Below are 72,089 nucleotides of genomic sequence, written 5' to 3'. Positions count from 1 at the left end.
AATCCCTATGGGGAGGTGGCCAACTTCTTCAATCAAGATATTATAATAACAGGTCTTCCGGCTGGGTGTGTTGGCCATGACATCCACTTTACCGGTTATCGAGGGACCAATATTATAGTTCTTGGGAAATGTTCCAAACCATCATATCTGCCTGAGATTCAGATCTGGTTGGTGTCAGGATATTCCAGACTCATCGAGTCCAGGAAGAAAAACGGAAGTTTGCAACACAAATCGACGAGATGACGTTGCGGGATTCTCGGGAGATGAACTACGATAGCAAGCTCCAAAACATGAGCTGGTTCTGCTACAAACATGTGAACACGCTGTCCCAGACAAGCATGACCACATAGTAGTCTTATAATAAAACACTACCGAGTTCAGGAGGTGGAACCATCAACGAGGATATCGAAGTCTTTACGCAAGTCCATGGATTAGATCCCAAGCATAGACTTCTTTTCCTTGAACAAGTCAATCAGTGGCTTGGTGTGCTAGGATATACATATGGAATGAAGATGATCAGTCTAACAGACCACAGAATTCTTCGCACGTGCATGACCGACTTGGGATGATTCCAAAGGAGCAAAAACAAACTTTCTCGAATTCACGACGGCAACTTACATCAAAATGCACGTGAATCAAAGGAAGTCACTCCTGTCATCAAACAAGTACTTCATGAGCTAGCATGAAGAAAATGCTTTCAAAAGTTTCCAACACTAACTTAATGTTCAACAACATCATGGAGGAGATAAGGATGTTGTCAATGGACTCAACAACAACTCATCGGAATTTCCATATCACTGGACTTCCACCATCGTGTGAACACGGTGATAGCATTGGTCAGACCCAAAAGATATAATGGTGTATGCTCGAGGGATCAACCACGAGGAAGACAACATTACGAACATCGTTGGTTCTGACTTGATTTGACGGTAGCCCACACTCAAATCAAAGGATTGATAAGACAACAGGTCCAGCAACTGATCACAGGGACCAATCGATGAAGATATCATCTTTCTTCAACACACACTACACAAGAATATCCCTTTGGAACGAACTAAGTCAGGCAAGCTTTTATCTTCCAACTCTCCAAGTTGTCGTTTAGCTTAACCAGCTAGCTCAGGGATATCTAACACCGATTCTTGGAGAGAAGGTGGTTCACAAGAAACCAACTTGATCACGAGCTCAACATAGCGGTCAGGTGACACCCTGGTAATACTTCCGAGAAGATATTTGAAAAAATCACAAACCACCGATATGTTACTAAGCTCAAGAGCAATCTTGCTTTTCAGGGCAAGATGATATGATCAAATGAGCGAGGACTTGACAAAATCCTAACTCATCAATCAAAGAGTGCACCAGGAAATAAGGACTAGATAGCACGATCAATCTTAGAAGGATGACTCAAAAACCAACACGCTAAGAATGAAATTATTATCCTTTAGCTACCAAGCAACGAGGTTGCTGGGAGTATTGATTTCACACACCATGATTCACTTGTCGTCACTCCGGCTGCAACAACACGGAACCGAGGAATGAAAAAGGATGGCGAGAAGTATCACTATGTCAAGAATTCACAAAAGGTGGTGCAACTCTCATGAAATTCCTGTCATAAAGAAGGTAATACTTCAGGGTAGAGCAGACCAGAAGCTGGATTGTAACTTGATCTGCGGAACACAACTACTTTGACCCAATCCTAAATATGGATGAGGTACTGGAGTTTGTTTCTCCAAGTCATTCAGGACAGAATGGCTTGACGGACCACAAGAGTAATAAGCATTGATAACACGAATGCACAATTACTCCTGACTATCAATTGATAGACGAGGGCCAGAAAACAACTAAAGAGGGACAACTCAAAGGAACATATGATTTTCTGAGTTGTGATTGCATAGATTAGCATGTCGAACGAGTTCAACATATTTCTTCCGGACAATCCATGCGGAAAGGTAGAACTGGCAGAGTCACAATTATGAATGGAGAACCCATCGAGAGCACTCCTGTTGTGATCTTTTGATCCAACAAACTTTTGCCGTAAGTGGTTCATGGTATTTGGAAGAAAGGAATACCACGAACATCGAGGACTAATGCTAAGGTTACTAATAACCTAAGGGAGCTAGCAATTACTATCAACATGAAGTAAGTAGGGTAAATCTCGGGTTCAAAAACCCAGGAATAGAATACCTACTACTAAATGGCATCACGGGATGCTTTCGATAATGACGGCCAGAGTCATCACACTGGAACATAAATCATGGCTAGACTACTAGATGATCCCCTGAGACACCTAGGGTCATAATAGTAACTCCAACATAATGTCAAGGCAATAGAATACCTCAACTCAACAATTAGTGTGATTGAGCTGGCATAAAGGAACATCGAAACCAGAGGGTAAGGATTTTGCAAATGCATCAGACTATTTAGAAACCTGGAATGACTCGGACAGCATAACGGCTGTAAATGCTTAGAAAAGATTCGAGACATTCACAAAAATGGTGGCATAACCACTCAGAAACACAATATCAAGGTTTCGAGATCAACAGTTAACGTACGGAAGTAGTAGAAACTGAACTCAAGCTTAAATCCAACAATCTATAAGCCTACGGATTAGTAACACGTGATCCTGATAGAAAGAAGAGATAGCCTAGTTCTTAATCCCCGTAGGAAAGATAAGATGACTCAGATCAGAAGGGCATAAAGTATAAGGAGTAAAAAGAGCCTTACGTTCCAATTCCCTTATATAACTAAAGAATTTCTAGAGTCAACTTCGACCAGTTTGGCTTGGTAATCCTACAGGCAGTCAAGCTCTGATACCAGCGCTGTCAGGACCCCGACTCAATGCCACATCGATCTAGCATGTAACACCCCATATCACTTTGCGGCCTCACGCACGGTATTCCCACGGGTGTCGCCTTACCTTTGCCCGGGACCGTTTGCGTCTTTTGGCACACGTATATGATAGTGTCGCTAGCATCCATATGGTAAGGAGCCCGGGCTGACATGGCTAGTCGTAAACCCAAAGTGGCACAAACTTACAGGGACAGGCATCCATGACCCAACATCGAACGTGTCGGTCATCAGCGAGTGAATCCAGGCTGTAGCACTGGGCTAGCAGGACTCCGGTGAACCGGGCTGTAGCGGGCTAACAGGAATTCATCGCGTGACATTTCCCCGAAGGGACAGACACAGGAACGAAGAAGGACACATGCCGGCCAGCCTAAGTGTTCCGGAGCAGTAGCAAGCTACCATGGCTCAGTGGAAACACTAGGAGACATTTCCCGGTAAGAGAGGCTACTAAGGATGAACAACTAGATAGTCAGATCCCTCACATACCAAGCATTTCAACAACATACACACAATATGCTCGATATGTGCAGATACAACATGGCATCACAACATGACTCTACAACTCAAGTAATTATTCAATAGGCTCCGAGGAGCGAGATATTACAAACATGGGTCTCATGACCCAACACTCAGAGCATACACATCAAAGCACAAGCGGAAGCTATCATGTCTGAGTACAGACATCTATAAATGAAAAAGGCTGAGAAGCCTGACTATCTACAGATCCTGCCGAGGGCACAAGATCGTAGCTGAGGTAACAAGCTAAACGTCGAAGTCCATGCGGAACTACTAGTGAGACTGAAGTCTCTCTGCAAAAACATAAAATAGGCAAACGTGAGTACAAATGTACCCAGCAAGACTTACATCAGAACTAACTACATATGCATCATTATCAACAAAGGGGTGGTGGGGTTTAACTGCAGCAAGCCAGCTTTGACTCGGTGGCTATCCTGAACTACGACTGCAAGTAACTCTTTTGAGGTGGCGCACACGAGTCCACATATTCACCATATCAATACACCACTATGGATCCGCTCCCGTCTCCCTACGAGAACGCCATCCATAGCACTCACGCTTATCTTGCGTGTTTTAGAGTATCCACTTTCACTTGTCTATGAACTGTACAAGGGGTCCAAGTTTCCATATCCGAGGAATCCGGCTATTCGAATAGATGATGATAACCCTGCAGGGGTGTACTTCTTCACACACGCTCCCGCCACTTACCGCCCTGTACACGTCATGTACCTCGGCAACCTTCAAGTGGAAGCCGGGCGAGGGAGTCGGCCACAACCTGACTAACCGAACAAGTCTCTAGTCCAGGTTTATCGCCTATTCAGGTTCCATCCGCAAGGAGATCCGGCCGGGGTGTCGCTTACGGCCCCAAACTATGTGTGCAGGGTTCCCAAGCCCACCAACCGGGTGCCACTTGGTACACCGTGCCACTGTGCCTAGTCTGTCCCAAGCCCACCTGTACCGGGTGCCACTTGGTAGACTACTAACACTACCTACAAACACCAGAAACTAGTTGCAACTCCTGGACAGAGATCATGTTGATTAATAAGTCGAGAGGGGTCGAGTTACCGGAACCCAATGTGTGGTAGTAACTGGTCATGGATCACAAACACAGAATTCAGTTCCTGAGGACGGCTGCAATGAGACAACCCACCATGTACTCCTACATGGCCTCTCACCGCTACCTTTACCAAATCGTGTTCACACACTTAGTTCACCCATAGTAGGACATGTTCACACGCCTCTGATTCATCCCCGATGAATCAGACCTGACTCAACTCTAAGCAGTAGCAGGCATGACAAACAAGCATGAATGAGTAGGCACAACAGGGCTCAAACAACTCCTACTCATGCTAGTGGGTTTCATCTATTTACTGTGGCAATGACAGGTCATGCAAAGGATAAAGGGGTTCAGCTACCGCAGCAAGTAACAAATGAATCGGTGTTGTCCTAATGCAGTAAAAGAGAGCAGGAGCGAGAGAGTGGGATTTTATCGGAATGAACAAGGGGGTTTTGCTTGCCTGGCACTTCTGAAGATAACATTGAGTCTTCATCAGTGTCAACGATCACATCATCGGTATCACGTCTATCGAGAGGGGACAAATACCGACAAACAAGAAGAAACACAATCAATGCAATGCAACAATATGATGCATGATAATGACATGGCAATATGCTGGTGTTTTGATCTAATGCACTTAGCTATGATTTAAATGAAGTTGGTTTGAATACAAGATTCAAATTCAAACTCCATATGTGGTTATTTAAATGTCATTCACTTCATTTGCCCTAAACAGTAGTGATAAGTTGTTCTAACATGCATGAAAATGGTACAGATGGATTCCTTGAATTTTTCTGATAATTTTTCATATATAAATTATTTAATTTGGAGTTACGGTTGAATTTCTATGATTTATTGAAGTTTTAGCTATTTTCTGGAATTTCCTGATTATTTTTAAATCCAGAAAATACTTATTACGTCAGCCCCATGTCACAGTGACGTCAGCAGGGTCAACTGGGCGCCCCAGGTCAAACCTGACGTGTGGGGGCCACACGGCAGTGACACGGGAGCTAATCCCGGTCAAACCCAGCGCTAACTGAGGTTTGACCAGGGGTGGGGCCCACAGTCAGTGGCCTAGGGGGTTGGTTAGGGCGTCATTAGCGCTAATTAAGCGTGCCACGTCGGCAGTCGCCGGAGTTTCGCCGGCGACGACCCAAAACGCGGCGGAGACGCACCGGGGTGGCTCGGGTTTCGTCTATACTGCACCGTTCGGTGCGCCCTTTGGCTCTACGGGGAGCTGGCGCGATGGCGCGTCGGATGGTCGTGGTCTCCGGGCCTGGGGTGGCCGGAGTCGACGGCGGCGAGCTCGGTTGCGGCCGCCGGAGCTCGGGTGAGACATGGGCGACCACTAGGGGGCACGAGAGGGCGAGCTGCGGCAGGCAACGGGATCGTGGAGACGTTCTGAGCACGATGGTGCACTCAGGTGGGAGCTCCAGTGGCTCTGGCCACGACGGCGACGAGGCACGGCGGCGGCGAGCTTCGGCCGTGGTGGAGGGAGGAGCTAGGGGACGAAATCAGGTGCGGGGAGTGAGGGGAAGAGAAGAGGAGCTCACGGGGAGTCGGACGAGACGCTAAGTGGGCTCGGGGACGTCCTGTCAGCGGCGAATCGAACGGCGGCGATTGCCGGCCGTGGCGATGAAGATGGCGGTGATGGCGTGGCTACAGGGCACCCGGCGTCGCATGCGTCGTGATGGAGCTTCATGGGGTCGGGACGGAGCTCAGGGGTGTGGAGAGGGAGCGAGGGGGTGGCTGTGGCCGCGAGGGAGCTCGTCGGTGACGGCGGCTCCGTTCGGTCCAGGCGGGAGAGAGGGAGCAGAGGAGGGAGGGTCGAGGGGGGAGAGTGAGCGAAACGGTCAGCGGGATCGGGACGGCCTGCGGGAGTCGTCCACGCGGCCAGGGGCTCGTCGGCAAGCAGGAGGTGGCCGTGCGGCCGTGCGCGTGCGAGCACGCAGCTGCTTCGGGGCGAGGGGAGGAAGACGACGGAGGGCTGCAGTGGTGGGCTGGGCCGGCTTCTGCTGGGCCACCAGGTAGGTTTGGGCCGGGTGGGCTGACAGGTAAGCTGAGGTAAGTCTCTCTCTCTGCTTTTATTTACTGTTTTCTATTTTGTTCTGTTTTGTTTTGGTTTAGTAAAAATACTAAACCATTTTATAAAATCCTGAAAATAATTATGTGGCTAGAACTAAAATATACCAAACCACATAAAATGTTCCAGTAATTTTTTTTGACATATATTATTTATATATCAAATATATATCCAATGCAAATAGCTATTTATTTAATTCAAAGGCCCAAAATAATTAACTCTGAGATACCAAAAATATTGTTTTGAGTTTTACCTCTTTGCAATATTTTCAGAGACTAAGAGGAGCATTTTCTTGGACTTCTTTGAGGAGATTTTAATGTTGATCATTTTTAGAAGGTTTCTGAGGCTTTGAAAATTCCTCAATTCAAATTTCATTTGAATTTAAACATGATGCACACATGAGCTAGCCTAGAGCACTACCAGCAGCTAGGGATGTGACATCTTTGTAGGTTGACTTTTGTCCCAATCATATTTTTTGGGGTTCTCACTTGTGATGGAAACTGACATGTGATGACATGGCAAACTGGATTTGATGCACCATGTCACCTACATTTTTTCTGCTGCCATGCTGCATTTCACATTTTTGGGCAACCACGTGGCAACTGAAGTTGATTCAACATGCCAACTGTAGTTGATGTCACATGGCAAATACAGTGCATCACACATTGCAACTGGATTTGCCGCACCATGTCACCTGCATTTTTTGTTTCCATGCTGCATTTTTTCCATACGGCAAGCACATGGCAAGTGGAGTTGTCACAACATGGCAACTGTAGTTGCTGTGACATGGCAACTACAGTGCAACTAGATGGCAACTACAGTGCAACTAGATGGTAACTGTAGTTGCTACGACATGGCCAATGAAGTTGTACAACACATGGCAACTGCCCACTTTTTGTACCTACGTCTCACATCATGCACCCTACCTTCTCACAATCCATCTGTTTTTGATTTCTAGGTATCCTAATTCAATTTTTTTATCCTTGCAGCCACCCCTGAGGAGATTTCACCGTCACTTGATGAAGCTTACCGCATGATCGAGGAGGCAGCATTGCATAGGAGGTCCTCACGAGGGCAAGGGCAATCAAGTTCCAACGTGCCTGCAGATATGGTATCTAAGGATACCATTACGAGTGCCACCCCTGGTTCTTTGAGGCAGCAGAGGGTAGTTCACCCACCTCCCGCGGAATACTACGAGCCCGAATTCAGGGCCACTAAGAAACAGACCCAGCTTTACGATATTGTCAAGCGGTTTGGAAATGCGAGGGCCAGCAGCAAGCACATGAAGGAGCTGAAAGCGTAAATGACCACACCCCATAATCTCTCATTTTGCTTTGCTCCTTTTTTACCATTCATCTTCTTCGTACTTTCTATACACGATCCGCTTACGTTTTAGCTCTTTCATTTTTTTACCTAGTAGGCATGATTCTTTCATGTTATATCGTTTTCATATAGCTCATGTTTGGACAGAAGCAAGGTCATTCAATGCGAAGTGATGTACGTTGACCTGGGTGATCTCCCCGAGTCCGTGAGGCCAAACGGTAAAATGTCGATGAATGTAGTTGCATGCGGGATCGACTACATCAACAATCACACCGATGTGTGCGCCGACAAGATAATCATGCACTACAGTGTGACCTGCAAAATATGGGATGGTGAATTCCACCACAAAATCCTGAGGAAGAATTTTTCTCAACACGGTGAATTCAAGCTCACACTGAAGAAATATGTGAGTACTCGTTCCCTGTCTGCACTGTTTGTACACATGGTATGATTTTTTGCCATCATCTGTACTCTGTTTATGTGACAGTTGTTTTCATGTGGCAACAGCTGCTGTGCATACTGACTTTTTGATTTTTGCATCCCGTGCAAACCATGTGGCAACTTCATAGTAAAATACACGGCAAATTTTGTTCATACATGGACAACTTTCTTTCAACTACCCCCACCTATAACCAAACATTCTACGTGATTATAAATTTTTTGTCCCTCTGCTGTTCTTCATGTGAACTCTGCTTCTCATTTCATTCACTTTTAAATGCAGGTCATGTTCCCCATGTTCCAGGAGCTTGCACCACATGACCGACATGACAAGTGTGGTCACCATTATGCGATCTGTCTTGACCTGAAGAACCAACGTTTTGAGGTGCTTGATTCAATCCGTTCGGAAGCTGATGCAGACCTTACTACGCATGCTGAATTCTTCATCAACAACCTCAAAGAGACATGGAACCGTCACTACGAACACTCAAAGGTACAGATCAGGCATTTCCCGACTGAGTACGTGGCGACTGTGAAGCAAGGGAACACGTAATTACTTACCCCCTTCCTTCATGTGCCATTTACATCAATCCAACCCCTCATTTGTTGTCACATCTGAATTGAAGTCTATCTTTGCTATGTCTGTCCTTTTTGCGTGTTCACCTGACTCTTTTTCTTGTGCAGGACGGACTATGGCTTTCACGCGTTGGAATACTTTGCAAAGTGGGAAGGTAGACTTGTCCCCGCTGTCACAGCTGCAACGGTCGTTGAGCTCCGGAAAATCTACACATGGAACTGGTTGACGAATGAAGATTTCAACAAGCGGTCCGGAGCACGCGAGTTCGTGGAGGAAGCTGTCAAGCAAGTCATCAAGAAGTACAAGTGATCACGTGGCGTTACACACCGGACGCATACCTTACATTCTGTTGCCGAGGAATGTAAGGTACTATCTCTTTTGTTCTTGTCGAAAACTATGTTTGTGTGCTATGTTCAGACTGCAACCCCGCGTATCCTACTATGTAGTGGTGGTGTGTGAGCGACATTTGAATAGTCTCTGTAATATATGTGTGGACGTGTACCTTTTTAGGTGTTACAGTAGATATGTTTTCATGTTTATCATTATTACTATGGTTTCATCATTTTCTAGCACCGGTTTGCTGTTTCGAATGCGTCTTTGATGTTTTGAAAAAGGTGGCAAATGTAGTTCATCAGACATGGGTAGTGAAAGTCATCGTCGTTTTTTATTTTGGCTGTTTTGCTTCTTCTTTTTCATCGCTAACTACATCGGCTAGCATGGGTAGGTTGATCATGTAGCCACAACCTTTGCTGCGGTTTATGCACGTTACGCTTTTTCTAACTTGTTTCCCACACATTGCACACAACACACCATGTGTCACTAAACCGCATCGAATTGTGCCATGCAGAGTCATTACAAATACCATGGCATATTTTCAGTACAGCTAACATGGCAGATACAGTACAAACAACATGGCAGATACAGCATAATTAACATGGCAGATACAGTACAACTAACATGGCAGATCTAGTACAACTAACATGGCAAATCCAGTACAGCTAGCACGGCAGATCCAGTACAACTAACATGGCATATTTAGTACATAATAGCATGGCATATTTAGTATAAAATAGCATGGCAGACTAACTACATATAACATGGCGGATTAACTACACATAACATGGCATATTAAGTACCCATAACATGGCAATTGCATTTATCCATTCAATGAATTTTCCTTCCACTTCTGATGCCCCTCAAGAGTCATTCTTCAAAAAAAAATTAAAAAAATTCTCATCATCTAGGGATACAAAACAAAATGTCCACAAGGACCATATCACAGCGCCCCAATTTTTGCTTATGGATTGCCCGCCCCTTTCTTCGTTTTCTTGTGTTTTGCTTGAATCTCCAATCCCGACTTGTACCTTATCTCTCTTGGACGACCCTTTGTGATGGAACGGGATGGGTTCCTGACCTGGGTCTGTGTGCTTGCTGTTCCAGATCCTATCTCCGAGTTTTCAGATGATGGCCCCGTGGATGAAGGCACACTTGATGTGCGGGGGAACCGGTGTAAGGCTTCCTCAGCTTTCCTCTTCTTGATCTCATCAAGCTCTCTTTTCAGTGCCTTCCTGTGTTTTTCTGCGACTCTCGCTGTCTCATCACTCTTGCACGCTTCATCAATTAGCTCAACATAGTTCTTTGTCAGCACAACGTGCCTCACGGCTTCCATGGTTGCCTCAGGTCTCTCGTCATGCACAGCCAGAACTGCATTCGTTGTCTGGGGCGCAAACGCGTCGTCAGCGTCCCAAGTCCATCGCCGCCTTATGAAATGGCGGGGCATCCGTGTCACAGCGTTCATGTCCATTACTTTTAGTATGTGACAGCACACAATGTCGTCCCGTTCGAACTTGCAACATTGGCAGTAGTACTCGCCTTCGCCTATCGAGGCTTTGACGAAGTAGTTCCTTCCTTTATCCGGGTCTTCAGGTTCTGAATCTGACATGTCCAAAATAGAACACACCTTGAACGTATGTTCGTCAACCTGTAAAGCCGTGAACATGCTGGCACGCTTTATTTTTTCTTGAAATCTGCAATTTTCGTGTGTTTTCTGTTAAACCATCGTGCACTCTTTTTTTGTACCACCTTGTGTTGTCATGGAAATAGAGAATACATTTTGTTTGAACATGGCAAATATAGTACATTAAACATGGCAAATATAGCACAATGAACATGGCAAATGCAGTACATTATACATGGTAAATGCAGTACACCAGACATGGCAATTGCAGTACATTTTCAACTGGACATCGTCATTCCTACACCAACATTCCCCAATGGAATCACATTGCATAAAGCATGGCAACTGCATTTTTATTAAACATGGCATCTACAGTTGAGTAAACATGGCAAATGCATTTCAACAAACATGGCAGTTGCATTTTAGTAAACCTGGCAACTGCATTTCAGCATAAGTGTCGACAATATAACATTTTTCATTTGACATTGGCATTTGCATACCAACATGCCCCAAGGGGAAGCACAGTGCATTAAACATGGCAACTGCACTTCCTTGAACATTGAAAATGCATCCGAGCAACCATGGCAAACAGAATTTTCATTGAACATGGCAACTGCAGCTGATTAAGCATGTCAAATAGTATTTCATTAAACATGGCAACTGCATTGCATTCTATAAGGCACCTACTGCCTTAGTGCTTTTTTTGCAAATAATATGGTAACGCAACTGACTTACTTGTTGAAGATCTTGTTTGTGTATACTTTCTCATTTGCCTCTCCATCGGTAAATACGTTAGCAATCTCGGCTGCTTTAGCGCGGTGGTAGCTTCTTGATGTAGCTCAGATCCCAGAATTTTTTGTTGCAAAGCTGTGTACTGCTTGGTAAACTGTAGCAATGAGTTGCCAGGGCTCACGTACCGCTTCAAAACAGCATTGAACCCCTTGCTGCGCTGTGTAGTCTGCAGAAAGGGGAAGAAGCACTGCATGAAGTAGGCGAGCACCCAGTACATTCGCTTCTCCCACAGGTTAGCAAGCGTCTCGTTGTCTTGGACTTGATATGTTTCAATCATGGCCATCCAGCTCCTTTCAAACTCCTTCACCGTCAAGCTGTGGTCCACGCACAGCTCGAACGCCTTGTGGAGCTCTGGACATTCAGCAAAGAACGGTCCTAGCATCTCTTCAGCCTTCTTTATAATGTGCCACCTACAGTGTATGTGCACTGCCAACGGAAATACCTCCTTTATGCCTACACGCATGCTGAAATCCTGATCTGTTATTATGTTCATCGGAGCAAGTCCATCCATGCACTCCAAAAAGGTCTTGAACAGCCAAACATACCCATCCATGTCTTCTTCTGAACGAGCCCGCAGCCAAACTACAACGACTGATTGTGGTTATTTATTCATATGAACAGAGCGCATGGCATCTTGTAGATATTAGTCAGATACGTCGCGTCGAATGAAATGCAATCTCGGAAATGTTTGTAGGCTCTCCTTGCAGCACCATCCACCCAATACATGTTCCTGACACGGTCCTCATCGTCCAACCTTATCCTGTAGAAGAAATCTGGATCTTCCTTCGCTTTCTCATCGAAGTAGGCCATTGTGGCCTCTATGTCAGCCAACTTGCTCTCTCTACGGTATTTGGCATGTAGGTTTGTGACGTCAGCTAGTATGTACGACATGCTACTCAGAGTCCCCTTTTTGCTGTGGATGAGCGATAGTATCTGGACCATTCTTGATGGACCGACGTTACAATCATGTAGCAGCTTTATGAATTGCCTTTTGACGGGGGTGAACCCTCTGTGGGCGGTCAGAAATTTTACCAGGTCGAACTTCTTTATGAGTTTGTAGTTGTGCTCGTCAAAATATTCAGTGACCACCCACTGTGTACCATCTAAGTTTAGCTTACACCGAACAGGGCATTCAGTCTTGAGAATGATAGCTCTCTTTCGTTCCGGAACGACAGGCGCAACACCTTTCCCCTTCTTGTTCCTCCGTGCCTTGTGGCACCTCATCTCACCTCTGATGTATTCGTTAGTTTTCTTAATTTTTTTATGGTATCCGGTGTTGACCGCAAATCCATGGAACTTTGCATATGTCTGGTAGAATTCCTTTGCTTCTTCAAACGATTCAAATCTCTGCCCAACGTATGGTGGCTGAGGCACCACGATCTCTGATTGCCCACCATCTTCACCCCCTTGTGCGTCGTCGTCAGTTTCACCATTCACTTCAGTATCGGCGGCAGTTCCATCTACTTGAGTGTTGCCAGTGCTTGTGTTCAAAGGGGTGCTTGTCGGCATTGCTGGAATGTTGCCATTTCTGACTCCGACTCGAAATTGTTTGCGGCATGATTGTCTGCTGGCTGGTTGAACGCGTCTTCCGTGCGCTCAGAGCTCCCCGTAGTAGATGTCCCCGCGCCGCTGTTCATTGCAGTTGTAGGCCCTGTAATAGAGAAAAACAGGTATGAGAGTAAGATTTTTGTTTGAATAACATGTTTATCGCAACGGATCACATCAAATTCGAGTGGTTTGGCATGACATCATTTCAAACAGCAAGCCGTGAGTCTGTGCGTGGACATGTATGGCAACTGTAGCTGTCCAGTCATGGTAGATATGGTTCAACAAACATGGCAACTATTGTTTGCCAACGCACGACAACAAGCTCCTTTATTTTTAGTACGAAAACTTGGGTTCTATATGCAAGGCAGGTGTAGTCCTGCATACATGGCAAACACTGCTACCAACAAATGGCAACCACTGTGTTCTAGCAACAAAACTACTGCATTATAAGATTGATCTCACTAGGCGAAATGCGTTCAACCATTTAGTGATGCACACATGCTTTTAGCAGTTGGCAATTTTTCAAAGACAATACATGAATCATTTACACGCAACCACTTGTCAACGTTTTATGCTTGGTTTTTGTCCACCATCATTGCTTCAATTCTTTTTTTTCGGTACACGCGTTTTTTTTTGCCAGAAAAACAAATGTAGTGCTGTTTTGTGGTTCAGTTTTTTTCCTTGCCTTGTTGTGCTGCATGTGACCATCTTGTGTGGTCTGTGACACTAAATTGACGTGCTCCACCTGCAATTTGTGAAGCTTGCCACGAGACATTTGCCGGGTTACCACCACCGTAATAACCTGTAAGCATGGTAGTGGTTGGTCAATTCATGGCAAATGCAGTTTTGTGCTAGCACGACAACTGCAGTTGCCCCCGACGTGGAAACTACAGTTTTCATGGCGTAGCAACTACAGTTTTCATGGCATGACATCTGTAGTTGCACCGGTATGGCAACTGCAGTTGTTCTTTCATGGCAACTGCAGTTGTCATGGCATGGCAACTGTAGTTGCACTTGCATGGCAACTGCAGTTGTTCCTCCATGAAAACTGCAGCTGACCAGGGATGGCAACAACAGTTGTCCAGGGATGACAACTGCAGTTTTTTACACATGGCAATTATAGATGTCCAGTCATGGCAATTGCAGTTGTCAACTATGCTCCTTCTGCTAAGTGCGCATCCGCAACTTCACTTTTTTTATGGACTCACCTGTGTATGACGTCGATGGCAGATACATGGGTGCTGCCTGATGCCACGTGCTGCATGAAGGCTCTGCATTTTTCACCCGTGATAACTCGTGAGTCCTTTTGCCCATCTTTTTTGCATGTTCATTTTTCATGCGCACACCAGTATGTGCTCTTTTTTCGTTTGTGTTACCTTGATTAGCCATATTAGCTAGTTGAAGTTGGCTATCCATACATTTGTCAGTGTTAGCGCCTTGCGACTGAACTTGCCACGGGGGCCCCCTAAGAGTGTTTTGGTCATAAGAACCTGCAAAAAAATGACAGTGTACGACATAAGTAGAATGTCATCTTCATCGTTGCGAAGATGGCAACTCTTCTCTTCTTTTGTTATCACGCATCATACCAACGCCTGCATACTGTTCTAGTAGTGACAGCAACGGCCCTGCAGAGATGAGTTGAGTGTACTCTGATGCATCCCAAGGGGGCGTTTCTGGCCTTTGAGAACCCCAAGTATCAGCGCCATCTTCGTTATTCATTCTTTCCGTGTCTCGCTTCTTTCCAATGTGTTCTCAATTGCTGCACGAACAAGAACGCATTAACAATCCACAAGAATTGTATTCTTCCGCTGCTTGCACATAGAAGATAGGGATGGCAAGCAACAGGTCAAAATAGGTGGCAGTTACTGACAACGAGAGGTGGCAACTGTCGTTATACACAAGTGGCAATTATTTTTCCCACCCCCTTCATTCCAAAATTGTCCTTCCTCTCCTTTTTAAAGGGATTCCTACTCATCCATTTGCCTACCCAACTACTTGCGTCAAACAAACTAGGAACTTAAGTTAATCTCAACACGTAGATCACAAAACTACTGGATCTCAGAACTACTGGTGTTGCCACCCCCCTATAGCATGGATCCAGTACAAGATCGGGGAGATTTTCAGCCTGAAAGATGAGAAGGATGAGATCGGGAGATTTTCACCTGATTTTAGTTGATCGTCTCCGAAGGGCTGGGTTGGAGTGGGGGGATGGGGGTGGGGAGGGTTGGGGTGTGGTTTGCGGTGGGTTTGCCCTACGGATCTGCTCTGGTTGCCATGGCAACTAGAGAAGGCCGGCGACGGAGGTAGGGGTTCGAGAGGTGGGGGACGATGGCGGCAGTCGAGAAAGGCGAATGAGCGGAGGATGGGAACAGCTGGGTCGTGCGGGCAGCGGGTCGCGTGGCCCGGACGGGGCAGTGCGGGCGGGGTTGCCACACACCGGACGTGCGGGCTGTGCAATTGCGCGCCCGGACGCGGTCGTGCGGGCGGGTTCCTGTTCACGCCACACGAGGCGTGTGGGCGGGTTCGTATCCATGCCACACGTATGATAGTTATCGCGACCCTTATTCTTTCGCTGGCTTCCACCCCGTCTTCTTCCCTTCCTATTCATCTTCTTCATTCTCCATTAAATCCCACTACTCCGTCCCTTCTCGTGCTGGGTATAATTAGTTCGGTGCTTCTCCCATCTGATATTTCTCTATGGAGAGCATGAACGCGAACGTGTAATTTGGCAGGGTAACTGATGGCTAGAGGTGTTCCCAACGACGAGGTCCCCCGACGACTATCCCCGTCCTCCCTCCGGCTTCGTCCTGCCTGCGGCTTCCCCGGCGTAGGTGCCCGGTGCCCCCGCCATCGAAGCAGAGCGCCTTGCGAAGGGTGCTGCCGCGCCAACATCGGCCCCGGTCAGTCTCGACGATTACCTCGCGGTCGCGCGTCGGGTGCCTCGGCAGAAGGTCGGAAAGGCTTCTTATGGCAGCGGCAAACCTTTCTCGGTGCCGCGCGTCTCGTTCGTCCGCCCCTCATCTTCCCCACCCCGCAGCAGGTGGCGGCAGGTAGGCTGATTGAGGCCCGTAGTGGCCTTCCTGTCCCGTCTGCATCGATCCAATTATCGGACCATTTGTTGCATTCTATGAATTCAGGTAGATGCCTTCACAAGGATGGCGAGGATGTGACGATACCAAGGACTGCATTAATCTTAACCCAAATTGCTAGGTGAGTTTCCTCTAGACATGACGATGGAATCAGCAATTCAGCAGTGACTAGCTTTTCGGCGCGGCTGCGGTAAGATCAATAGCCCTTAAGCCTCCGTGAGTTCAGTTCATTCTCTCTTCAATCCCTTCATCAGAATACAAAAAATATGTCTATTTCCTAATGAATTTCTTCTTTTACTCCTATTATACACCCTCAGGTTTTGGTATTCTACTCAGGTCATTGCAAGATTTTATCTACAATGTATTGACTGGTGCGGAGTCGTGAGCATTTGGCGTTTGATCAGGTGATCCTGTGATTGGTTTATCTGAAGAGGTTGTGTTCATTTTGGATTTGCCCACATCCCTTCATTGTTATTTTTTGATGATGTGAACAGAAAATAGTTGCGGTTGTAATTTTTCCCTATAACTAATAGGACTAAGAATCCAGTACGGTACTCATTTAGTGGTTTATACTTGATTCATTTACACATCAGACCATCAGAGTTTGATTTCAATATGGTGTGCACGTACGCTTACAGTTTACAAAGCGGAAGCTAAAAGGAGATTATTTACTTTGATAAGGAATAGAGCGATTTTACTAGAGATTGATCACTATATAGTCAATTTGCTCTAGGATACATGCTCTGTGTAGCCTTAAATTCTTCTTCTTCCAAGTTTCATTAGATCATTGAGGTGTTCACGTACAAGGGTTTTGTTCCAGCACACAGTTGGCATTATTGTACATCTGGTTGCAATATCTCATATTTCTTTTCGGTATCTTTCTTCCCGTTTGGCAACATTAGCATATACACATATGGACCTGGCTATCTTACCATGATTTTCTATACCCTTTTTTAGACATCCATAAGGGGCGACTTATGCCACATTTGAGCAGCCTAATATGCACAAAAGATGCCAAGATGTCTTGAGCATCACACTACTGTTATGAGTATATGCTAAGCCGTGTGGTTCTACACTTTGAAAAGAAAACAAGCCAGACGGATATGATGCCAGATGCCAACGCTCTCTCAGATCCACAATAACTTTGGCAATCTCGTGCTCTCCATGGAACGCTGCAATACATACGATGTTTTCCCTAAGAATTTTGCACGATAGTGCATATCCAACCATCCACACACAGAACAAAATGAAGTACATCCACCAGATTTGCCTTCGTACATGGATTGGACACCAAACATCGGACGTGCAGTAGTTCTACTTTTCTTATACATATAGTCAGATGAATAATTACCACGATATGTGAAGTAACATTAAAAATAATTTTTGTTATATACTTTAAGGTTACCAAATGAAGATTTATCTGAAACGAGCTAACACCATCGACAGTTCAGTATAACAAACACTGGCAACAACAAGCCAGTATGGCACTTATGTAAAAGTTGCAGCCTTGCTATCACCTTCAGAGCGATTCGATCCTGAAGTCAGCGCCTCCACCTGCACCTGCACTGTTTCAGTGCCTTGCCTTCCTTTACTTAATGCTGAATATTGTTTCGGTAAAACAACTGATCTATTCCACAATGCCTATATTCTTTCCGAATAGAGAAACAGGATAGCGATATGATATGCGAGTATGAGTTGGATGTCAGCCATTTATTTTTTATCTAAAACATCCAATACTATCATATTATTTAAGTCCATATTATTACACTTATTTTCTTGATAGTATGTGATACAAAATTCCTGCAGCAACGCGTGGGGCATCATCTAGTTTATCCAGTTCGTGGTTGTATATATATGTAACATGGTTGATTTGTAGCTTACTAACATCTAATGAGAAAAAACGCATGCAAATAATTCTCTATCCTGTTATTCTACATTGTGACAACTAAAAGTCCATCCGTTGTTGCCCCTAACTCCTACCAAGTCCCGCAACAACGTGCGGGGTATCATCTAGTTTATATGAGGATCATAGTATAAGTCACATACACACTGATCTGGTAAAACTGAACAAATAGCAAAAGGCTAGCCTTTGCATAAAGGAACATCAACCAAGAAGTACAATTATAAACAAGACCGAAGAAACTTTTAAGCTTGACACCAACGTCCGTCACCTGCCTTTGACACCACCACAACAGCCACCAAAGAACAAAATAACGGACCACCTTCACACCCGACCTCGACGCGGCTCCATCGCTGATATGCAGCTTTGCGGACCTCGAATGTGACTCGCCAATGGCAAACCATTATCGTTGAACGAATCAACCAGAGCAATACCCCAAACACGCCATCGAACTTCAGATCTGGCATTCCCACATGACTAAAACATCGGAGGAGAAAACCATACATGTCATCCACGTACCACGAACACATCACATGATCCATTATCTTCTATGTTAAGATGATATAGTTGCATTTTAAGGAGTATGATTAGTAGGGATCAACCACATTTTAATTATGTACGGTCCACTGGCAATGTTGAAACAGAAGATATGAGACGTGTTGAACCAAAAGTCAACAGGATAGGTTCATACATCGGTTACCAACTAGGCAAGACAACAAGTATGCAAGCAACAGGCAAACCAACCCGTGGTTGGATGGTTAGAGGGACAATGATATTCCCAGCCCACCAGGATTTAAGTCCCGATGCTCGCATTATTTCTGGATTTATTTCAGGATTTTCGGTGCACTTTCAGTGGGAGGAGACGACATTCCCGTCAACGACGAGGCGCCTACAATGACTTTGTAAACTCAAGATGTATGCTGGCTTAGTCTCTCGAAGGTGCTCATAGGGGTAGGGTGTGCGTGCGTGCGTTTATAGGATGAGTGTATACGTATATGTATGAGCACTTGCGTCTGTACTGTGTTAAAAGGAAAAGCACGCAAGCAACCGTGTACCTAGAAAGTTTTCCTCCTGTAGCGAAACCTAGCCACCACCACAGGAGAGCCGCTCCTTCCCGCGTCGTCTTCCGGCGGCTCTCCTCCGCCGGCGATCTTTTGGTCATCTATGGTGAGGGGGTCGCCGGATCCCACGCATGTCAATCGGTTTAGCTTTAGGTTATAGGGCCCAAGAAGCTTAGGGTTTTGGATTGTTCGACGTGTTGACTTCAGCGACGACGACGACGACGACGACGCTGAATAAAGAAGCTCCGGATTCTTCTCCGGCGAGACAATCGTCTCCATTGCCAGTGAAGGATCTGGGAACCAGTCTGTTCAAGCGGGGATGTCGTGGCAGCAACGATATCCTTATGGTGGACATGTGTCCTCGGGCTCCGTTGTTGTGACGGTGTCTGCTCCAACGTCGGCGTGGAGTTTGGGAGGTAGTCGGGGAGCGGATGCAGATTGTGACCTGCATTGACGACATCTGAAAGACGGAACGTGTGATGGGCTCATAGTTCGTGGATGACAGGTATGGTTTCCTCCTCCGACGTTTTAGTCATGTGGGGGTGCCAGATTTAGAGTTCGATGGCATGTTCTGGGTGTTGGCCCGGGCTGATTCGTTCAATGACAATGGTTTCATCTTTGGCGAGCCACCTTGAAGGTCCGCAAAGCTGCATATCAGCGATGGAACCACGTCGAGCTTGGGTAAAAAGGTGATCCGTCATTTTTCTTTTCTTTCAGTGGCTGCCATGGTGGTGCCGGAGGCAGGTGACAGGCGTTGGTGTTGGTGTCAAGCTTAGGGACATTTTACTGTCTTTTCAGTTTTGTCATGTCAGTTTTTACGTGACTTGCACTTTAATTTTTACGGTATTAATGAGACACATATTACAATAAAAAAAAAGCAAGCGTGTACGCGTGTACCTTTGCTGTGTATCGGAGAGTCTTTTTTTTTTCTTCCAAAGTGCCCGCTGGCGTCTCAGAGAAGCCACCGACCCGCGAAACCCCAAAAATCGAAAAGCCCGCCCGAAACCGCCCCAGAATCCCCAAATCCAACTGCGAGCGCGGTAACCCCGACCGGGAAGCGGCGGCGACGATGGCGACCCTGGCCCCCGTCATCGAGATCATCGACGACGACGACGACGACGGCGTCGGCGTGGCCGCCTCCCCTCCCGCGGTCCTCTCAGGCAGGCGCGGCCGCGCCACTCCCCCGCCCGCGGCGGCCGGCGACTCCCCGGACTTCCTCGAGGCCTTCTCCCCCTCCCCGCCCGCCCCGAAGAGGCGCGCCGCTCCCTCGCCCGCGGCGGCTCTCGACTCTCTCAACTTCCTCGATGCCTTCACCCCCTCCCCGTCCGTCCCGAAGCGGCGCGCCTCCGCGTCCGCGTCCGCGACCCCGATCGTCCTCGACGACGACACCCCTCCCCCGCCGAGGCGGCGCCCGTCCCCGACGCCCATCCTGCTCCTCGACGACACGCCTCCCTCGCCGTTCGTTCCGGAGATCCCGGACATTGCTGTCGCGGGGACACCGCCAGCCTACAGCACCCCGCGCTCGTCTGGGCCTTCCAGTGTCCCAGGCTCCTCTTCGACTGGCCGCGCGCATGATTCGTATGGTGAAGTTTCTCGACCTAAGCTTTTATACAGTCGTTTCCCCCTTTTAGATCTGAGAACCGAGTGTCGATCACTATGAATTAGGAACACCTGTTTATTTATGGAAGTTGTTGTGTGGCAAAATAGTTGGAAATTAGTTATAGTCATTTGGTACGATGCAAGTCATTTAGCTGTTCTTAACTCCTTATCAAGAGAGGCAGTCATTTAAAGAATTCAATGGTATGCCGCTTAAAATGTTGAGTATATTGGACTATGCTGGCTATTTGGTGGAAGTTAATGCTTGTACTGAGACCAGTAATTTCTACACCAGATAGAGAAGTTATGAGTTGTTAGCTCCGCTGCGCAGTTTGAGCTGATTTGTTGGTCCATGTTTGTTTCAACATCTGTCACATGCAGGACAAATAGCCGCAAATTCCTTTGATGACTTAACTGACCAAGGAACTTAAAATTGCTACTTATGTATTGAATTCATGGAGAATAACTGGGCTTCATGGAGAATAATTGGGCTTCTTGACCATTCAAGTTCATCTCTTATATTTGGCTTCTCGATAACATGTTGGTTTATTGATACACTTATACTGTATATCCGCTTATCCAACCGCTCACTTATGTACTAATTATTGTTAGATACCTATATCCTATTTACACCAAAACCAACAATTTCAACTCCTAGGTCTTAGAGAGATTTTTTTTCTTTCCATTTCTTATGTGGGAGACGCCCTATGCCAATGCATGTTTTGGTGTCTGGACGCATCATAATTTGCCTACAATTCTGTAGTAGTAACCAAGTTACTCGTATTTGTGCCTTACAGGAGCTTCTTGTCCAATATCTCTGGACAGTGATGACGAGTTGGATGACTTTGGGACCACAGAGCCATTGGCCAAGTTGATTTTACCCGGTGGAAATTCTTCTCCACAAGAAGAGGGTGACCACAACATGGAAGAGAATGCACGACCGATCAACGAAAGAAAGGTAAAACAGGTTTAGCTGATTGAGCATTTAACTCATTAGTTCAGTTTCACAAAAGATGTAACTTAAATAAGAGGCTTTTGTGCATTATATAGGGACGTAAGAGACTAAATAAAGAAGAGAAAGACAAAATGATCGAAGAGAAAAAACGACAGCGAGAGGTTTGGCTTGTAAAGTATTTTACAGAGGAACATGTTTGCTGTGGTGCTTTACAGTGAATAGAGAATATTGAGAGGGTGCTATTTATTTGCAGGAAAAAAGGAAGCAAAAAGAAGCTGATAAAATAAAACAAGCTGAGCAAAAGAAGTTGGCCAAAGAAAAAGCAGACTGGGGTTCAGGAAAAAACGCTTTAGAATCTATTGTCGCCAAGATTGACCCAAAGGTCATAGAAACTGGCTCAATCGCAGGTATGTTAAACCAACACAAATCAAGATAGTCATATGCCATGTTATCTATTATCATGCATTGTCTTTATCTTTCTTACTGCTGAGATAACTGGACCTTTGCGACCAGGTGCTCTCCTGACAATGTTTTCAGAAAAGAAACTTACCTATCAAGTTGAACGTAATCCAATGAGGGGATCAATTTTGTGGAAGATGGTTTCTCCAAGTGATCAGGTGCTTATCAGTCATATGATAGCTGTCATATTGTGATGTTGCTTCCTTTGACCAAGTTTAGTTTATAAGGATTTGTGATTGTGACCCAGCGCCAGAAGCCCAGAACTCAGGTTTTCTTATTAGTGTTGGCTCGGAGTCTAATTAGCTAGGATTGTAAAACAAATGGGTTTTGAAGATTCTGGGAGAAGCTGGGGAGGGGTACGATTCTGGGAGAATCTTGCAAATAAACTGGCCCTTAGTTGATGCTAAACAACATGCCCTTCTAAAATGGTAAAACTTATTCTTGGGAAAAAATACTGTTTGCTTTTTCTGGGTCAAATTTTATGTATGCTTGGTAAGTGATTAGATCTATCCTTACAGACCTCTGACATAAACATGCTTATGATTTAAGATATTGCCAGTCATGTAGCTAAGTACTCAGTCAATTCTGCCCATGCCTAATCATACTTCAGTTCCTTCAATATTTCACTGCACAAAATATGAAATTGATCATGTTCAATTTTACATTTGTGTCCTTGTGGGAGTGTTTTCCAAAACTTGCATGAGTGCTTTGTATAGCACAGATGCTTACTTATATACATCTGTTATAAAAACAAGCACCGGTGCTTAAGCAAAAAATGGTTTATTTTTACAAGCACCTCTCTCAGTGCCTTGCTTTGTACATGGTTTTGTGGCGCAAAATTGCAACAAGTGATATAGCCAAGGGAACATGGAATGGAAAATTCATTATCATTGTAACCACCTCATGATTGCCCTAAAGTGGTACTCCCTCCTTCCCAAAATATAAGGCGTGTTTGACTTTTTCTCGTGTTTATCACGCAACTGTGATTATGATTTTTTTACTTATTGCATGTCTACAAAATTAGTATAAAGAGTTAAAAGGCATGAACTAAAATTATTTTGCAAGACAAATATGACGATATCATTTATACATGTTCAATCAATGCACTTTGGTATATATTAATGGTCAAAGTCCTGCATCAAAGACCTTGAAAAGTCAATCACACCTTATATTTTGGGAAGGAGAGGGTATATCTTTGTGCATATGTCAGTACCATGACCTCATCATGTTTATATACTACCTCCGTTCGGAAATAAGTGACATGCTTCTAGTTCAAATTTAAACTAAAACCATGTCACTTATCTCCGAACGGAGGGAGTATATCCTAAGAGTGACATGTCTTTTATGCAGGAGCCAGCTTTGGAGCCATATATCCTATTTGTGCTCCATGCTGAGGAATTCTGTGATCTTATAAGCAGTGGAAAGTTCTTGGATCATGTTCTCGAAGCTCGAAGTCTCTATCCAACATTCACTATTTGCTATGTCACTCATAAATTGATGAAATACATATATGATAGGTTGGTTCATCTAAGTCTGAATTGCCATGCCAACTGTTTTTGTTTTATCTATGTGGTCCTTTTCTTTGCCAATGACTGATAGTTCTTAGTGCACAGCAGAAAGTAGCTGACAACATTATTGGTAACTTCGGCATGCTAATTTTACTTCCTCATTGGTGTGTGTTCACCTGAACTATAAACTAGGGGGGGTTCCCCACTGCTACTTCCGTGCCACTGATAGCTTGGTTGTAATGTCCTTTTATCCTATTTATTCTATAAACCATAACTAACATCATGCATACATAAAAAAGTCGAGGAAGGAAAGAACTGACTTGCATGGTTGTTCTGCATGATGTTATTCAATATTTCCTCTAATGTAACTTTTAGGTACAGAAAATATATCAGTTTCCCATAGTTTAATCTTGCTAAAGTGCCTTATCTTTTATTTTGGCATTTCAGAGATCAAAGCCAGTATAAGAATTCCGACAGTTCTAATAGATGGAAACGTCCACCTGTGGAACAGGTCAGTTTTCAACTGTATTAGATTTTTCCTGAACTTTCCTAACTAGAATTTGTAATGGATTTATTTTGTAGGTTTTGTGCAAATTAGTAACACACTACGATAGAGTTCATTCCAAGGATTGCGCAGATGAGGATCAACTAGCAGAGCACGTTGTTCGCTTGACAACTAGTCTTGCAAAATGCAAATTCAGGCAAGTTGCATTTTTAGATAAGGATGTTTAACTTCAGATGGTCTTTGCTCTTTCTTGCAATTTTATCTGTTTTTTTTACTTCCCTGTTCTTTAATTGCTTTCTGTGTTGCTCCTGTTCAGACATTTCTATATCAGATCAATTCAATCATAGTAAGGGTATACCTGTATACATATGCCATGTACTCCCTCCGTCCGGAAATACTTGTCGGAGAAATGGATATATCTAGACGCATTTTAGTTCTAGATACATCCTTTATCCATTTCTGTGACAAGTAATTCTAGACGGAGGGAGTACTAGATTCTGGTATTATACATTATTAACTGCGTATAAGGCAGTCATTTTATTTCTACAGCTGTCATGTACATGCTTTTTTATTATAGATGGATGTGCCTCATATTAGAACTGGTTTGGTACCTTTTCTTTTTTCACTTCAGCCTCACTAATTTCAGTTCACATGCTTCTTTGCTAGTCGCTGGTCCTTCATTTGACAAAATAAGGGGATAAATATGTCAAGGTTCCTATAGACACTTCAGTCACACCTCTAACACTGTAAACTTTCTGTAGAGAAAGATAGCAAAACACAGTGCCTCAGTCTCTGACCTCTGTTATAGCTCCTCTATTGTGACCTTGATGTTCCATGTAGCAGCCAGTTTGTGTCGACTGTTCTCCCTCTGAAAAAAATGAAACACGTACCTCCTAATGCCTACAAATGTGGTACGCAATATCAGCTACTGTCAGATAGTTCAATTCAAATATAACTTTCATCCCCACTAGGTGCAGGTTTGTTTGTAGCAGTTGCATGTTTTTATTAATGTTCCCTTTAACTGTTCCACAGGAAGCAATTGTCATGGTTATCTGTGCAAGCTAATGGTGTGATTGTCCCAAATGATTTTGTGAATAAAGATCAGCTTAAGAAGGATACTTGGTAAGTTGTGCTTGGAAGCATATACTAAATGGCATTTCCATTTAATGTTCGGTGTTATTTTTTTCCTTTTCTATTAAGTTTAAAACTCCTGGAAACAACCTCTTACAGAAATGTAGGGAAAGGCTGCATACTATACACCCAAAGTGGTCAGACCCTTCCCCGGACCCTGTGCAAGCAGGAGCTACATGCACCGGGCTGCCCCTATTAAGTTTAAAACTGTTCTGTTCCTGTTTTTTGATCTATTTTAAGGAGCACATTTCCACTACTCTCACTTTCTGCATTAGTTCACCTGCAGTTGGTCCTTACCTTTGTTTTCCTTTTGTGAAATGGAATTTTGGTTGAAGTTCTAAACTAATATGGCAAATGAATTATGCTTCTGTACAACAAATGGTAATGGACAAGGGTATAAAATAAATAAAAAACCTTCAGTCATATGGTGGAACTTTTGTACAATAAATGGTAGTCCACAAGGGTTTTGTGGCCGATGTAATTTGCTTAAGGTTAGTTGTGGCCATATTAAGCATGAACAAAACTTGTCTTAGCCTTTGACTATCCATCCAACTAACTCACCAGTTTTGACTTTCAACTTTTTAGATGAGAGTAAATGTTTGCAGGGTATCCTGTGCTAATTCTTCTCATCCGCGACAGGTTTATGTCTTTACTAGCTATCCCCAAAGTCAAGCCAAGGCTTGCCCTGGCAATCTGGAAGAAGTACCGTACCATGAGATCTCTTCTGAGTGTATATATGGATCCCAATAAAAGTGTGAGTGCCAGCCTCTTACCACGTTCTAAAGTACAGTGCGATAGCTTGACTGTAATGCCTTCAGGTGCTGATAACTCGGTTTATGTGACAGAATCGCGAGAAGGAGCTTTTGCTTAAAGACCTGAAGTGCGAAGATAACCTTGGCGAGGAAAGCAAAAAGGTGGGACCAGTATACTCTAGGAGGGTGTACAGAATGCTCATGGCAGAAAATGGGGCAATGGAAGCAGAAGAAGCTGTGAAACCCTAAGTTTATGCAGTAGCATCCTTTGGTCTCTTGGACTACTTGTTAACTTAGCGTGTACTAGTACTCCCTCCGTCCGGAGATACTTGTCATCAAAATGAATAAAAGGGGATGTATCTAGATGTATTTTAGTTCTAGATACATTCATTTTTGTTCATTTTGATGACAAGTATTTTTGAACGGAGGGAGTATGTATTAGGTGTTGCGCTGCCCAGATGAGATTCCAAGTTTCATGCTGTGCTTTTGTAATGAAGCCATTAGCTGCTCATGTTCCGTGAAACCTCTGAAAACGGAACAATCGTATGTTAATGCTAGTCTCTGAGACTGAGTTGTACTGTGCGGAACTTCATCGATCCTGCACAGTAGTCTCTGAGACTAGAGTTGTACGGTACGGTCAAGCATTACTCCCTCCATTCCTAAATATTTGTCTTTTTAGAGATTTCAATAAGTGACTACATACAAAGCGATATGAGTGAATATATACTCTAAAATATGTCTATACATCAGTATGTAATAGTCCATGTGAAATCTGTAGAAAGACAAATATTTAGGGACGGAGGGAGTATTATGATAAGTTGTGTGTACCGTATTTTGTGAGACAACAGGATTTTGATGGTGCAGCTGCACAGTAGTCCCTTTGTATGTGTGTTGGCACAGCATTGAGCATAAGAGAGCTCCATTGGTTCAAAGGAATTCAACCTTGGGAATTTTTCCTATGGTGATCATTTAGTTTGCGGGATTAAAACACTCAGGTCATCTCGAACCCTGGTCCTCAAAACGGACATAGTATTTGACTGCGGATGCGTATGGGACATTGATGTCAAGCCCGCCATCCAATGCTTGCCCTAAACCTCTGCTTGCAATACAAGCAAAATTTAAACCAGATTGACAAATATCGTGCAAACAAGATGAAATTCATGCAAACTGACATAAATTCAATATAATTTACATAAACCGGCTGATATTTTGCCCGTTAAACTATAAAACTTTAAAAGACCTAAACTAGTTTGTAGTGGACGGTGATCTTGTATGCCTGGCCGGTGGCAGCTCCGTCACCGTCCGTGTCGTAGTCGTCTTTTGAGCGGCGGAAGGGCGCGGGGTAGGGACGTCCGATTTGGACGCCGCGGTTGTGCTGAGGGAAGGGAGGCTCGTGCTTAACGCATTGGAGAGGTGCTGGTGGCGGCTCCGCCTTTACACAGTGGAGACGTGACGACGGACAGTGGTCCTTGAGTGACCGCTCGAGGAGGAACGCCAGGTACTCCTTCGTCGCGACGGCCTCCACGAGGAGGGGTGACTCTTGTTGTGTCTCCTGCTTCCCGGAGGAGCCAGTCGCCATGAAGGATGATGGCATTGGAGAGCGACGGCGGCGTCACGATCCAGAACTTGAAGGAGTTCCGGAGCCACCTCTTGTCAGACAGAACCACGATTTCAGCATCGTCGCAGAGAAGAGAGGAGGATCGACAGCCGTGAGCGGTGAGGAAAGGAGAGGTGGAGTGTGGTGTGGATGGCGCCGGAGCCGTGCTTAAATACCCACTTGTCGGCGAACCTGCGGGCAGTCGGCTTCAATGCGGCGTCTCGATTGGAGGAGGCTTCTCGGTCACCGCGTCAACATTGAAGTGGCGTCGTCCGCTCGTTCGATCGCATGGTTTACCGTCATCAAGTTGTCGAGTCACTTCCGCTTTTGAAAGGCTTGACCGACAAGAATCCGTGGCAACCATTTCGGGCCAAGAGGGGTTTTCGCAAGGAGAGGATTTTGGGACCGACCGATGAGGCACATACGTGGCAGACATTTGGACTCCCGCAAACCTCCCCTGGTTTGCGCCCGGTTTATGGGAATTCAAACATGTAGACGCGTCCGCAGTCCGATGCGGGCACCACATGGATGATTTGCGTCATCCAGACACGTCGATCCAAATGTTTGCGGGCGTTTTGAGGGTCCCGCGTTGGAGATACCCTTAGGATTTTTTTTTCATATGATTCATTTGTACCATCTTTTGGAAGGAAATTTTTGTTCACTCAAACCTCTTGGTATAATTTCTTTGTGTTTACCGTGCTATTAAACATACTTCTTATCAAACACTACATTCTCACATTTTTTTCCATTCCTATGTTGTAAGAATTATGCAGATCAAAGAGGCCCCTAAACGAGAATGGCTAACACTTGTATGGCCTTACTTATCTTGAAATTGTTGCTTTGTTGTTTGTGTGTTCAGTTTGACCAATATGCAAATCAAAGAGTCCCTAAACGGTAATGGCTAACACTTGTATGGTCTTGATTATCTTGATTTTGTTGCTATTTGTTGTTTGGGTGTTCATTCTGATGATCTGACCAATATGGTCAGCAACAATTATATCCATGAATATCGATATATCTGAATACGGAAATTGCTAGACCTACGGACTGAATCTATCTACTACCACTATAAAAGGAAAAGAGGGGCAGATCCAAACAATTTTAACCGTTCATCTACAATATCTGATGACTAATAATCCTTCCGTGTTTAACACAACAAGCCACGCATTAAGCCGATCGCTAACCTGCCCCGTTGTTAAAAAAGAAATCTACCAACAACGCACGCACGCGGCACGCACGACTCTCGCTCCCCTCCTCCTCCCGCCTGGGCAGTTCCCCCGCGCGCAGTTCGCCACCTCGTCGTTCCTCCCGTGGTCGTCAGCCGCCGCCAGAGCCGCCCTTTGCCGCCCCGCCGTTCCTCCCTTTGCTGTCAGCCGCCGCCGGAGCCGCCCTTTGCCCCGCCCCCGCGGGAGCCGCCCTTCGCCCCGCCCCGCGGGAGCCGCCCCCTTCGCCGCGGGAGCCTCCCTTCGCCCCCCACCGCTCAGCTTGTCGGAGCCGCCTGCCGCGCCCCCTTCGCCACGGGAGCCGCGGGCCGCCGGAGCCGTTCCTCCACGACCACGACAACCATGGCAGGGAGCGCTGCTCCGACCTCCTCTCCTATGACTTCAAGTCTGACGATGCCCGCGACCAGGCGTGCTCCCCTCCATGGTATGAGGAACATTGTATGCATATTGGTTCAACAGTTTGTTGTGACGGAATTGTAGAAGTTAGTAGTATATCTGTATTTGAAAATTCTGTACTTTGTGAATATATCAATGTAGTGAATCAGTTTGCCAAAAAAGTAGTGAATTTGATGTGCCAGACTATTGTCGGTACCACTCAAACTAACTGCGTTTTGATTCCTTTTCGTTTTTCCCTTTGGCTTTGGCGACTTGGACATGCACAGATATTTCAGAAAGAAACAGGAACACAAGGCCATAACTGAACTACTTTTACAACAGTATACATATCCCTTAGCTATTCAACTATTTAGCAGTGAAAAAGTGTTGAACTACTTAGCTCCCGGACAATCAGTTTGACTTCATGTCCATATGTGACCAAATAGTTTTAGGCTGGCAAGTATAACTAGAACCAGCGTGAAATTCGACCTCTCTGAACATGAAAAGCAGAGGCTTACTTCAGCAGCACGTGGTTAGTTCCCCTCACCGGCTACCATCTGTCTCGGATTTTGATTTTGATTTTTTCTGGAGATTTCAGGATAGAAAGGCAGCTTTGGAGAGGGGTCGCAAAGATCAAGGCTATTGTATCAAGTATTGTGCTCAAAACGTCCATCGGGTGCATCCATATCGCCCCAGTTCATTACCGACCACCACGCGATTTACATCCACTGCGATCATGGATGACCACGTGAGACCTCGTCGCCGTCCTTCTCCCAGATACAATTGTCGGCTAATACGGTATTTTGATATGCTAATCATGCTTCCGTTTCACTAAACTCACATAACAATACTACTTACTTTCTACTAATAGTGTTCTGTGAACTGCAAAGTTCAAAATTATCGCAACATTTTCATGATCTATATTCGAGCTTTTAGTATATGGTTTGTTTGAGAAGTGGATAAGTGGCCAAGGGTCGTATATAAGAATATTGCAGGTCTATCTACACTCTTCTCAGCCTAGAAATCATTATATGCTTGCTGACTTGCTTTGCTCACATTTTCCGCCAAAACTGTGAGCGGTCCTTGCATGTATTACGAATTCATTGAAAGCGTCTAAAATATGGAGTTGCAGTATGGCTGCTAGCTGCTACTTTCATGTTATCACAAGAAGGCCAAAGCTCTCATTTTCTAGATATTTCGAGTTTAAATATGAAAGATATTTGAAGAAAGGAATTTTCAGTATCATACTCCTATATCTCAACAATTATGTTTTGAAACGGAATTGTTGGCTCATAATAATAGTTTGCTGAATTCTTCCAAGTCCCAGTTAGATTCTTCAAACTGTATGACCTTAGATGTATTGTGACCTGATGATCGTCGTATTTTTCTTGATATACTAGAAGCTGCAATCACTGCTGATGTACTTCTATATTTTCTTATTTTCCATTTATCTGCTATTTGACTTGTGATGGTTTAATAATCTTTAACCTTCAGGATTCCCAGCCTCCCAGGTGACCTAACTGGGAAATTTGACAAATTTAAGCAATTCATGAATCTGTCAAAATTTGAGCTGTGAATGGGTAGGCCTCTCGGTGATGGCTTCTCAGGTGAGAGATTATATGCATTGTAACTCCCAAGCTTGAAACCAAACAATGGTGTCACTATATTCACTAAAAGAAAACCTATACCTGTACTTCAATATGCTTGAAATTAGACATTGTTCTACTCGTAAAATTCGATTGTGTGTAATAGTTCTACGAAGGTAATCTTGTAGAGAATAATAGGCTTAACAACCCTGCTTTTATACAAAGTTTAATTTTATGCTCAATAGACCAGCAACATGACTCTGCTTCTGTATGTTATGTAATTAATCCAGAGTAAGATTCTTGGAAAGTTGGAAGGCCTATCTGCATGAAAAAGAACTACAACTGAATGCCCACCATTTTGAAAGCTTTTTCTCCCGGGTGCTCTAACAGCTCAAAAAAAGTGATGACATATTAAATTCCAGAATAATGTTCTTTTATCTTGAGGAAATTACATAATCAATGTTAGTGCCCGCCTAAAGCCGCTCTGAGATGGATAGAGTAAGAGAGACCCTTGAGGTACGTAGGTCTGGTTCATAGATGGACAGAGCAATGATCTCGCCGCCGTCCGGGTCCATCCAGAGTGCTTAATTACTTGCAATTTGATGCAAGAGATGCTTCATAATCTGTTTTGAGCTTTCATCCTTCTAATTGTGTATATGCGTGGCAGAGAATTATGAAATTTTGATGTAAATGGTCATTAATCATAGCTGACAACGTTGGATGCATGGTCATTTTAGTGAACTAGATATATAGTCTATATTGTTTGCCAACTGCAGTTAAATGTTGATAGCTTGGTCTTGACTGCTAAGCTAGCAAATTCTTCGGATGTTTGGTACAATTGAGTTTTTAAGGGTTGGCGTCTTTGATTTGTAGGACTTCTGTTCTTAGCCCATTGAGCTTGTTTGATTTGTTTGATAAGATTTGTTTTTGTAGGACATCGAGAACTTCATTTTTTAAAATTGAAGCTTCACTCATGTGAAGTGGTTCCTTTAAGCATTGATATATGCGGTGTAATATATGTACATGAAGGAAAATTGAATTAATATTTCAATCGGAGTAGAAGCCATGATTTGTGGACCCTATATATTGTAGTCTGCTTCACTTTCACTTTTTATTGGGAGAATTTGCAAAACCGGACCATGTCTCAACATTGACTGGAAGAAAGGTTAATTTGTCCATGAAATTTACTATCTTTTTTGTCTTCCCATTTTAATGCTCATCACATATTTATATATGTCCGCCATGGTTATGGTTTTCTAATATTATTGCATAGAAACAGTCTGTTCCTTGCACCTGTTTTGCAAGCTAGATTGTATGAAAAATTATATACAGAGATGGGAAAAGGCAACCGTGTCACATTAATGTGGGGAGGGTAATATTAGATAGAGATTCTTGCATCTGCACATTAAACTTTAGGTGTAATACTGCGAAATATTTACTTTTAGCTAGCATCTCTTGGATCAACAATATAGCATTTGTTCCTCAACTTTAATGTCAATGCAAATGTAATTATGATCATGCATCAACAGGAGCAATCCTCATTTTATTTGAACATTCAGGTGTCTTTCTCTTGCATGGTGGCATTGCTCTATTATTTGCATTGCTAAAGCTTGGTCATGGAAGATGTTCTACCCGAGAGAAAAGATACAATGAGTCAACTATACAAATGATTCTATGAATATTCAGTACATGCTTCTCTGAATTTCGGTAAAGGTTGGTGGTACTGCTTATCTGAATTAACTTATATCTAACGGTCATGGAAACATCAATACAGACATTTATGAACACTGTCAAGGTAATCATTGAGAATTGTACCAACTGATGCACATTGTGATTCCAGCTTCTGGAAAGAAAGGAACTACTCCCTCTGTCCCATAATATAAGAGCGTTTTTGACACTAATGTAGTGTTAAAAACGCTCTTATATTATGAGACATAGGGAGTATATGCTACTTGCATAAGCAGTTTTTTGACTTGCGGGTTATTTTCGAGGAGAATACCACTGAAAAAGTTGGAGCCTCTGTCAAAATATTAACATGTGGCAGGTTGCTCTATATATATCCATACAAAAGAGGATTCGTGTTACATTATGTAAGTAGCAGATTTTGTTCTTGCTCTATATTCTTTCTTTGTGAACCTTGCTAAGTAACCATTCCTGTGTAGAGACGGCAAACAAGGCCAGACGTGTGCTCCTTGCTGCCAGCTCCGCCCTCCTCCACCCTATCTCCTCGGAACGGGCAGCTCCATCCATCGGTACCTAGAAGGTAGCGACCCGACATATCTCTCCCTCTCCATCCCTTCTTTATCTGCTAGAATCCTCGATTCTAACCTGACATTATAATGCATTTTAGCACAGAGGTTCGCCTCTACCACGATGGCCACATCACTGCAACCGAAACTCCACCATTGTCCAGCCACCGACCCAGTGCAGCTCGACTCAATCTGGACCATAACCTCTCTGGGTGTTAGCAACAATGTATCTTCAGAAATAAGCTTTGTTCATGTATATTATCTCTTTCAATTTGAAAGAGAAGACAAGAATAGTTTCATTATGGTTGTTCTGAAGGAATGACAAGGCCATTGATGTTGTCAAGGTTAGTACACGTACATGCTTTATCCTATTGATATTTTTCAACACATACAACTTAGTCTTTGTGCTAGAAAAAGTTGAGCATGAGTATGCAGTTTCAGAATGTGATGGTCCTCTGTCTAAAAAATTCTGATAGGACAAATACTGTGTCATTTCAATATCAGATTTTGGAGTTAATAGGAAGCATGTTTGGGGGAGAACTAAATCATAATGCATCCTATAGCTACCTAGATGAATTATCTCCATTAGTTCGGCTCTGTTGACTGCCTCTGCTAAATCATAAAGCATGATACAAGCCTACTGTAGTTTGTCTTTGTTGATCACACATTCGACAATGTTGTAATGAAAGTTTGCAAAAATATAGTTATCTCTCATGGATTGATATGTAAGCATAAGATTTTATTCATTAAAATCTTTCATTGTCCTTTTTAGTTGTTCTCTCATGTCTCTATCTGATTAGGGTCGCCAGATTCGGTATAATCTTTCTCTCTGCTTTTACTTCGCGATTCTGCATATGTATATTAGGATGTATATGAGAATGAACTGAGCAATATCAGATCTTCACAATCAAGACAGCTGGATTGTGGATTGCCTAGGGCAGTGGTAATTCACAGAATGTATGATGTTCAATGGGAAGCATATGAGACTACCAATGTTCAGTAGAGATTTCCATTGATCTTTAATATTATTTATACCTTCTTCATTTGTCCATGTGATTTGATTTTTTTCCACCCAAACAAATATTATTTTCAGTGAAAAATTTGCAGATGAAAATCTATATAAAACCATACAACTGTTTTAATAATTATGTGATGGAGTTCAGACGTGTGTTGCACGTGCAAGCTTACTAGTCTACCGAAATCTAACGGACTCTCCCAATCAATAAGAATATTTATTTGTATGACATGTGGACCCCAAGAGATGTATCGTCGACTCGTCGTATAGTGCTCCAGCAAGGGCGGCACCGCGGCAGTCCCCCCAGTTTCGCCGCGCCGCCACCCATCTCTGTCTCTCCCCATTCTCTTCTTTCTTTTCCCCTTCCCCATCCGACGAGCGCCGCCGCAAGGGCCGAAGCCCACCGGCCACGCCCATTCATTTTCCACCGGACGTGGAGCAGGGCACACGGCCGGGGGGCACAGCCGCACAGGAGGGCCGCGGCGGCGCGCGGCGGAGCAGGACGCCGCCGACGGTCGGCAATCCGCGAGTACCGGACTGGAGGAGTCCACAGTGAGTCCCCCCATCCCTTCACACCTGCATCGATCTGATATTAGTGCTACTAACTGAGGACATTTTAGCCTGATCCGATACGATTTGATAGAACAAGTACATTTGTGGTAATAATATCAGTATGCTTCATGTTTGTATCGATCTGATTCCTCTGCTATGAAGCCAATGTACGCCATTTATTTACGTTTCCTGTTTTCCGATTTTTAGGTCTGATTCCTATTCGTGTTAGCACCAACCTTCACTACTAAATGTGTTCTTTGTAGGGTTGATATCTGAGAGCAAGTTTGCATGGCATCTTCTGAAACTAGCGCCGCACCGGCAGCACGGAGCTCAGATTTGGCTGGACATTCAACAACTCCAGATGCTACGCTGGACACTAGCGCCGAAGCATCACAAGGTGCCGCTGATGGGTCTGTCAGAGTTGGCACTAAGAGAAGAAAGCTTCCATCATTCATATGGAGCGATTTTGAGAACGTGTTTGTTGACGGGGAATGGAAAGCCGACTGCATCTATTGCGCCGAAATTCTTCCTGCAGAAGCTGCCGGTGGCACTTCACACCTGGAGGACCACCTGATGTCGTGTGCTGATTGGCAGGCACTGGCAGCCCCACAGGAATCAAGGTTGTCAAAGGCTTTTGACGATGGGGAAGCCGATTGGGAGGATGTTCTGTTTGATCAAGCTGTTGCCAGGAAACAGCTTGCGATGATGATCTGTGCCCATGATTACCCTCTGTCTATCGTCGATCATGCGGGTTTTCAAAAACTGTGTTATGCATTACAACCAACGTTTCAGATGGTATCAAGAAATGACATTAGAAAAGATATCTTGGGTATGTATGCAGCCGAGAAGGATAAGATGGTGAAGTATTTTGCAAACTTTAAAGGTCGAGTTGCCATTACTACGGACATGTGGACTGCAGAACATCAGAAGAGAGGTTACATGGTAGTCACTGCGCATTTCCTCGATGAATCTTGGCAACTCAAGAGCTTTATGTTGAGGTAAAAAACATTCTTTTCTAATCCTTATAAATCTGAAATGCTTGTTCATTCATTGCAATCTGGGATGTTGCTTTAATCAGTGTAAAACTATCTTATCAATCTGAAATGTTTGCTTTGCTCTTGTCTTAGGTTTGTTTATGTGCCTGTCCCACATAATGCCACAGTCATATGTCAAGCACTGCATGAGTCCCTTGTTGAGTGGCATCTCGAGAGAAAGATATCGACGGTGACTCTGGACAATTGCACACCGAATGATGAAGGTATGGAACATTTGCCAGATAAGTTGGATTTGAGATCTCTTCTATTGGAGGGTAAATATCTGCATATGCGCTGTGGCGCACATATGCTTAATCTGATTGTGAAAGATGGCATGGATCTCATGGAGAAGGGCATAGAGCGGGTTCGTGATAGTGTTGCATATTGGTCAGCTACTCCTGGGAGACATGAGAAATTTGAAAAAATGGCAGGGACTCTGAACATTGAATACAAGGAAAGGTTGTTTCTTGATTGTAAAACCAGATGGAATTCAACCTACAGAATGCTAACTATTGCATTAGAATACATCGAGATTTTTGAAACACTAAAGACACGTGAGAAATCATTTAGTTGTTGTCCAACCAAAGATGATTGGAAGTTTGCTAAGGAAGTTTGTGACAGGCTTAAAATTTTCTATGATGTCAGCGAGTCGTTTTCAGGCACTAAATATGTTACTGCAAATATGTTCTTCCGTAAAATATGTTGCATTCAGTTGGCAATACGGAAATGGGTTGCTAGTGACAATGAGCTTGTGCAAACAATGTCTGAGGAAATGAAGTGGAAATTTGACAAATATTGGAAAGATGTACTTGATCTTATGTCTGTTGCAACTGTTCTTGATCCAAGGTACAAGCTTCATATGTTGCAAGCTATTTTTGGTTCTCTCTATGGAACGGAATATGCAGCTGTGGAGGTTGAAAAAACAAGGAAGCTGATGGCTGATTTGCTGAAACAATATCAAGAAGCTGATGGGGTTGTGGCTACATCAGAGCCTGTTAGCACTGCTGCTGCAGAAGCTGGTGGAGAAATAGACATTATGGACATATTTGATCGATACATGTCCTCACGGCCTACTATCGGTGCTTCTCCAGTGCAGACAGAATTAGACTTGTACTTGGAAGAGCAAATTATCCGTAGAATACCAGATGAAGACATCATGACTTGGTGGAAGTATGGGGGTGCAAAGTATCCTACTTTGCAAAGAATTGCTCGTGATATACTGCCTATCCCTGCGTCAGCGGTGATATCAGAATCAGCCTTTAATACCAATGGCAGACTGCTTAGTCCACATCGTGGCCAACTTGCGCCAAGCATGGTAGAAGCTCTCATGTGTATGAAAGCTTGGTCCCGTGCTGACATGATAGGTAATTGATCCTCTTGAATTTCGATCATTTGTTTACTTCACTTTTCACTGTAGCCATTTGTTAATGATTGTTCCTAAATCGCTTGTATCTTTGCATTAGGGGACGGCAATTCGACCCTCTGTGCAGTATTTCAGAGTGTTCTTGACGACGATGAAGAGATGATGGTAACATATTCCGCTCCTCACACTGGTTTTGTATACGCTGCAATGTTTGTTATTTTTTACTTCCATGATTTTAATTGTTGTGCTTTTGATATGTTTCCTTCAAGAATGACTCTGAATCTATGATAACTGAAGACTAGTCTGCCAAGAGGCGAAGAACCGAAGATGGTGCCTAGAAGCTGCTGTCGTCCTTTATTTATAAATGAGAATTGCGATGCACTTGATGTTTGTCTCACGGCTGTACTTGTGCTCATTTGATGGTGTGCGATGTCATTTTGTGAGAAACTGAGACTGATAATTGACGTGTTCCGCACTCGTGCTTATTTGCTATTGTCTGAAATGCTAAATATCCGAATTGCTATGTTTTGCCCCAAATGTGTTGTTTGGCTTTCAGGCTGCTGCTGTAGATATCAATGCTGGTAGGGACTTCCCACTCCATTAGTTGGAAGCTGCAATTGATGCCATGGCTCACTGCATCAGTGTTTGTTGGAAGCTTGCCCTGATCCAAACATTTTGGTCGTAGTTTTTGGCCCGTGTCTCGTCTCTGTTGGCTCCAGCGTCCAGAACGGCCGCCAGCTCTAGTGCTTGCTCGGGCTTGCCAGTGTGGCTGCTCGGCGTTGCCCGCCAGGCCTCCGGGCCGTCCAACCTCTCATGTTCGCTCGTCGATGGTCCTGGCAGGAGTTGGCATCCGGGGACCAGGGCGGAGCTGCGGGATTTTGGCCAGCGTAAGACCAAAAGCTCCTCCCCCGGGGTATGCAAAAAACCAACTAGAAGAAAATAGCCCGGCATTATGAAATCAACCTGAGACAGTGTGGGTGTTTATGTAAACCTAGCTAGATGTGTGCTGCAGGATTGCTGCATTTACGAATTGGTGAAGATCATTCTACCCATTTGAGATTTGACAGCACACATCATTTGCATCATCACTAAATACAGATAAAAACTCATCTTGCATCTCATCATACGGGAAATGAAACTAAGCAAGATGACTTGCAGCAGTCGACGTTTCATCAAAACAACTCTACCATGAGATACCAAATGATATTGAAATCTAGATGGTTTATTTTTTCCTTTCATTTCAATTCGGATGGACCAGATGATACTGAAATCTAGAAGCCATGAACTAGGGCGCAAGCATGGCGATCAGCTCCTTCAAGACGGAGGGGTAACTCATGATCAGGTCTTCGAAACCATCAGTGGCCGCGACAGCCCTCAGGTTCCCTGGTGCGCCTAGAAAGTCGTAGCACGCCTTCTTCAACCCGTCACAACGGTGTTGCTCGGTTAGTTCCAGGATGGTGGTCGTGGTGTTGACGCCAATGAACCCGCATATCTTAGCTTCACACATGAGCTTCATCCGCTGCAGATCGTACCTATCCGCCGCGACAAGCAGCTGCGTCCACTGCCACATCGCATCTTCACCATCTCCCTTCCCCATCTCCGGTTCAGAGTCACTGTAAATGAATGCAAGAATTGCCCTGAAAATTCGAGGCTCCATGTCCTGTATGTGTATGGCGCTGGTGGTCGCCGTGCCCTCCTTCATCGGGCCGAAGAGCTCGGCCTTGAAGACTCTAGATCGGGCCGCGAGGACGGACCGGTGTCGGTGATGGTCTGGTCGCCAACCTTGAACTTCACGTCTGTGCCTTCATTGGCGGTAAGGAGATGGGTGAAGTGCGTGTGCATGTCGGACGGCGGCACCGTAACGTATGGCGAAGCGGCGCCGGTTCCCTTGGTGTTGACGACGTTTTCGATGACGACGATATCGCACCGGAGGATGAAGCTATCGTCCTTGAGATGTTCCGAGTCTTCTAGGTCATCCCTGCTTATGAAATTGGAATAGGACACACCACAAGATTTGCCACGGAAGTCACGTACTTGACGTGAACGAATGTGTGTTGACTCCTGCTCGTCGAACTGGCCAATGAAACTAATCCCGTACTGCGCTTTTACAGGCTTGGCGACATCCTGAGCGAGGGCGAGGGAAGCAGATGCATAGCCGGCCCTGGCCAACGACGAACCGTTAGGATGGTACACAAGAGACCAGAGATACCCTCCCACTCTGAAAGGGCCAGATTTGATGTGATTGCCTTTAGGGATGCCTTTGATGCATGAGTAGCTTTCGATCACAAGAAGGTGGTACCCACTGGCAGCGCGGGCGTCGTTGGCAGCCGACCCGGAAGGCCATAGTTTGCCGTCGCGGATCAAGGATACGCCGGCGAACGACATGGCAAATGAACGAACCAGCAAGTGGAAGGAGGAGGATTGGAAATATGGACCAAGAGCGTACACTTCAGACTCCGACACATGTTATCTGTATATATGCAAACATCAGAAATGAGCCCGTGTGAGTCTCCTCGTCTTTCGTATTCTGGTGTAACTGCCCGCGTTCTAGGAATGTGAACAGGCTGATGTTGGTCTCCGTCCCTTCCTGTGCTCGAGAGGTGAGGCGATAATTGCGTGCACTCCCGAGGGCCAATAATGGATTGATCACAACGTGTCGTTTGGGTGCAACTTTAGTTTTTTTTTAAATGAAGCATCCTTTTATTTATTAGTAATAATGGTTACATCGTCTATAAGAAAATTTACAATATCACTCGTAGGTTCCTCAAACCAATCCCTTGTCTCAGAAAATTTAGGTACTCTAGCAATTTCATTAGCTACTTTATTTGCCTCCCTATTACAATGTTCAAATCTAACTAATAAAAAATCACAAGCCATAAAATAACAATCATCAAACATAGCCGCCGCCGCTCCCGCTGTATGTCCTCCATTCTTCATTGTGTCAATTACTTCCAAATTGTTGGAGTTAACAAGTCGGTTGCTTCCCGCCTTTTGTGCAAGTAATATGCCAAAACGTAGTGCCATGGCTTCCGCTGTTAAAACATCTGCGCACCAATCCATCTTCCAATTCCCTCCAACAATAAATCTTCCTTTACCATCTCTAAGTACAGCTCCCGCTGTGTCTCTAAGCATGTCTTGATCGAACGAAGCATTGACATTTAATTTCACAAAACCTAGAGGGGGCCTTGTCCATCTCTCTATTCTATTTGTTGCCTTGGAGGATTGGGCAATAACATAGTTTATCGTTATAGCACGTGCTCCCATCAAAATTTGGTATGTATCTTGGGTCTTCCACTGATGGACTAGCGAACGTCTTTCTCACCATAAATACTAGGTTGTTATAGCGACCAGTTCGCGAACATTCTGTATGCCCACTATAGATAGCTCGTGCTCCGGCATAAGAAGTAAAAATTCGAGTACTGCCTCTCCCGCACGAGCTTTTTTAATGGCTTCGTGCAATCCCAACTTCTCCCACACCTCTTTTGCCTTTTGACACATAAATAACAAGTGTTTAGTATCTTCAAGGCCGTTCGAACATGATGGGTAGGTGGACGAAACTTTCATATGTCTATTAGCAAGTGTAACACGACACGGGAGGGTTTCGTGTAAGGTACGCCAAATAAAAATCTTCACTTTTGTCGGACAAGATAATTTCCAGATGTTGTTCCAAATAGTATTGACATTTATTCCTCCCATGCCATTAGAATGTTGCAATTTCCTCTCATGTTGCTTTTTTCCATTCCTCCATATAAGCAGAACGAACCGTGAACAGTCCATTCTTTGTAAACCTCCAAGCTATGAAATCTGACATGTTATACGTGGGGAGGGGGATCGCAAACACCCTCTGGACATCAATTGGCCATAAGGTTTGTCGTGAAATTGTCACGTTAGATGTCCTAGCGTAAGGACTTAGTCGTGGAGCCATCGCAACTAGGAAGCTTAAAGGGGTTAAACGGGACAAATGACATGAGGTTTATACTGGTTCGGCCCCTTGCGGTGAAGGTAAAAGCCTCCGATCCAGTTTTGGGTGGGATTGCTTATGAATCGATAACCAGGGAGCGAATCCGCTTGACCTAGTTCTCGATCTGATGTTACTTGCCCTGAACCGCCGCCGGGTCGTCCCTTTATATACAAAGGTCGACGCCCAGCGGCTCACAGAGTCCCGGCCGGTTCATAAACAGCGCCCGGCTCGGTTTCTCTATTCCTTTCTTACAATACAAGTTATGCATACATGGCGGTTTATCTCTACATGCCTTAAATCGCCTCTGGGCCTTGGGCCTTTAAGTGAGCCGTCATCTTCAAGTGTCTTCGTGGGCTTCATCATAGGTGTGACCCGGCCCCTCTGAAGGAAATATGCCCTAGAGGCAATAATAAAGTTATTATTTATTTCCTTATTTCATGATAAATGATTATTATTCATGCTAGAATTGTATTAACCGGAAACATAATACATGTGTGAATACATAGACAAACATAGTGTCACTAGTATGCCTCTACTTGACTAGCTCGTTTATCAAAGATGATTATGTTTCCTAGCCATGAACAAAAGAGTTGTCATTTGATTAACGGGATCACATCATTAGGAGAATGATGTGATTGACTTGACCCATTCCGTTAGCCTTAGCACTTGATCGTTTAGTATATTGCTACTGCTTTCTTCATGACTTATACATGTTCCTATGACTATGAGATTATGCAACTCCCGTTTACCGGAGGAACACTTTATGTGCTACCAAACGTCACAACGTAACTTGGTGATTATAAAGGAGCTCTACAGGTGTCTCCGAAGATACATGTTGGGTTAGCGTATTTCGAGATTAGGATTTGTCACTTCGATTGTCGGAGAGGTATCTCTGGGCCCACTGGGTAATGCACATCACTATAATCCTTGCAAGCATTGCAACTAATTAGTTAGTTGCGGGATGATGTATTTCAGAATGAGTAAAGAGACTTGCCGGTAACGAGATTGAACTAGGTATTGAGATACCGACGATCGAATCTCGGGCAAGTAACATACCGATGACAAAGGGAACAACGTATGTTGTTATGCGGTCTGACCGATAAAGATCTTCGTAGAATATGTGGGAGCCAATATGAGCATCTAGGTTCCGCTATTGGTTATTGACCGGAGACGTGTCTCGGTCATGTCTACATTTTTCTCGAACCCGTAGGGTCCGCATGCTTAAGGTTTCGATGACAATTATATTATGAGTTTATGAGTTTTGATGTACCGAAGGAGTTCGGAGTCTCGGATGAGACCGGGGACATGACGAGGAGTCTCAAAATGGTCGAGACGTAAAGATCGATATATTGGACGACTATATTCGGACTTCGGAAAGGTTCCGAGTGATTCGGGTATTTTTCAGAGTACCGTAGAGTTACGGGAATTCGCCGAGGAGTATATGGGCCTTATTGGGCCATACGGGAATAGAGGAGAGAGGCCAAAAGGAAGGAGGCCTGCGCCCCCCTCTGGTCCAAATTGGACAAGGGGCGCAGCCCCCTTTTCCTTCTTCCTCTCCCCCTCTTTCCCCTTCTCCTACTCCAACAAGGAAGGAGGGAGTCCTACTCCCGGTGGGAGTAGGACTCCTCTTGGCGCGCCCCTCCTAGGCCGGCCGCCCCCTCCCCCTTGCTCCTTTATATACGGGGGCAGGGGGGCACCTCTAGGAACAACAACAATTGATCCTTTGGATCTCTTAGCCGTGTGCGGTGCCCCCCTCCACCATAGTCCACCTCAATAATATCGTAGCGGTGCTTAGGCGAAGCCCTGCGATGATAGAACATCAAGATCGTCACCACGCCGTCGTGCTGACGGAACTCTCCCTCGACATTCGGCTGGATCGGAGTCCGAGGGACGTCATCGAGCTGAACGTGTGCTAGAACTCGGAGGTGCCGTAGTTTCGGTGCTTGATCGGTCGGGCCGTGAAGACGTACGACTACATCAACCGCGTTGTGCTAACGCTTCCGCTTTCGGTCTACGAGGGTACGTGGACACACTCTCCCCTCTCGTTGCTATGCATCACCATGATCTTGCGTGTGCGTAGGAAATTTTTGAAATTACTACGTTCCCCAACACCCTCCTGGGCGGGTCATGCCTAATAGTTATATCCCCAACATTAGGCCCCAGATTGATTTGAACCGGTTCATGTCAATCTTCAACACTTAAGAAAAATCTTATGCTCCCTGCTTGTGTGATAACTTTAACCCGCCGTGATGTCATCCGCCGGATTTGGGATAACCCACCATGACATCATCTATCATCAATTTATGCTTTATCCAATATATCTCAACGGATCCTTATCTTAAAGACCATCTTGAAAATCGAGACGTCCTTGTAGTTGGATAACTTATGTCTTTGGCCTCCTCGTTTTTTGCGCCCAGTCATCAGTTTTCCCTTATAAATAGACCCGATCGGGTCCTTTCTCATTCTTCTTCTTTCCACATCTTCTTCCTCGCGCACCCTTCTGCTGCTCAAGCTCCGCCGTCGCCGCCGCGCCCCTCGTCTTTGTCGACTTTGGCCACTGCATCGACCTGAGTCTGTCCAGAAAAACGGTGGCGAACCTCCGCAACACCCCTGTAGCCGTAAGCTTTTCTTCTTCCCCTGCTCCAGATCTGCATTAGGGTTCGTAGATTTTTCTTGCGTTCTTTGCTATTCATCTTGGTTCTTCATAGCTCTATACTGCAGCCTCCTCTGATCCAAGAATAGTGTAAAACTTATGCGATAACTGTTTCACACGCATTTTTGATATCAGCAGATCCCTTTATACTGCAAAGAGGCCTTCTAGAACTAATGAACCCATATGTACTCTGTTATTAGGTCTAGAATATTTTCTTTTCTGAACAGCTGTTTGATCCAAAATAGCAACTGTACTTTGTGAAACTTGTTTGTGCCACACTTAGGCAAAAATTTGTATCTTTTAGATTCCCCTAGCCATGGCGACTCTTATCACCGGCTTAAAAGATAATGCTTTAGTTGATAATCTTGACCGCCCATGGCGGCTTATATAATTGAACTGTCAATGATGCTTGTGGCGACTTAAGGAATCTGCCATAATTATCCTCATACCATTAGGCCCCTAGATAAGCCGCCATCTTGAATGTTGACATTTCCTCCGGCTTAAATTTGAACCGGAAATTTTATCCTTTCTTAAACTTCCATCGTCATGGCACCTAAGACAAGCACCTCATGCAACTGGGTTCCATCCATCATTACCGAGCAGACTCTCCAAGACTTTGTGAAAGTTGGTTACCTGCCGAAAAGGGATGCCATGTCTTATCGTGCTCTTGACCCGACAGAAGAAAGACCTCAACCCAAAGAAGGGGAGGTGATTATTTTCTCAGATCATATGAACCGGGGTTTCTCACCACCTGGCTCAAAATTCTTTAGAGACGTCCTGCATTTCTTCGAACTCCACCCTCAAGACATCGGACCCAATTTCGTGTCTAATATCTGCAATTTCAAGTGTTCAGCGAGGTGTATCTTGGAGAAGAACCCAACCTGTTACTCTTTAGAGAGTTATTTTACTTAAACCGCCAAAATGAATGTGCCAGCGGACAGAGCTTGGAACTTGGCTGCGTCTCAATCCAACACCGGAGAGACATCATTTTTCCTTATGCCAATCCGCCGAGCCATCCAGAGGACTGGAATCAAACGTGGTTTTATTGCCAAGATACCTCCCCGGCTGATGAGAATCCTCTGCCCGGTTTTCGCGCCCTGTGTCTGGACTCCAATCATCCACCGCCTAACAAGATAACACCCGCCGAACGCAAAACACTCGCCCGCACCTTGGCCAAAATCAAGGCTCTTCTGGGGAACGGACTGAATGGTATTGACTTGGTTCGGGTCTGGCATGCCTGGCGGATCATTCCATTAAGCCGTCACCCCGGTCTAGTTACTCAGGCAAGAAAGATGACCCTCAGCGACACAACCCTGACGATCTGCCTGATCATTTCATCAATGATATGACCAAGTGTCTTCTTAATGAAAGCTTAATAGACTGCGGCAAGGTGGGCTTACGCCCTTTCTGCAAAACCAATCCGGCTCCAGCGGTAAGTCGCCAAGCCGAACAAATCATCTCCAATATTGATGCTTTTATCTCTACTCAAACTTTTGCTGATTTTCATAGGCTGATGATAAGTATTGGAAAGTTAAATATGACCATGAAGCCGCAAAAAGGGACAGGAAGGCCAAGAGAGCCGCCAGGAGAGCTGCCGCAAAGAAACGCGGAAAGAAACCCAGTGCTTTTGAGCAGCTTCAGCTAGATGATTCTTCTGAGTCGGAGGTAGCCCTTGACTCCCTTGGCTCATTTTTTAATTACCTTATTGATACTGATTATGATCAGGATGACACGGGAGCCTGTAAGTGCATCTAGTGCCCCTTAGTGATTTTGGTGTATTGAAGACTTATAGGTTAAGGGACTGATGCATTTGTGAGTGTACACAGGTCTATAAGTCTATGAGGAGTTTGATATTTATAGAGAAAGTCGACCCCTAAAAATGAAGTTCTTCGACTCAAGACTTTGGATTTCTGAAGACTTTCTGAAGACTTTGAAAGTGAGGAAATTGGTGTGACCTTGAAGATTTGGAATTCATTCGAGGAACATGAAGCGTGAAGACTTTTGTTTTTGTAGTTTCATTTTATCTTTCTTGAGTCATAGGAAACACCGTACTGTTAAAGGGGGTCAAGGAAATACTAAGGAAAAAATTCCATGTGATGCTCAACTAAAAATCCTACACCTACCAATCCCTTCGAGTGAAGCCATTGGAAATCTTATACAGTTCAGTCATATTCTTCAGTGACAGAGACGAAGTTCTTCTGGTCTCTGAGGAATTTGTTCTGACTGAGGAGTTAGGAATTCGCCAGTGCGGATTGCCTACACAGTGAGGAACATGATAGCCCTGAGGAATTTGAGAGTCAAAATTCTGACCGTTGCTGTGCTACGCGCCAGCTGTCCCAAAATATCTACCCACCTCACGGTCATATTATTAAAGGACATTTATGTCTTATCATGTCGGGCTGCTCCCCAGGCTATGAATAGCCGCCCCCTACAACCACTAGCTGGTTGGCTGCTCTGAGAGAAACTGACACTTGTCATTTGAGAGCATCCCATCCTCCGAGGACTTTGAGAGAAAATCATCAAGTGAGGAAAACCCAAAACCCAAACCCAAAACACCTTCAAACCCAAAGTGATTGAGCATCACTAAAGAGATTGATCCTGCGTGGATCCGACGCTTGTTACCTTTGAAGACTGTGCTTCTTCCAGACGGTTAGGCGTCAAGGTTTAGAGCATCAAAGAGGAATTGTGGATCGCCGAGTGACCGAGTCTGTGAAGGTTTGGAAGTCACCTGAAGACTTACCGCGAGTGATTGGGCGAGGTCTGTGTGACTTTAGCTCAAGGAGAATACGGTGATGACTGTGTGTCCTTTGGTTTAAATACCTAGCTGCTCCAACCAGATGTACAACTGAGACATCAGTTGGAACTGGTCTACCAAATCATTGTCTTCACCAAGCTTACTGGTTCTATTTCCTCAACTCTTCCAGTTCCTCATTTCACTTGTTGTGTGCTTGTTCATATCTGTTTGAAGACTTTGACTGAAGAATTTCTCAAGTTCCTCAGTTCAATTTCTTCAGTCTGTCTGTCTTCATCCTGTGTTATCCTGTGTTTACGCTTTCTGTACTCTGTGCTTATCTTCATTTCGTCATGATGACTATGCTTGTTTTTTGTTATATTTACTTCTGAGTAGTTGTTTCGCTGCAAGTAGTTATTCACTAAGGAATTTCCTCACCAGCAAATTCCTTAGTGAAGAATTCATAAAATCGCCTATTCACCCCCCTCTAGTCGATATAACGCACTTTCAATTGGTATCAGAGCGAGGTACTCCCTTGTTCTGTGTGATTTTGGTTTAACCGTCTGGAGTTTTAGTTATGTCGACCGCAGGTATGATCAAGGTCTCTGCTGGGTGTCCTACCTTCGATGGAACGGACTACCCCTACTGGAAGAATAAGATGCGAATGCATCTTGAGGAAATTGATAATGATCTCTGGTATGTTGCGGAAAATGGTGTTCCCTCAGTCACACCTTCTCTGAACGCTACTAATGTGAAGAGATTCAAGCAACTCGATTCTCAAGCGAAGAACATCATATGTGGCCATCTGAGCAAAGGGCAGTATGGAAGAGTGAGTGCTTTGGAAACTGCTAAGCTTATTTGGGATACGCTGTCCAAAGTGAATGAAGGAGTCTCAACTCAACGTGACTCTCGTGTTGACGTTCTTCGCAATCTCTTCAACCGCTTCAAAAGACTCGACAATGAAAATGTTCAACAAACCTTCGATCGTTTCACTGACATCTCAAATGAGCTTCAAGCACTTGGTGCCACTGACATCACCGACCATGAGGTGGTGAAGAAATTGCTGAGATTGCTTGATTCCTCATTTGATACTCTGGCACTGATGATTCAAGAACGTGTTGATTACAAGTCACTTGATCCTGCTGATATCCTCGAGAGACTAAACACTCATGAGTTCCAGTTGGCCGAGAAGAGAGATCTCTATGGTTCGAGCTATGGCAGACCACGTGCTCTGAAGGCCAAGGCAGTCTCTGAGTCTGAAGGTGAAGACTCTTGTAGCAGCCTTGGTGATCCTGATGAAGTGAGCCAGGAACTAGCACTGCTTGTGAAGAAATTTCAGAAGTTCTGAAGACGTGGTCGCTTTGGAAAATCCTCAAGGAGTAATGATTCCTCATCCAGTGACTACAAGAAGAGGCTATGCCACAAATGCAAGAAGCCTGGTCACTACATTCAAGATTGTCCTCAGTGGGATAAGGAATTAAAGAAGAAAAAAATACAAGGATTACAATTCTGATGATGCCAAGAAGAAGAAGAAATCTTCAAAGTCTTCGCCATCAAAATCCTCAAAATCTTCATCTCACAAGAGGAGTAGCTCCAGGAAGGCTCAGGCATTCATTGGCAAGGAAATGGACTCTGAGGCTGAATCTGAGGAACATGAGGAAGAGGAGGCTTCTGAGGAGTCTGAGTCTGGTGTGGCTATCCTAGCTCTCGCTACTTAATTCGTCAACAAGTATATCTTCAACTCTGAAGAAAATGGCATCACCAACAATGCCGATGAAGGCAATGATGACTACGCTCCCACCTATTGCTTCATGGCAAAGGGTGCCAAGGTAACTAAATACCCCTCCTCTGAATCTAGTGAGGATGAATCTGATGAAAACCTCAAGCCTAGCTACTCTAAACTTGCTAAGATTGCTATGAAACAACAAAAGGCTATTGAAAAGGTTCAAAACATGCTAGACAAAAGTGATGATATGTTGGGTGAAGAAATGGATCACACTAAAGACTTGACTCAAAATCTCCAGAGACTTCAGTCTAAGTTTGACAATCTTCAAGGTCATCATAACACTCTCTTATCTGATCACAAGAAGCTTTCTTATGAATTTCTTCAAAGAAAGCAAGATCTTGAGAAGCTAAGAGTGAGTTATGAAGATCTTCAGAAGGAGCGCGATTCATTGCTTGCTCAACAAATCAACGCTACTCAGGAAGAATTTGTTCCTCCATGTTTGAAGTGCATTGAACGTGAAACTGCTAATTCTTCACCTGAATGTTCAAATGCTACAAATTCTTCATCTGTCTCTGCTATCACTAATTCCTCATCTGAGGACATTGCTAGTATCACTGATGATGCAGGGCTGAAGGAATTGTACATGACGTGCATGTACAAAAGCCTCAAAGGGCATCAGATTCTTTGTGACGTGCTCAAAAAGCAGATCCTAAACAGAAACCCTAGGAAAGAGGGTATTGCCTTTGAGAGGAAACTCAATGCTGATGGAACATATTGGAAGCCTGAGCAGTACCCCAAAACCTCATGGGTTGCTGCAAAGGGACCTCCAGTTGATCCATCCAATTTATCTGGCTTTACATGTGAATCTCCTCATTCTTCTGATGAGTCATTTGACTCCAACTATAAACTGTTCAAAAATCAGAATGGTGAAGTATTTGCTAGATATGTTGGCACTAACTGCAGGAATGGTTCCCCTATGAAGAAAATCTGGGTTCCCAAAAGGTGGCATTGAGAATGTCAAATTCGTCCGGTGCCATTTGCTTCAGATCTTCTTCACCATACAAAACGTGGCATTGAGAAGATCTGAAGCAAATGGGTTTCAAAGAAGATTTTGAGTGGTCTGCTCCTCCACCAAAGAAGGTCAAGAAGGTCAAGGTTCCTTCCTTGGTCGCCAGTTCATATTCTTCATCACGTGCCACACATGAGTATGAAGACTTGGACGACACTGCAGCAGGCCCTACATCGACTCAAGACCCCAACAACGCTGGTGCTCCTCCATCTTCATGATATTCTTCAGGGGCGTTAGTCCTCATTTTCAACCCTTTTGGTCATTCGATGACAAAGGGGGAGAAATTTGAGTTAGTCTTCAAGCGGGTCTATCTTATATGGGCGTTTTTTTCTAAGTTACAACTCTCGTTCTATTGATGACTTTGCTGAATTGAGTTGTAATCTTAAACTCTATGGTGTCCTGATACTTTTGCTGAGTTCTTCTGCATGCTTATTCCTCATTAATGTTAATGCACGCATGCTGAATTACATCAGTCACCATATTTCATCATGCATTTCAAATTCTTCATATTATATGTCAAATGCGTGTATGAATTACAAGATATAGGGGGAGATCTCCATGATTATACTCTTCAAGTGTGCATTGTTTCAAAAGCAAATTCCTCACTATGCACATCTTTAGGGGGAGTTCTTCTATATCTTGCAATCAAATTCTTCAACATCAATATTTACACTTCATATATTTATCCCCATTGAAAACTTAACCTATATTGTCATCAATCACCAAAAAGGGGGAGATTGTAAGTGCATCTAGTGCCCCTTAGTGATTTTGGTGTATTGAAGACTTATAGGTTAAGAGACTGATGCGTTTGTGAGTGTACACAGGTCTATAAGTCTATGAGGAGTTTGATATTTACAGAGAAAGTTGACCCCTAAAAATGAAGTCCTTCGGTTGAAGACTTTGAAATTCTGAAGACTTTGAAAGTGAAGAAATTGGTGTGACCTTGAAGACTTGGCAATCATTCGAGGAACATGAAGCGTGAAGACTCTGTATTTCATAGTTTCATTTTATTTTTCTTGAGTCATAGGAAACATCGTACTGTTAAAGGGGGTCGAGGAAATACTAAGGAAAAATTTCCATGTGATGCTCAACTCAAAATCCTACACCTACCAATCCCTCCGAGTGAAGCCATTGGAAATCTCACAGTTCAGTCATATTCTTCAGTGACAGAGACGAAGTTCTTCTGGTCTCTGAGGAATTTGTTCTGACTGAGGAGTTAGGAATTCTCCAGTGCGGATTGCCTACACAGTGAGGAACATGATAGCCCTGAGGTATTTGAGAGTCAAATATTCTGACCGTTGCTGTGCTACGCACCAGCTGTCCCAAAATATCTACCTACCTAACGGTCATATCAGACAAGGGCATTTATGTCTTATCATGTCGGGCTGCTCCCTAGGCTATAAATAGCCGCCCCTTTCAACCACTAGTTGGTTGGCTGCTCTGAGAGAAACTGACACTTGTCATTTGAGAGCAACCCATCCTCCGAGGACTTTGAGCGAAAATCATCAAGTGAGGAAATCCCAAACCCAAACCCACAAAACCCCAAAGTGATTGAGTATCACTGAAGAGATTGATCCTGCGTGGATCCGATGCTTGTTACCTTCGAAGACTGTGCTTCTTCCAGACGGTTAGGCGTCAAGGTCTAGAGCATCCAAGAGGAATTGTGGATCGCCGAGTGACCGAGTTTGTGAAGGTTCGGAAGTCACCTACAGACTTACCACGAGTGATTGAGCGAGGTCTGTGTGACTTTAGCTCAAGGAGAATACGGTGAGGACTATGTGTCCGAGACTGTGTGTCCTCGAGTTTAAATACTCAGCCGCTCCAACCAGATGTACAACTGAGACAACAGTTGGAACTGGTCTACCAAATCATTGTCTTCACCGAGCTTACTGGTTCTATTTCCTCAACTCTTTCATTTCCTCATCTGTGTTGTTGTGTGCTTGTTCATATCTGTTTGAAGACTTTGACTGAAGACTTTCTAAATTTCCTCAGTTCAATTTCTTCAGTCTGTCCGTCTTCATCTTGTGTTATCATGTGCTTACGCTTTTTTTACTCTGTGCTTGTCTTCATTTCATCATGATGACTATGCGTGTGTTCTGTTATGTTTACTTTTGAGTACTTATTCCGCTGCAAGTAGTCCTTCATTTAGGAATTTCCTCACTAGCAAATTCCTCAGTGAAGAATTCATAAAAATCGCCTATTCACCCCCTTCTAGTCAATATAACTCACTTTCAATGCTAAACTCAACCCAATCTTTTCATAAATTCTTCATGTGCATTCTATTTGGAACTCGTTCAAAATCTTCACTGTGTCCTTGTCAGCTGAAGAAATTGCGAACGGAACTTTTAACTTATCTTATCTAAACTTTCGGTCTTGCCGCTCAAACTGTTCCCCATCCCACGATAATACTTTTCTATTCACCCACGATCACACACGATCGCCACCTCTCAGTACGTGGGTGACACATGTCAAGCGAATGAGAAGGGTCAGGGGCACGTTCGTCCGAATTCCTCGGGCGTACATTTTTTCACTCTGACTATAAATACCCCCTCCCCTTCCTCACTTCGATTTTACTCTGCTCGTTCTCACTCCTGCTCGAGCTTCTCAAACCCTAGTGCTGTCGCTACTTCATCATCGCCTGTGAGGAAGAGCTTCACTGCCTCGACCTTGTCGCCGCCGTACTCGCGTCGGCTACAGATTTCTTCACTTCGCCGGTGCCGTAGCTGTTTTGCTCTGCCGAGTTAGGGCGTGGAATATCTGAACTGGCGAACTTCACATCTACACTTCCCAGTTCGTCGTGTTCTTCATCAAGGGGTAATTAAAAGTTACTTTTACTGCCCTCCTTGATTCAAATGTTTTCTTAAAAATCTTCAAAGGTGTTTATTCTTCAAATCTTCACACACTGAACACCTCACATGTCATCTTCTCTTGATTCATTTCTTTAAGCAATAATTTTTCTTCAAGATTCCTCAATTGTGTGGATCTTCGATCTATACAACTCTGGAACCTAAGACAAAGAACGCTTAGTGAAATTCTTCAAGACTCATCTGGTCAAATTCCTCAAACTTATTCTTTTTGAAAAACCTTCTGAGAATGCATATGACCTCTCCAAATTCCTCGCAACTATACTCTGTTCATAGGTACTCATTGTCGGTGTCAAAACCGGCGGATCTCGGGTTGGGTGTCCCGAACTGTGCGTCTAAGGCCAATGGTAACAGGAAACTTGGGACACGATGTTTACCCAGGTTCGGGCCCTCTCGATGGAGGTAATACCCTACTTCCTGCTTGATTGATCTTGATGATATGAGTATTACAAGAGTTGATTTACCACGAGATCAGAGAGGCTAAACCCTAGAAGCTAGCCTATGGTATGATTGTTGTTGTTGTGTCCTACGGACCAAACCCTCCGGTTTATATAGACACCGGAGGGGGCTAGGGTTACACAGAGTTGGTTACAGAGAAGGAGATCTATCATCCGGATTGCCAAGCTTGCCTTCCATGCCAAGGAGAGTCCCATACGGACACGAGACGAAGTCTTCAATCTTGTATCTTCATAGTCCAACAGTCCGGCCAAAGTATATAGTCCGGCTGTCCGGATACCCCCTTATCCAGGACTCCCTTAGTAGCCCCCGAACCAGGCTTCAATGATGATGAGTTCGGCGCGCAGATTGTCTTCGGCATTGCAAGGCGGGTTCTTCTCTAAATCCAGAGTACCTGTCGTAGCGGACAGTGTCCGGCTTCCCATTTAATGTTGTGCTCCTCGACCTCTGTGCTTCAGTAATGGCCATCTCCGCGTGTTGAGCGAATACAAGGAGCCGGGGCATTTTTGCATTCGCCACCCTGACCCTGTAAACAAACCGTCTATTTGAAGAGACGGGAATCCTCAGATCCAACTCACACCACCTTCTCCCGAGCAAGCATTCCATAGAGCGCGTTTGGAGAAGACCATCCCATCATGGCCGTTCGCCGCAGCTCCTCCTCTCGCTCCCCCAGCTCGAAGCCAGGGGATTGGAAAAGTGTTCCGTCCCTCACAACCGCCTAGTAGAGTTGCAGACCCAAGGGTTCCTTCCACCTGCATACATGGTCCCCATCCGATCCGGACTAGCCACCTATAATGGCGGGGAGCAAGCGAAGAGATCCCCTAACCCATCTTGGGGGGAGCGGGTATGCCTAGTCCCATATCTGCTAAGAGGAGTCGGGTTTCCAATCCACCCATTCCTCCGCGGGCTCCTGGAGTTCTATGGTCTCCATTTGCATAATCTTACCCCTACCTCCATGCTGCACATCGCGGGTTATGTTGCCCTCTGCGAGCTGTTCCTGGGCTGTGAAGCTCATTTCGAGCTATGGAAGAGGTTATTTTGCCTCGTCCCCTGCAACTAAGAGGGATCTATATATCAAGTGGGCGGAGCCGAAATATGGCGCATTGCCCAGTCCGGATACCTGTCCGGTACTCCAAAGAAGGTGCCCGAAGACTGGCCTTCGGAGTGGTTTTATATTGATGATGTTCCCCTTCCGAACCCAGTCCGGATAGGCCTTCCTGAGTTTACCAATACTCCATTGAAGAAACACCTAAGCTGGCGCCCCCGGAGCCCCCAGGAGGAAGATAACAGAGAAGACCTCTATCTGATGAGCAGGATAAAGACCCTGGCCAAATCAGGACTGACAATAATCGAAGTTATGTCAATATGCATAATGCGGGGAGTGCAGCCACTTCAATACAGGGGGAAACCCATGTGGCACTTCAATGGAGAAGATGACGCCTCCCGTTGCGGTCGTAAAGGTTCGGACTCCGCCACCGCTCTGGCGAGAATACTGTTTGACTTGTATAAGGGAGAAGAAGAGGAGTTTCTCCACATCAAACCGCGGGACGGATTTTCTATGTACAACCCCTAGAGTTGGGTAAGCTGTCATCCTTTACTTGACTCTATCCATTTTTGCCTCCTTTATTGTGATCATCTATCTTGCTATTCCAAAACAGGAATTAAGAAAGGCCGTGAAAGAGTTCAACAGCCCATCCCCGCAGCCAGAGGATCCTGGCCGGGCTCTCGACCCCGGACTTGAAGAAGATCCGGACATCTCCGTGGAGTTTATTAACGGGACTTTCTACCAGGCAAGCAGCGGCGGCTCTTTAGTGGCCATCATCGCAGATTATCCCGGACTGCTTCCTGTGTCGTATGTAAGTAATGCCGGGGTCCCAACTTTCCGAAAGGATTTCTTTGTTATGCTGTACCTTATGCACATATGTGACATTTTTACAGAGATGGCCATCAGGACGCCGCGAGGAACCCGTGGGGGCTTCTCAGCAAGAGGCGCCTAGGCAAGGCAAGCTTAAAAGGAAGGCAGTCAGGACCGAGACGCAGGCGCAGAGGTATTCATTAAACTTACCCTGTGGTTATTTGGTATCCTGTCGAGGCGTGACAACTTTAATTATGCCCTGGCAGAAAATGCCGGACTATATCCGGGGACCCTACCGGCCATGCCTCTAGCAGCCGGATTCCAGAATCGGATTCACGGGCGGAGGTTGACGTGGGGACAACACCGAACTGTCCTCCTGCGGAAGATACAGATAGGCTTTCCACCACAAATTCTGAAGTGGAGAGCGCCATGAATCACCGGCGCCGACGGGCCGTACTTGGCGGTGGTATTTTTTCCAAAGAGGCGTTTAATGCCTTCAATTCCGGACACGCGTATATCCGCGGTGCTCAAGATGGACTTGCCAGAGCGACGGACCAGTATGTGAAGGATATACGGGTAAGAAAATTTAACAAGTATGCATAGTAGTAGCCCCTGAGACTTGAAACAGTTGGCACAACTGATTTAAGGATCATTAAATGCATAGGTGCTTGTAGAGAAGAATGCCCAGTTGTCTCAAGAGCTGGAGGAATGTAAGGCTCAAATGAAGGCCAATGTTGCCGAACAAGAGGAATCCAAAAAGGCCTCTTCTGGTAATATTTGCCTTCTACCAGTTGTTTGTTCGGCATGGTTTATAAATCTAACAAAAGATTCTGCAGACAATCCCGGAGAAAATCCGAAGACTGCAGAAGATAATGAGCCACATCTGCTAAATCAGCTGAAGGCGGGCGAGCGTGTGCTGACAAAGGCTATTCGAGAGAGAAATAATCTCCAAGACGCCAATGTCCGACTGAGCGTCGAATTAAAAGATGTTCGGGCTCATCTTGCTGACTCCGTGAGGGAGAACAGGAGGCTTCGACGCGGCATGTATAGTAAGTGCTTGAACGAACTGTAGTATAGTTCGGTGAGGAAGCGTATTACAGAGTTATGTCTGCAGGTATGCTAACGGGCTGTCCTGAAGAGGAGATGCCCGGATCCGCAGGTGATATGCTGCAAGATCTTTGACAACTGCACGAACGAGCGCGGCAGGTGATGCAGGGTATTTCCCAGGCCTTGTGGCCATCCGCTTCCCTGCCAGGAGGCATGAATGAGCTTGTGGAAATGCTCAAAGGAGCACGAGGGCGCTTCCGGTTATGAAAGATATCAGCTTGCCAACAAGGTACGAGGGAAGCGTGGGCCATGGTGAAGACGCGATACGCCAAGGCTGACCCGAACCATATGGCCGAAGTCGGATCGGTGGGGACAGATGGGCAAGAAATACCCGTTAGTCTGGTATATGACCAAGTAGCGTTAGCTGCAAAGTATTCCCAACAGGATTGTAAGATAGACAGCCTGTTGGATGGTGTAGAGGAAGAGTACAACTAGTCTAAATGACTATGTAATTTGAGTGGACTTATGTACTCCCTAGCCGAATTGAAAATCATTTGTCATGGCGGACCTTTTCGCTTCAGCCCCCGGACCCGACAGTCCGGGGTGTATCCGAATACTCGCACAGTTATGAAAAACCGAGGTATGCATGGAAACCAGGCGTAGGGGTCATAAGTGCTTGAACAGACAAGTACCCAACTAGTTATGTTATATTACATGGATAGTAAGAAACATCTTCCAGAGAGAATAGTTCCGTTAGGGGTTCCTTTCTTTGGGTGCGCATGCATCGATGTGCATGTCCGAACTGCGAACAAAAGCGCAGGAAACAAAACATCTCGGTATTTACGTTGTAATGAACGAGAATATCTTTTGTTCACCGACCGAATATTCCCTTAAGAATGCTAGCTTTTGGCTTCACCCAGTCTAAGGTACACATCCGGCTCAACCGACAGTAACAATCGCAGAGGTGCTCCCCTTATGCCCTAGTCGAATTAACGGGAACGTAGGGCATAAACACAAGAGCCAGGCAACCCAGCATGGCCAAAACTTAAGTCATATCGATGCATATAATGGTGAAGAAAAGGCACATATGGAATGGAAAATGCATATGTGGCTGGCAAGAAGCCATTAAAGTAGTTATATTTAGCTTCCGAATACGAAGCCCCCAGGTATAGTGTGCACGCATAGTGCGGCTGGAGTGATCAGGGCATCCGTACAGTTTTAAGGCTGTACGTTAAAAAGGAAAAAGAGGGCGAGAAAGGAAGAAAGAGAACATAATTGAAGAGGCAGAGTTAAGGAGACGAACACTGAGTTCGGCACTAGGCATAGAATCTCCGGAGTCTGGCCGCGTTCCATGGGTTCGGCTCGAGTCTGTTATCAGATGCACTGCACAGACGGTACACTCCTCGGTGAGAACTTTATCAATGATGAAGGGACCCTCCCACTTGGGTTTGAGCTTGTCCTTCTTCTTCTCGGGGAGGCGTACAACGAGTTCGCCAATGTTATAAGTTTTGGCCCGTACTTCTCTGCTTTGATACCTTCGAGCCTGTTGCTGATAGAATTTGGAACGGGCTTTAGCGACATCATGTTCCTCTTCCAAAGCATCTAAGTTGTCCTGCCGATCTAGCTCGTCTTCCTTCTCTTCATACATGCGCACGCGAGGTGAGTCATGGATTATGTCGCAGGGCAGCAGTGCTTCTGCGCCGTACACCATAAAAAATGGTGTGTATCCAGTGGTACGATTCGGCGTGGTCCGCAGCCCCCAGAGTACGGAGTCGAGTTCCTCGACCCAATGTCTGTCTGATTCCTTCAAGGATCGCACTAGTATGGGTTTAATGCTGCTCATGATAAGACCATTTGCACGTTCGACTTGACCGTTTGTTTGGGGGTGATAGACAGAGGCATAGTCGAGCTTAATGCCCATTTTGCCGCATGAGGTTTTCACCTCATCGGCTGTAAAATTTGAGCCATTGTCAGTGATGATGCTGTGGGGGACACCGTAATGGTGTACAACCCCTGATATGAAGTCTATCACTGGTCCAGATTCGGCCGTTTTAACTGGTTTGGCTTCTATCCATTTGGTGAACTTGTCCACCATGACCAATAAGTATTTTTTCTTATGGCTTCCCCCTTTAAGGGGTCCCACCATATCCAGCCCCCAGACCGCGAAGGGCCAAGTTATGGGGATTGTTTGGAGAGCGGTAGGAGGCATATGGCTCTGATTGGCAAATAGTTGACAACTGACGCAATGTTGGACAAGGTCCTGTGCGTCTGCCCGGGCCGTCGGCCAGTAGAAACCTGTTCGTAAGGCATTGCTTATGAGCGCTCGGGCTGCCACGTGGTGCCCGCCTAGTCCGGAATGGATTTTGGCTAAGAGGTGCCGCCCTTCCTCTTTGGAGATGCATTGTTGGAGCACTCCGGTGGTCTCTTCTTGTAGAGCTCTCCTTCATGGACTTTGTAGGCCTTAGAGCGCCGCATAATACAACGTGCCTCATTTTGGTCCTCGGGGAGCTCTTGCCTATTTAGGTAGGCCAAGAAGGGCTCGGTCCACGGGGCGATGACATCCATTATTTCGTGGGCCGAAGGTGTTATTTCGGTGGCAGAGCCTCCGATTATGTTAGATGGTTCAGAAACTGGGGTTGTGTTCAGAGCCTAACTAATAGTGCCGGACTCCCCCTCCCATGCCACGGATGGCTTGAACAGCCTTTCTAAGAAGATATTGTGTGGGACGGGGTCGCGTTTAGCGCTGATGCGGGCGAGGATATCGGCCGCTTGATTATTTTCTCTCACCACATGGTGGAATTCGAGCCCCTCGAACTGAGCTGACATTTTGAGGACGGCATTGCGATAGGCCGCCATTTTCGGGTCCTTGGCATCAAAGTCTCCATTTACCTAAGATATTGCAAGGTTCGAGTCCCCGCGCACTTCGAGGCGTTGAATGCCCATGGAGACTGCCATCCGAAGACCATGCAATAGAGCCTCGTATTCGGCTGCATTGTTGGAGTCTGTGTATAATATTCGGAGTACGTATTGGACCGTGTCTCCGGTTGGGGATGTCAGGACAACACCCGCTCCCAATCCGGCCAGCATTTAGAGCCGTCAAAATGCATGATCCAATTTGAGTACGCGCCGTACTCTTTAGGGAGTTCGGCTTCTGTCCATTCGGCGACGAAGTCGGCCAGTACTTGCGACTTAATGGCCCGCTATGGTTTGTATGTTATGTCGAACGGGAGGAGCTCAATAGCCCATTTAGCAATTCGGCCTGTTGCGTCGCGGTTATTTATTATGTCATTGAGTGGTACTTCAGAGGCCACCGTGATCGAACACTCTTGAAAGTAGTGTCGTAGTTTCCAGGATGCCATGAAGACCGCGTACGCTATCTTTTGATAGTGTGGGTACCGAGATTTTCATGGAGTGAGGACAGTGGACACGTAATATACCGGCTTTTGGAGCGGGAACTTGTGTCCGTCTGCCTCTCGTTCGACAACGAGCACTGCACTCACAACTTGGTTTGTTGTGGCTATGTATAATAGCATGGGTTCGCCAATGTTTGGCACGGTCAGGACTGGGTTTGTGGCCAAGAGTGCCTTTATTTCTTCCAGTCCGGCCGTGGCCGCATCCGTCCACTCGAAGTGTTCGGTGCGTTGAAGAAGGCGATACAGAGGTAGTGCCTTTTCTCCTAAGCTGGAGATAAAACGGCTTAAGGCAGCCACACATCCAGTTAGCTTCTGGATCTGCTTGAGGTCTGTTGGGATAGCCAACTGTGATAGAGCTCGGATTTTTGCCGGATTTGCTTCAATTCCTCTATTGGAAACGATGAAGCCGAGCAATTTCCCGGAGGGAACCCCGAAGACACATTTCTCCGGGTTGAGCTTGATGTCGTATGTTCGGATATTGTCGAACGTAAGCCTCAAGTCATCTATTAAAGTTTCAACATGTCTCGTTTTGGTGACCATGTCATCTATGTAGGCCTCTACTGTCTTGCCGATTTGTTTTTCCAAGCATGTCTGAATCATGCGTTGATAGGTTGCGCCGGCGTTTTTGAGCCCAAAAGGCATGGTGTTGAAACAGAAGGGGCCGTACGGTGTAATGAAGGCCGTTGCGGCCTGGTCGGACTCCGCCATCTTGATCTGATGGTATCCGGAGTATGCATCGAGGAAGCACAATGAGTCGTGTCCTGTGGTGGCGTTGATGATTTGATCAATGTGGGGGAGACGGAAGGGATCCTTAGGGAAAGCTTTATTGAGGTCCTTGAAATCGACACATAAGCGCCAGGATTTGTCCTTCTTTGGTACCATTACCAAGTTTGCTAGCCAATCTGGATGTTTAATGTCTCTGATGAATCTGGCCTCGAGTAACTTGGCTAGCTCCTCTCCCATGGCTTGCCGCTTAGGCTCTGAGAAGCGCCTAAGAGTCTGCTTGACTGGCTTGTATCCTTTCAGTATATTGAGTCTGTGTTCGGCCAGCCTGCGCGGGATGCCCGGCATGTCTGAAGGGTGCCAGGCGAAGATATCCCAATTCTCATGTAGGAAATCTCGTAGTGCAGCGTCTATTGTGGGGTTCAATTGTGTCTCAAGGGAAGCTGTCTTTGTAGGGTCTGTTGGGTAGACCTGGAATTTGACTATCTCGTCCGCGGGTTTGAAGGAGGTGGATTTAGGTCGCTTGTCGAGTATCACGTCGTCTCTGTCCACTGTTGCTCGCAGTGTTGTTAGTTCTTCGGCCGCGAGGGCTTCTGATAATGCTTCCAGGGCGAGGGCGGCGGTTTTATTTTCGGCGCGGAGTGTGATGTCCGGATCACTAGCTAGAGTGATGATTCCATTGGGCCCATGCATTTTGAGCTTCATGTACCCATAATGGGGTATAGCCTGGAAACTCATGAATGTGTCCCGCCCCAAGAGGGCATGGTGTCCGCTGCTGAACGGGGCCACTTGGAATGTAATTTCTTCGGACCTGTAATTCTCCGGCGTGCCGAATACCACATCCAGTGTGATTTTTCCCGCACATCACGCCTCCCGACTAGGGATGATTCCCTTGAAGGTTGTGCTGCTTTGCTCAATGCGGCTCCTATCAATTTCCATCTCGTTAAGGGTTTCCTCGTAGATGAGGTTTAGTCCGCTTCCGCCGTCCATGAGCACTTTAGTGAGCCTGAAGCCGTCCACGATTGGACTAAAGACCAAAGTGGCTGGTGCTCGGACTGTTCGGAATTGAGGTTCGTCACTGGCATTGTAAGTTATAGCCATGTCGTTCCATGGGTTTATTGTTGCCACGTGGCAAACTTCGGCGAGGCTGCACTGAGCCCGCTTGCGCCTATTATTTGAGGCGAAAGTCTCGAAGACTGTAAATACCGTATTGTTGTTTCTGGCGGGATGTGGTTCTGCTGCATGGTTTAAGAGGAGATCCTCGCTGCTCTTTGCTACCTGCCGGAGTATCCAACATGCTCCAAGGCTATGAGTTGGTGTATTATTCGGTGTGCTATGAATTTTGCACGGTCCATGAGCCATTCTTCCAATACGACCCCGCGCCTTGTATCAGGCTTTGTTTTTTTGGTAATTGAAACGGGCAACTTACGAGAGCTTGCCCTTTTAGATCAGACGAAGGGTTTAGTGAGAGCCGGATTGTCCCATAAGTTCATTTGGGTTTTCTAGGCGCTTTCCATCGCGCAGTACTTCTGCACTATGGCCGCTAAGTCAGCGAAGTGTACCATGTCACGACGACTTATAGCGTTGAGGATCCCTTTGTCCGTGCAATTGTTGCAGAAGAGGGAGATTGCATCTTCCTCGCGACTGTCCTTAACCCTGTTTAACACAAGGAGGAATCTAGCCCAGTAATGATGTACTGTCTCTTGTGGCTCTTGTCTGATTTATTGAATATTGAATAAATATGGGTGGGTGGGTGGATTTGAATCCGAATCCTGATCCGATCTGAGACCCAGGGGCAAAGAAGCTCTCGAGCTTAACGGCTCGGGCTCTGGGATGCTACCCAATTTGTTCGACCTGTCGCCCAATCCTAAGTTCGGGGTTTGGGTCGTGTCCTCCCGTGAGCGGGTGTACGGCTCAGAGATCTCGGAAATCCGGACATAGTTCGTCCTCAAAATAGAGGGAGAATTCGTATGGTGCTCTTCCACTACTGCGATCTCGTGGGTGATCGGTGGAGAATAAATCTCCCTTTGGTCAGGTTTAAGCCCGATCCGATCATAGTCCATAGTGATGCCTAGGGCGGCGATGCGATCCAAGAGCTCATTAAGGGAAGAGAGCTCCATTGGATCCATCCGTTCGGCGAGTTCCGAACTGACATGGAGGCTGTTTTTGATGACCTGAGAAGTCATTGTCGGCGCAAGAGCCGATCGGGCGGTCATGACGAAGCCGCCCAGCCGGAGAGTTTGGCCTGGAGCCAGGGCTCCCCCGGAGGTGATGTTGTCCTTGACAACGGGACAAGCCATCAAGCCTTATCTCGAGGACACAGTGGAACTCTCAATGAAAGCACCAATGTCGGTGTCAAAACTGGCGGATCTCGGGTAGGGGGTCCCAAACTATGCATCTAAGGCCAATGGTAACAGGAGACTTGGGACACGATGTTTACCCAGGTTCAGACCCTCTCGATGGTGGTAATACCCTACTTCCTGCTTGATTGATCTTGATGATATGAGTATTACAAGAGTTGATCTACCATGAGATCAGAGAGGCTAAACCCTAGAAGCTAGCCTATGGTATGATTGTTGTTGTTGTGTCCTACAGACCAAACCCTCCAATTTATATAGACACCGGAGGGGTAGGGTTACACAGAGTCGGTTACAGAGAAGGAGATCTATCATCTAGATTGCCAAGCTTGCCTTCCACACCAAGGAGAGTCCCATCCGGACACGGGACGAAGTCTTCAATCTTGTATCTTCATAGTCCAACAGTCCGACCAAAGTATATAGTCCGGCTGTCCGGATACCCCCTTATCCAGGACTCCCTCACTCATGTCTGCTGCTGAATCACTAGTTTCTCACCAACTTAACTCATTTGCAGCGTTCCTCGAAGAAAAGTTGCATACTTCTTCAGAAAATTCCATTGTTCACATTCCTCAGCTGAAGAAAATGGCTGATGGTAAGAAGCCACAGAAGGGTGGAAAGAGGCCTGAGGTCAATACTGCTTTCGAGATCCCTGATGACATATACAAGGATTATTGCACTCCTGATGAGGCCAAATTTGGCAAGGAGGACAAAAATCAGTGCAAGGTGCGCATACAAAGGATAGAGAGGAGATGGGCACGGGAATGGAGGGAGTACAAATATGTTACTCCCAAGTATATGAAGAAATTCACTCTCAATCCTCCATGCCCAAGACCTCCGTTGGGTCCTGGCCAATTGGCAGACCCCACCAGCCTCAAGCACGGTGAGGATTATCCTGATGAATGGGAAAAGCGCCAGGCCAAACTGGCCAAACATGCAAGAGAAGCAGTGAGGAAATTTAATGAAGACTCTGCTGCTGCTGCTGAGGCCTCTGCAAGCAAGCCAAAGAAGGCCATGCCTAAGAAGCCTGCTTACAAGCCAAGTGCTTCAACCTCAGCAATGCCCTGACGGCCAGATTCTTCAGATCCCTCACGACCAATTCCTCAATCTGCTCCTCCTTCAAAGTCTTCAGCTCCTCCGTCAAAGTCCTCGGCTGCTCCAACAAAATCCTCTGCACCTGTGCATCTCGCCACGTGTCAAAGGACTACAGGCATCTCAATTGCCTCAGGAGCGTCTGCAAGTTCCTCAGCTGCACCAACTTCTTCAACTGGCCCCTCTCTGCTGAAGAAAAAGGCCACTGCTAGACAAGGCCCTCGACCAAGTCCTCACAAGAAGCAGGTCACTTTTCAAGTGCCATCTGATGATGATGAGGCTGATGATGAAGAACTTGCTGAAATCATCAGAGACAGGCAGGTCAAGAATGCTAGAGCCAGAGGCTGCAATGTGGCAATGTTACTGGATCCAAAGTTGATCCTAGATTTCACTGATCTATGGCACAAGGACCTGAACACACCTTTGCCAGAGATGAACCTCACTCCTGGTCAAAGTCATGTCTTGACTGCTTTCATTGAAGAAGAAAAATGGAAGTATGACCAAGCAAGGTCATTGAAGAAAGTGCAATACAAAAAGCAGCGCTACCTAAAGGACAACATCCTCAATCTTTTGCCTGAGCAGCTTATTGCACTGCAAGCTGAAATCAAGAAGCTCAGTGAAGAATTTGAAGCCTACAGGGCTGACTTGAAGGGCGCCAAGGTCCGGTTCGTCAAGCTGACGAAGACATTCACTTCAACTGCTGCTCCTGTGCGCATTGAAGTCACTCCAGCTGAAGCATCTGTTCAACCTACTAAAGAACATGCCATCACCGCTGATGACAATTAGGCAGCTGAAGAAAATGCAAGTACCAGGGCTGATGACCGCATTCCAGCCGCTGAAGAAATTGCCAGGGCATCCACTAGTGGTGCGCCTGAAGAAAATGAAGAAGTCAGGGCAACTGCATCAGTTGTGCCTGAAGAAAATGAACCTAATTCCTCTGCTCCTCCTGCACCAACACCAACGCCAACTCCAATTTTTCCATCTACATCAGATGTGAAGAAAACCAAGGCTGCAGAGCGTGCAACAATGAAGAAAAGGAACACATCAGTTTCATCAGATTCTTCAGCTCTGAAGAAGATGAAGCCTTTGACAAGCTCATTTGACAACCCAATTGATGTCGTTCCTGTCTCATCCATGCCATCAAAGGACCTTGTTCCTTTTGATGAAGATTATGTGATTCCAAGTGAATAAGATGAAGAAATTCCTTCTGCTGCTTCGTCAGAGCAGTTGGATGAAGAAATTGAAGTAGATACAATCCCTTCAACACCAGTTGTCTCCTTGCCTATGCCTCAGTTTACTGCTGAAGAGGTCGGCATTGAAAAAATGGTAGATGAAGATGTGGACATTGGTTGTACCACTCCCGTGCTGAATGATGACTTTTGGGAAAGTCAGCACCCAACTCTCCACTATTCACTCCACTTCAACAAATTCCTCAGTCCCCTGTTGCTACTGAAGTACAAATGGGATCTGAAGAACCTCATGCAACCCCATCTGTCCATGAAGAAATTCCAGCCACTAGTGCTGATGAAAATGTAAATGAAGAATTGATGACCCAGGCTGCAACTGAAGAAGAGCTTGAAATTCCTCAACCTGTGGATCCTGAGATTGCGATTCCTGAGGTGGTGATGCAATTGACCGATACTCCTCACCCAAGCCAAAGGATCCCTTCTCAAAGAAGCAAAAATTCAAGGCTGATGATTTCTTCGGCGAGCATGTTTTCTTCACTGAATTCAACCCATATGACTCTGCTCGTCTTAGAAGGAAGCGCTTCTGGTCTGCCAGCCAGGCCAACTTCTATTCTTCATTGCTTTTCAACAAAGACAAAGTCTTCGACCACGCACATATTCCTCACGTGGATATGGAATCAATGCCTCGCTTCTCTCCAGTCCTCAGAGTGATTCACGATGCATGACTGCTCAGCTTTTGCACTGACATTGTTGATTGGAATGAAGAGCTTATTCTTCAGTTCTATGCAATGCTGCACATCACAGGTGATGCTGATGATATCAACACTTGGGTGTTGGACTGGATGACCGAGAATACTCATTATAAGGCACCGACCTCTGAATTACTTCATGCCCTGCCAATCAGTCCTCCACCTGAAGGTGCGCGTTGTCTGTACCAAGAACCTGAACTTACTGCTCATTACATGGAAGTGCTAATGAAGCCTTTGAAGCCTGGTCAAGCCCCAAGGACTGAATTCCTCGTGAAGGACAACAGTCTATCGCATTCTGACGAAGACTTTGAGTCCTATCAAAGGCCACGACTCCTCTGATGAGGACATTGTTGGCATCATGAAGAATCTGCTATTCAACATCATGCATGGCATTCCTGTCAATTATCATGATTTCTTCATGAGGACTCTGGCAAATGTTGCACAATCTCCGTTTGAGCTGAAGCCTTATGCTCGTTGGATTATGAGTAAGGATGGCATGGGTCGGATTCGGCTCGGTTGAACAATACCAAATCCATATCCAAATCCATGAAGATACTATGTGCCCATCCACGAAATATCCATGAGCGAAAAATTATGGCCATGTCCAAACCCGATGAATATCCATCGGGTATGGATATCCATATGGTCATCTCAACACGCATATGTAAGACATATCACAACATTCATATTATATATAACACAAGTGCATGGCATCAAATAAGCTCTTAGATTCTCACAAAATGGCATAGTACAAGTGCACATCACCAACTAAGCTCTCAGATTCTTACGAATGACATAACATCAAATAAACATGAGTACACAATTCTCTGTCCTCTAGTGACATATCAATAACATAACATCATTTCTCAATCTTAAGTTCTCACAAAATGGCATAACACAACATCAATTAAGTACATGTACAACCATGCATCATCTTCATTTCTTCACCTCAATGTTCTAGGCATCATCTTCTAGGTTTCAGTCACGATGGACTCGATTAGACTTGTCCTTGAACTGAACAAATCAAAAGCACAAAAATCATGGAAGTAATAAATAGAATAACATTGCAACTGCAACATGTAAAAGTCTTATTTAATTGAATATGTTACCATAGTTTCTTCTTCATCACGCCATGTTCTAATTATGAACCCTGCTCATTTGGTAACCAAAGAAAATTACCTAACTCTATAAATCTCTTCTAATTATTATTGTAAGATGCAAGAAATACTTAATTTGCAGACATACACGACAAAGATTCATGGATAAAAAAATTTACTACTGCTCCAGTTAGTACTTTATAAATTGAAAGAAATACTTAATTTGCAAACTTACTTGTTAGAGATTCAGGGAACAAAAAAAAATACTACTGCTCCAATTACTACTGTAAACTGAAATTAAAGAAATAATACTTAATTTGCAAACATACATGATAGAGATTTAGGGAACAAAATAGTTACTACTGTAAACTGTAAACCGAAAGAAATAATACTTAATTTGCAGACATACATTTTTGGGGCATTTGCGTACATACAGGAGAGGGGTTTAGGCAATAAGCACATGTTGCATACCCACGTACAGGAACACCACACATACACGAGAGGGATTCAGGGAACATATACTACTGCTCCAATTACTAACAGAAAGAAATAGTACTTAATTTGCAGATGTTCATAGGAGGGATTCAGGGAACAAGTGCATGTTGTACACCCACGTACAGGAACACCACGCATACATGAGAGGGACTCGGGAACAGGAAAAATTACCCTAAATGCCGGATGTTTGGTGTGCTTATCACCTCCTCAGCACGAACATCCTCCTCTTCTTAGTATGCGCCTCCCTCCCTACACCCACGTGCTGCCATACTCCTGGTCCTGCGCGCAGCAGCTCCCTTGTACATCGTGCTGCTCCAAATCGGTGTGCTCTACATCGTAGCTAAGAGAGACAGAGACTTGCACTAGCCCGCCTCCATTCCTTGCATGAGGAGAAGCCGAGGCAGAGGAGTAGATGTGATTTGGAGTTGGGCTGCCACTGTACAGTGGAGTTGGATGATGATGATGTGCTGCACGCCAGCACCATACGTATGTAAAGGCTGGCGCCTTCATCTAGGTCTGCGGGAGGAGTAAATCGCAGGTACGGAGATGATGCTTAATGATGATTCGTTTAACGAGGAGATAGAAGACTGGGAGAAGGCAGTGGAGTAATTCACGGTGGGAATAGGGAGGGATTGTGCAAAAAAAAATCATTTTTGTTAAGAAAAACAAATCATTGGAAGATGTGACAGTGGGGATCACCAAATTTTGGCCGATGTGTCATACTATCGGGTCGGTTTCGGGTATATCCACGGATACATAATTATGCCCATGCCCTATTCACGAGTAATCGGGTCGGGTTCGGGTGCCGTCCATGGGCATAAAAACGTATCCAAACCCTATCCATTCGGGTCGGGTATCCACGGGTATCCATGTCCGTGGATAAAATTGCCATCCTTAATTATGAGATTCATCCGAACAAGGTCTTCACTCAACTACAAAGCTGATACACTCAACCATGGCAGCTACTTGCCCCCTATGGAAGTCCTCAAGCGGACATTTTCATCAGCTGATGAAAAGGGCAAGGCCACTGCTATTGTTGATGAAGGCATTCGTCCATTGGCTGGTCAGTTTCGCAAAGCTGCATCTTATTCCACCAATGATGACTCTGCCGCTCATGATTCTGCTGCCAATGCACCCAAGTCAAATCCTTAAGCCACTGCTCCTCGTGTGATGACTGACAGTGAACTTCTTCTTAGTGTTCACCAGAAGGTGGATCGAAACCACAAATGGGTTAAACATCAGTTTCTTCACAACATGACTTCTACACATAATGCAGTGAAGAAAAACCATTACTACCTCCATGAAGTCTTCGATCGCACCTGGGCTATTCTGTCACATCTATATGGTGAAGAAGATCTGAAGAAACTGGGCTTCAAGGACGATTTTGACTGGTCTGCTCCTCCACCGAAGAAATACAAGAGGGTCAAGGTTCCTCCCTTGGTAGCCCGTTCATATTCTTCATCACGCGACACCGACGAGTATGAAGACTTGGACGACACTACGGCAAGCCCTACAACGACACACGACCCCAACAACACTGACGCTCCTTCATCATCATGATATTCTTCAGGGGCGTTAGTCCTCATTTTCAACCCTTTTGGTCATTCGATGACAAAGGGGGTGAAATTTGAGTTAGTCTTCAAGCGGGTCTATCTTATGGGCATTTTTTTGCTAAGTTACAACTCTCGTTCTTTTGATGACTTTGCTGGATCGTGTTGTAAACTTAAACTCTATGGTGGCCTGATACTTTTGCTGAGTTCTTCTGCATGCTTATTCCTCATTAATGTCAATGCACGCATGCCGAATTACATCAGTCACCATATTTCATCATGCATTTCTAATTCCTCATATTATATGTCAAATGCGTGTATGAATTACAAGATATAGGGGGAGATCACCATGATTTTACTCTTCAAGTGTGCATTGCTTCAAAAGCAAATTCCTTACTATGCACATCCTCAAGGGGAGTTCTTCTATATCTTGCAATCAAATTCCTCAATATCAGTATTTACACTTCATATGTTTATCCCCGTTGAAAACTTAACCTATATTGTCATCAATCACCAAAAAGGGGGAGATTGTAAGTGCATCTAGTGCCCGTTAGTGATTTTGGTGTATTGAAGACTTATAGGTTAAGGGACTGATGCGTTTGTGAGTGTACACAGGTCTATAAGTCTATGAGGAGTTTGATATTTACAGAGAAAGTCGACCCCTAAAAATGAAGTTCTTCGACTAAAGACTTAGGATTTCTGAAGACTTTGAAAGTGAGGAAATTGGTGTGACGTTGAAGATTTGGAATTCATTCGAGGAACATGAAGCGTGAAGACTTTTGTTTTCGTAGTTTCATTTTCTCTTTCTTGAGTCATAGGAAACACCGTACTATTAAAGGGGGCGAGGAAATACTAAGGAAAAATTTCCATGTGATGCTCAACTCAAAATCCTACACCAACCAATCCCTTCGAGTGAAGCCATTAGAAATCTCATACAGTTCAGTCATATTCTTCAGTGATAGAGACGAAGTTCTTCTGGTCTATAAGGAATTTGTTCTGGCTGAGGAGTTAGGAATTCGCCAGTGCGGATTGCCTACACAGTGAGGAACATGATAGCCGTGAGGAATTTGAGAGTCAAAATTCCGACCGTTGCTATGCTACGCGCCAGCTGTCCCAAAATATCTACCCACCATAGGTCATATTATTGAAGGGCATTTATGTCTTATCATGTTGGGCTGCTCCCCAGGCTATAAATAGCCAACCCCTACAACCACTAGCTTGTTGGCTGCTCCGAGAGAAACTGACACTTGTCATTTGAGAGCATCCCATTCTCCGAGGACTTTGAGCAAAAATTATCAAGTGAGGAAAACCCAAAACCCAAACCCAAAACACCTTCAAATCCAAAGTGATTGAGCATCGCTGAAGAGATTGATCCTGCGTGGATACGATGCTTGTTACCATTGAAGACTGTGCTTCTTACAGACAGTTAGGCGTCAAGGTCTAGAGCATCCAAGAGGAATTGTGGATCACCAAGTGACTGAGTCTGTGAAGGTTTGGAAGTCACCTGAAGACTTACCACGAGTGATTGGGCGAGGTCTGTGTGACTTTAGCTCAAGGAGAATACGGTGAGGATTGTGTGTCCAGGATTGTGTGTCCGGGACTGTGTGTCCTTTGTTTTAAATACCTAGCCGCTCCAACCAGATGTATAACTGAGACAACAATTGGAACTGGTCTACCAAATCATTGTCTTCACCAAGGTTACTGGTTCTATTTCCTCAACTCTTTCAATTCCTCATTTCACTTGTTGTGTGCTTGTTCATATCTGTTTGAAGACTTTGACTGAAGACTTTCTCAATTTCCTCAGTTCAATTTCTTCAGTCTATCTGTCTTCATCCTGTGTTATCCTGTGTTTACGCTTTCTGTACTCTGTGCTTGTCTTCATTTCATCATGATGACTATGCTTGTTTTCTGTTATGTTTACTTCTGAGTACTTATTCCGCTGCAAGTAGTTCTTCACTAAGGAATTTCCTCACCAGCAAATTCCTCAGTGAAGAATTCATAAAAATCGCCTATTCACCCCCCTCTAGTCGATATAACGCACTTTCAGAGCCGCGGGGTGGAAGAAGAGGTAACTATTATTTCCTCTGACTCAGAGCCTTTGCCGCGTCAAAAACTCTGCCAAGTAATCTAAAAAGTAAGATTTTCACATCCCTTAGCTTATCAAGATCCTCAATTTCTTTTGAAGCGACAGATCCATGAGAACTGGAGGCAGACCTAGACCACAAAAGACGCAGAACTTTCCTCCGGTCTACCCAATACACCAAGAAAACGTCGGAATGAGGTCATCTCCGTCTTAGATTCCTCTTATCCTTTGGCGGGTCTCACTCGTCAGCCACTGAATCCTTCTGAATCGAATTACCAGGAAACCTCTCCTTCTGCCGGCAACTCTATTCAATCAAATCTGCCGGTTTTCAAGATCGCTCCAGGGTAATGATGATTTTAATTATCTTGTAATTTGAATTTTATGCTTATACTGACCTTTTGATCTTATGTAGCGGCAAAGCTAAGGTTAGTAAGAAAGCCAAGAAGGACAAGCCGGTTTATGAGCCAACTCTCAATGAACCGGCACCTCAGACGTCCGTACCAGAAACTTCTGCTACTGAGCCGCCACCTGAGTCAACGTCTGAACCACCAACCTTAAAAGCTGACCCGCCTGCCGAGCAGACTCTTGATGGCTCCGAAAATCCTGAAGTCTCAAGCCCCGCCAAGACAAATGCCCGTCAAGAAGCTGACGTTGAGATTACCAAGATCGGTTACATTGAGCCCGGAAGGCCTACTGTGCTTGCCAAATGTACTGCCAAAGAAGAACTCCTAGAATGCAGTAAGGTTAGATTTGACCTTACAGATTTCTCTCACATGAGTGCCGGAGACATTTTGTCTGGCTATCTCAGCCAGGTGCACAGTAGTCGTGATTTTGAAATCGACATGGTGAAGCAGATGCACCATAAGTTTGAGGTATGATCTCCTCTTTCCTATGAATCATTCTCATTACGCCATCCCCCAAGTCTACTACGTATGATGAATATGCTGTAGACTTAGAAAACGTTAGACAAATATTAACAATGTCTATAGATTAACAACGTGTAGAAAATCCGGCTTAATCCATAGCCCCTAAGGGCCGGTTTAATCAACGTGAATGAGCCTGTCCTGCACATGCTTGTGTAGAACATTTTAACTGCATAGTTTGAACTGCAATATGCATTAGCCCCCAAGTGCCAAGCAGTCTTGCTTGCAAAGTGCTTGGGACTTTAATTTTGTGAATCGCGAATCTTATGAACCGCCACTATAAATAAACTTCCGTGGTAGACATTAGCCCCCAAGTGCCAAGTAGTCTTGCTTGCAAGGTGCTTGGGACTTGAATATAATATGCTAATGATCATGATTTTGATCCGGTATTTGTGCAGGTTACCACCAGTCAATTGCAACAGAAACTGCTGATTTAAAGAACCACCTGCAAGCACAAGAAACAGAAACCCAAAGGGCCAACTCCAAGTTTGAATTCAGTGTATCTGAACAAGAGAAGCTGAAGGCCGACTTTGAGGTGGAGAGAAAGACTTGGGCTAATGAAAAGAATGCTTTAACCCAACGAGTTGTTAATTCAGAGGCGGCTCTTGAAAAGGCAACCAATGAATTGTTTGGCTTGAAATGCCATGTGTCCCAGATGGTTACCGCAATCTTTGGTAAGTCACACTGCAAGTTATAAAGACTATACTTTTCAGTGATCATATAAGTATGTTTCTTAACGCACCTGACATTGCTATGCAGGCCCCAGGAGCTCAAATCTGAACCAGGACTTCTTGGTAAAACTGAAGGCGGTTTATACACTGGTGGAGAAACTCTACACTGGGTCTCAACGTGCCTTAGCCACCGTGGCCCTGTCCAATGAAGTGCCCACACTCTTGGCGGATGTGCTAATGAAACTTTTTGTGCTGCCCCAACGGATTACTGAACTGAAGCGATCGTTTGCGAGAGCCAGAGCTGT

General features: G+C 45.1%; 2 protein-coding genes across 2 annotated transcripts; both read left to right on the top strand.

Annotated features, from left to right (window-relative positions):
* The first annotated feature begins 20,191 nt into the window (after positions 1-20,191).
* LOC119366081 (crossover junction endonuclease EME1-like) lies at positions 20,192-26,923 on the top strand. The gene is made up of 11 exons (XM_037631746.1): positions 20,192-20,768; positions 21,579-21,739; positions 21,832-21,897; positions 21,990-22,143; positions 22,250-22,353; positions 23,546-23,712; positions 24,151-24,214; positions 24,286-24,404; positions 25,241-25,330; positions 25,979-26,093; positions 26,185-26,923. The coding sequence occupies exons 1-11, from the start codon at positions 20,255-20,257 to the stop codon at positions 26,338-26,340; spliced, it is 1,710 nt and encodes a 569-aa protein (XP_037487643.1). The 5' UTR covers positions 20,192-20,254; the 3' UTR covers positions 26,341-26,923.
* Positions 26,924-34,439: 7,516 nt separating this feature from the next.
* On the top strand, positions 34,440-37,622 carry LOC119366080 (zinc finger BED domain-containing protein RICESLEEPER 2-like). Its single transcript, XM_037631745.1, has 5 exons — positions 34,440-34,688; positions 34,952-35,686; positions 35,816-37,086; positions 37,186-37,250; positions 37,355-37,622. Exons 2-5 carry the CDS (start codon positions 34,977-34,979, stop codon positions 37,385-37,387), a joined length of 2,079 nt encoding a protein of 692 aa, XP_037487642.1. The 5' UTR covers positions 34,440-34,688; positions 34,952-34,976; the 3' UTR covers positions 37,388-37,622.
* The last annotated feature ends 34,467 nt before the right edge of the window (positions 37,623-72,089 follow it).

Source organism: Triticum dicoccoides, chromosome 2B (genome assembly GCF_002162155.2).
Source record: "Triticum dicoccoides isolate Atlit2015 ecotype Zavitan chromosome 2B, WEW_v2.0, whole genome shotgun sequence".
In the NCBI taxonomy this organism is placed as follows: domain Eukaryota; kingdom Viridiplantae; phylum Streptophyta; class Magnoliopsida; order Poales; family Poaceae; genus Triticum; species Triticum dicoccoides.
Note: the sequence above shows the minus strand (reverse complement) of the source record. Positions and strands in the feature narration are given on the sequence as shown.

Bases quoted from the DNA above. Each gene is read 5' to 3' on its own strand.
- LOC119366081 (XM_037631746.1), top strand. From the start codon at position 20,255: ATGGCGACCCTGGCCCCCGTCATCGAGATCATCGACGACGACGACGAC. The intron at 21,898-21,989 runs GTTTGGCTTGTA...ATTTATTTGCAG, and splicing joins AGAAAAAACGACAGCGAGAG to GAAAAAAGGAAGCAAAAAGA. The intron at 24,405-25,240 runs GCAAGTTGCATT...ACTGTTCCACAG, and splicing joins CTTGCAAAATGCAAATTCAG to GAAGCAATTGTCATGGTTAT.
- LOC119366080 (XM_037631745.1), top strand. From the start codon at position 34,977: ATGGCATCTTCTGAAACTAGCGCCGCACCGGCAGCACGGAGCTCAGAT. The intron at 35,687-35,815 runs GTAAAAAACATT...CTCTTGTCTTAG, and splicing joins CTCAAGAGCTTTATGTTGAG to GTTTGTTTATGTGCCTGTCC. The intron at 37,251-37,354 runs GTAACATATTCC...GTTTCCTTCAAG, and splicing joins ACGACGATGAAGAGATGATG to AATGACTCTGAATCTATGAT.